This window comes from Zootoca vivipara, chromosome 2, assembly GCF_963506605.1.
Source record: "Zootoca vivipara chromosome 2, rZooViv1.1, whole genome shotgun sequence".
Classification (NCBI taxonomy): domain Eukaryota; kingdom Metazoa; phylum Chordata; class Lepidosauria; order Squamata; family Lacertidae; genus Zootoca; species Zootoca vivipara.
The window spans coordinates 42,871,009-42,939,938 of NC_083277.1; the positions used below are offsets into that span (position 1 = coordinate 42,871,009).

General features: G+C 42.0%; 2 protein-coding genes across 2 annotated transcripts; one reads left to right on the top strand and one right to left on the bottom strand.

The window, feature by feature from the left end:
* Window positions 1–6,423: 6,423 nt before the first annotated feature.
* APPL1 (adaptor protein, phosphotyrosine interacting with PH domain and leucine zipper 1) lies at window positions 6,424–39,475 on the bottom strand. Its single transcript, XM_035106372.2, has 22 exons — window positions 39,297–39,475; window positions 31,985–32,083; window positions 31,119–31,178; window positions 29,677–29,748; window positions 27,965–28,052; window positions 27,392–27,433; window positions 26,752–26,810; window positions 24,463–24,609; window positions 23,775–23,857; window positions 23,515–23,673; window positions 21,751–21,939; window positions 20,844–20,886; window positions 19,279–19,335; window positions 17,657–17,748; window positions 15,834–16,016; window positions 15,236–15,285; window positions 14,235–14,409; window positions 14,095–14,131; window positions 13,526–13,672; window positions 13,333–13,383; window positions 11,814–11,903; window positions 6,424–10,446 (listed from the first exon to the last, which is right to left on the bottom strand). Exons 1-22 carry the CDS (start codon window positions 39,348–39,350, stop codon window positions 10,297–10,299), a joined length of 2,127 nt encoding a protein of 708 aa, XP_034962263.2. The 5' UTR covers window positions 39,351–39,475; the 3' UTR covers window positions 6,424–10,296.
* A 7,435-nt stretch (window positions 39,476–46,910) lies between these two features.
* On the top strand, window positions 46,911–49,682 carry HESX1 (HESX homeobox 1). Its single transcript, XM_035108076.2, has 4 exons — window positions 46,911–47,151; window positions 47,346–47,545; window positions 47,867–47,968; window positions 49,584–49,682. The coding sequence occupies exons 1-4, from the start codon at window positions 46,962–46,964 to the stop codon at window positions 49,680–49,682; spliced, it is 591 nt and encodes a 196-aa protein (XP_034963967.1). The 5' UTR covers window positions 46,911–46,961.
* The last annotated feature ends 19,248 nt before the right edge of the window (window positions 49,683–68,930 follow it).

Here is a 68,930-nt window from a genome sequence, read left to right on the forward strand (position 1 = left end):
TTCCTTGGTGTGAGAAAGGCAATAATGTACCCCTTTAATGCCCTCCTCACATCAACAGAATGATAGTCTTTAGACCAAGCATCCCCAAACTTTGGCCCTCCAGATGTTTTGGACTACAATTCCCATCTTCCCCGACCACTGGTCCTGTTAGCTAGGGATCATGGGAGTTGTAGGCCAAAACATCTGGAGGGCCGCAGTTTGGGGATGCCTTCTTTAGACAAACAAAGCCTCTTTTGTGTATTTTCATCCTACAACCTTTAGTGCCATCAGCTATCATAGCATATTGGCTTATAACAACATTTGTTTTATCCTATGAAGCATTAAAGTTACCTGTACCAAGGAACATTATGGTTCATTTAAGTAGATTTAAGACAACCACAGCAGCCTTCCCTACAAATGAATCTATTTTGAGACCTAAGTGATGGGTTGATCTTTACCAAATATAATCACAAAGCATTATTAAATTGTTACTAATGTCTTAGGAAACATGTGATATGTCTTGAAGACCTAGACAGTATGCTTTCCCCACCTTAATATTGCCTGCTTTTGTGCATCCCGCTTGCTGGACTATCTTTCAAGAAGGCGGCACTGTTGATCTCACCTGAAACATGTCTCCTTGATGATAGTCCATCAAGGCACCCAATTATATGTTGGGGTAAGGGCAGCTGTCAGTCAGCATTATCTTCAAATGAATTTTCTTTTAATGTATTGTTATCTGTAACTTGTAATTTTTTTACAATTTCTACTTTTTAACATGTTCTTCAAATTTTATGTTTATTTCTGTTCGATATATAACTGTGATGGGGAAGTAGGTATGGTAGCAATGCAGATTGTGTTACAGTGGTACCTCTGTTCTCAAACACCTTTGAAGTTGAACATTTCAGAACTCGAATGCCGAAAACCCAGAAGTAAATGCCTCGGTTTTTGAACGTACCTTGGAACTTGAACAGAAAACGCAGCTTCTGTTTTTGAGTTTTCCGTATTGAGGCTTGCGTTTTGAGGCTTCTGCTTTCAGTTTTCGAACATTTTGGAACTCGAACAGACTTCTGGAATGGATTATGTTAGAAAACCAAGGTACCACTATATTTCTATTTTCATGTATCTTTGTGTCCTGGTCATGTCGTAAAAGAGGCTGGCTAGGACAGAATGGGCAGAGTAACCTACTTTCTTGAATTTGATGCATTTCCTGCCTTTCTCACTTGAGGGATAATTACCCAAGAGAAAAATCTTTCAGGTAAGACCAGTGGCCCCTTTTCTAGCAAGTTGTGGGACATATACACAGTACATAACCAAAGACTTGCAAATTCATAGTTTCAGGTCTATAGTACATGTCTAGACTTTGACAATGGGAACACCACAAATTCAATATGGGAACAATTGACAGGTTTCAGTTCCACAAAGAGCATTAAGCCCTTGAAATCAGTATTTAACAGGAAGAAAATAAAAAATAACTGGTTATATGAGAAAATTTGGTATTATACACATTATAATACATTAACATACATGTATACACAAACATATACATATCCAAATTGCAGATGACAACTGCTAGAGGTTAGCTTGAAACATGAGAACAAAGTGACTCACCTGTCAGGTGAAGTGAACTGGTTATATCAGATTTTATATTCTCTGGGAGCACTGTTAAATATGGCTTTAAGTGCTCAAGTGGTATAATTTAATATAGATTTGCCAACTGAGCTGCCCAAAAATACGAAGTTAGTGTTCTTTACAATGAAGAGAACTAAGAACTATATGGGTGGCATTCCCTTAGTCTTATACTAAGAGAGACAGAAGAAGATGGCACTACTGCTCAATGGGCTTCTGCAGTCCATTAGGTTTACTGGAGTGATATCCCTCTCCTTCAGATAGCTTAGAACAGAAACACCCCCAATGTGTATGAAAAAGCTTCTTAACACACATGGCAATGAAGTGTTATAAAGGCCAAAATGAATGTCCCCTCCACAGCTCTCTGGAGAAGGGTGGAAAAGGTCTGGAGTATTCTGAAAGGTCCTGAATATTGGCTGCTGCATTTTCTTTTGCTACACAAAAACTAAATTCTCCTTTGGGTTTGCTTTTCCCCAAAGTTAGGTGTTCTTGGTAACTGAAAACCTGCTAGGAATGAAATAAGTGATGCATAGATTTTGCAAAGCTTGGAAAGAACACTGGTTTCTTCTCTCACATTGTTTCTTTAAAAATACTGAATATATCTTGTTGATTTTTTTAAAGAAGTGATTTAGATAAAAAGGCAGACCACATGAGAAAGTGGTGAATCAACAGGTTGAAATGGATTTCTTTGTTATCTACTCACAATTTGAGTTGGCTGCCAATGCCATGAATGGGTTGGGTATTATCTCATCATCTGAAAGAGGCAGGAGAGCAGAGAACTCTGGGAATATGAGGAAGAGGATGAGTGGAGGGAAGGCTCACTGCAGGAGGCAAAAACTACTAAATGTTTCAGGAGTCTAATTTTACAACATTATTTCATAAGGTAATGTCTACTTTACATCTGACTTCGCAGGAAAGCAAGTCTGCTGAGGCCTCTTTTCCTAAGGGCATTTCTCTGCTGACAGATACGCATTCGCAGATAAATTATTTGATGGTTCCTTCTGCACTGAAGAGGGTGGCTAAAGCGGATTGGGATGCTCCAAATTTTAGCTAACAAATTTTAATCCCTGGAACCAGTTTATGGCACAGCTAAAGGCTCCTTCTGTGGATAGGCCTGTGGTCTTCCTTTCTTCTCAGAATTTATTGCCTAAGGATGGGGAGGCACAGTTAAAAGATATGACTGACCGGCGTATGAATTTTGCCTTGCGTAAAGCACATGAGGCCACTGCAGTTTCAATGCGAGCAGCTTGCACAACTTCCACTTGCATCCATGCATGTATTATAGTGTGAGGATGCTGCAGTCCTTCAATAAATAGTTTAAAACAGAAGTCTTCATGGCATATGCCACTTTGGATGTAAATCAGTTTTCAACCAGGCAATGGCAGCTGAAATTTTGGCAGACATAACTTTGTGGTTTAAAAATTGGCAGGCGGATGCTCCATCGAAGATTAATTTGGCAACTGTTTCATTTGTGGGAGGCCAGCTTTTGGGGGAAGGGGCCCTAAAAGATATTATTGAGTCTAAAGTCGGCCAACCAAGTGGAGGGTGGTCCTTAAAGAAAATCCTGCTAGGCAAGACAATTATGGACCAGTGCGTGTTGGGAGACCATTTCAAAGGGTTACAAGATAGAATTTATTGCAAAGCCCCCTTCCCCACTTTATACCTTCACCAATTCAAAAAATTCCAGAGCAGTTAGCCAGTTTGGGAATGTGTGTCTCATTTACTAAATATGGTAGCCATTTGTTTAGTTCCATCAGCACAGGGATTTCAGGGACTTCATCTTCTGTGTGGTTCCAAAGAAAGGCCATAAGAAGTGGAGGCCAGTGTTGGACCTCAAGTTCCTCAACCGCTGGGTAGGTGACAAGAAGTTCAATTCCTTCAATTCCATTAGGGAGGCGCTGCATGTGGGCGATTACGTGTCTTCCACAGATCTCCAGAATGTGTACCTTCAAATTCCAATGCATCCATCTCATTAACAAGCACTAAGATCCACCATAGGTGACTTGCATTACCAATTCCTCATCCTTCCATTTGGCTTGGTGTCATCGCCAAGAGTTTTTACCAAGGCGATAGTAACACTACATCCGTTGTTACCAACATGGGGCACACTGCCGCCACCTCAGCTGAGTGCGCATTTAGCGAGGGGCTCCTTCCCACTTAGCGGCGAGTGCCTGAGGAGGGGCCAAGTGCAAGCCAGGGAGCTGGGGGGGGGGGCTCAAGAGAAGGGCCGAGGAGGAAGCAAGCTGCTCTGCAGTGACGGAAACGAGCCCGGCTGAGAGGCGGGCGGAGGCAGCAGCACTAAAAAGCCGAAGTTTCACTTGCCCATCAAGACACTGACAGATGTGGATTACAAAGCCACTGACATTTGCTGACTGTGTTGGCAATGAACTGCCTTTAGGATGGGAAACTGTTTGGTAGGAAACAGATTGGTGTTTATTACATGGACCATATCAATCTGAACCAGACCAGGAGAATGAGGAATGAAGAAAAACAGGATCAGGCCTGAGAACTGAGATCACTGTCAAGAGAATGGCCAAGATCTCAGGTGAGGATGAAACGGGAGGGAGGGAAAAGTAAACAGCCTGTCAGGGAAGAGTCAGAACAATCGGAATCACCTGACATGCTAGAGCATGTTTGGCAGGAGTCAGCAGCAGCAGAGGAAAGGGTGTCTAGTGAGGAAGGGGGAGCAGGGCCCAGCACAGAGGCGTTAGGGACTGAAAACGCAGGGGACCAGGGGGAAGCAGCCAGGGAGTCGGCAGTCATGCAGGCCTCAAGGGTTAGGTTCCGATTCAGAAGGCTTGTGCCAGCGTAGTAAATCATTGGCAGCATCTGTATCTTCCAGATCGGATTAATGGTGATGAGCTTGTACTGCCTTCTGTAAATACTTGTAAATAAAGACCATAAAAACTTCAACGGGTGTGAAGTGGTGACACAGCCCCTGAAAACATCACCACACTCTGGAAGAACTTGTCAGCAAAACCCTTGCATGGAACTGTATCTGCATGAAGACTGATGCCTGCCGTTGTCTACCTGGGGCATCTCCTCTCCAAACCCCACCTGCGTGTGAGGGAAGGGTTGGAGTTAGATGAAGAACCCGGATGATCGCAGGCAGCACAAGGGTTAAGCTTAGAATGTTGGCAGGCAGTGCAAGGGTTAAGCTCAGACTTGGAGGAGAGCAGTTAGGAGGGCAGTTACAAAATAGCTGTTGTGAGGAGATTAGAGGAACGGAAAGGAAAGCGGGAGAAAGGGTGTGTTCGTTATTTTGAGAATTATTGTTCATGGAGAAGCAGAGCTCAAAAGGTATCTGAACTGAATGATTCTGAGGATTGAGAGTTAAAGTAAGTTATGAACTGTTGTTTTTTGAAATACGTTTTGAAGAAGTAATAAAAGTTATAAGAGAACAAGACGTGTCTGCGTGTTAATGTGAATAGGACGACCGTTGAACCTGACACTGCGGACGAGAGAAGGATCTCTGGTGATGAGATGGCTGTCCTTAGTTTCTTGCCTCCAGTTATTGTTTTTTTTCGCTCCATAGGACGCACTTTTTTCCTCCTCAAGAGGGGAAATGTCTGTGTGTCCTATGGAGCGAATGCCATGGCTCTGGAAGCGGGATCCCTCGACTGCCGCTGTAGTCTGGGCGGAGGGATGCCTCTGCCCCCAAGCCAGTGCCTCTCCCAACCGCAGACTCCGATCCCTGCTCTTGCTAGCTGCAGAGGCGGGCAGCGGCAGAGGTGGGGTGCTCCTTTTGTTCGCTCGGCCGCCCCCCGCCTCTGCCACTGCCCGCCTTTGCTGCTTGCAAGAGCAGGGATCGGAGCCACGGTCAACAAAGGCACTGCGCTGCGCTGTCTCTCCCGACCGCAGGCTCCGATCTCTTGCGAGCGTCAGAGGTGGGCGGGGTCAGAGGCGGGGGTGGGGCAGATGAAAGAGCACCCAAAAGAGCTCCTTTCGGCCGCTTCTCCATCTGCCCCCACCTCTGCTGCTGCCCGCCTTTGCCGCTTGCAAGAGCAGGGATCGTAGGCACGGTCAAGAGAGGCACTGTGCTGTGCTGTGCCTCTCCCAACCACAGGCTCTGATCTCTTGCGAGCGGCAGAGGTGGGCAGTGGCAGAGGCGGGGGGCGGACAGACAAGCAGCTGAAAGCACCCCTTTCTGTTGCGCCCGTCAGCCACCTGGAGGGCTTTTGAAAAAACCTGCCTTATTAGTGCTTGACCAGTTTAGAGCACATATTAGCGAAACTACAAAAAAAGTGTTTTAAAGGAGTGAAGACTCATCTAGCTGTAATTCCTGGAGGTTTTACCAGACAGTTGCAACCTCTTGACGTTTCCATCAACAAACCATTTAAGGTCTTTATGCTAGAAGAGTGGAACAAATGGATGGCTGCTGGTACTCATGATCTGATACCTACTGGACGAATGAAGAGGTCCACTGTCACTCAAGTTTGTGAATGGGTGAAAACATCATGGCACTCAGTGGAGGAAATCGTTGTCCAGTCATTCAAAAAATGTGCCATTACCAATGCTTTGGATGGAAGACAGTATTTTATTTGGAGATATTTAAATAAGTGATATCAGTGATTGTGAGCAACTGAGCTTCCTAAATTCTGACTCTAGCACTGATAAGTTCTTGGGGTTCACAGAAGACTAGAAGAGTACTCAAGCCTTAAAGTCTCTCTTCATTTGTTAATGAGTGATGATGGTTCTTAATGCCACTGTTGATTGCTGTTCACTTTACATGTTGAAATATTATGCTGATATACGGCATCGGTTGTTTATTAAATAGTTTAGTACATTTGATTCAGAATATCTTTTCCCTTGTTTTCCTCCTCTAAAAACTAAGTGCGTATTATGGTCCAGTGCGTCTTATAGAGCGAAAAATACAGTGTGCGCATTTCTGGCTTGTATCTCTGCCTGGGTTATGTGCATTGCATCAACAGCCAGTGTGAACTGGAGAGAGTGGCATGTAGAAAACGTAAAGGGAATCTGCTCTGGAAACGTCTTGACAACCATGCAAGGAGCTCAGGAGCATCTCCAAGCAACAATGTTGGCCCTTCAATCCCATGGTTTCCTGATAAACAAGGAGAAGAGCTGCCTTGCTCCATCACAGCAGCTTATCCATCTGGAAGCCAAGTTGGACACAGTCAAAGGTTTGGTGGCTGTCTCCAGAGTGCACCAACAAGATCAGAGCAGCAGCATCTCTGCTGAAATCTACCAAGGAAATTGATATCAAGCATCTATTGATAATCCTGGGCCTCTGTATGTCAGCTTCTTAGATCAATCACGCCCATCACCTACAATGGTTTCTGCTTCCTCATCAGTGGGCAATCACTCACAACCATCCTAATGTGCTCAAGTTACCTCCGCTGGTCAGGCTGCCAATGAGATGGTGGACGGCAGAATCCAATCTACAGAACAGAACTCCCATTCACGATCGGAGAACTGTGATCACCACAGAAGCCATTTTTCAGGGTTGGGGAGCTCATTATCAAGGTCACTTTGTACAGACGTGCTGACCACCACAAAATCAGAAGCACTCCATAAATTGGTTGGAGCTAAGAGCTACCAGGTTGGCGATGTTTCATTTTGCACATCGACCATGTGCTGCTGCACACAGACAATTCCACCACAAAATCACACATTTGCAGGCAGGGTGGGACAAGATCTATTTCTCTGCAAAAAGAATAATTGCTCCTCTTCAACTGAGGGGGGACGGACACCCTTAGTCTTGCAAGGGACAGCATTTTACAGGCAGATTGGCTGAGTCACTCCCTTCTCAATCCAGGGGAGTGGATGCTCAACAGGCAAGTCTTCCACCTGATTCAGGAGTATCTAGGTCCATGTCAAGTGGATCTGATTGCAATAAAGTTTCATGTTATTTTTCCAGGTTCAAAGACAGTCAAGTGGAAGCATAGGATGCCTTGATGGTACCTTGACCAAATCCTATATACCTTTCCCTCACAGTCAATTCTGCAACGTGTTCTCCAAAAGATCAGGATAGAAAGAGACCATCCTGGTGGCCCCTTTCTGGCCCTGCAGGCCTTGGATGTCGGAGCTCCAAGAGCTAGCAATCTCACCTCCTTGCCATCTTCCAGTGTTGTCCTACCTACTGCAGCAAGGACCATTGTTCCATCGAAATCCACAGTGGCTATGTTTGACTGCATGGCATTTGAATGCAGCTGTCTGAAACATCAAGGGTTGGATGCAGCTGTCATCTTCACCATTTTGGCCTCATGCAGACTGTGTGGATATATCACGCACCCTGGACCAATTTATCGACTTGGGATTCTACAGTGAAGCTGTGTCCACACAGTTTCAGTTCCAGACATTTCCGGAACTGAAGCTCTATGTGAACTATGTTACACTTTCAATGCATGGGCTACAGAATGCTTTGAAACAAAATAATCTAAAAAGGCAAGTTTCCGCAATACCTTCAGTTTTGTGCACTACAGGTCATGCCCCTATTTCACAAATTTGCAAAACTCATTAGTCAAATGCTTTTTTGAGGGGGACATTTCTGCAAAATCCACTAGTAGCACATCGTTTTACTTCCTGGAGTTTGCATATTGTGCTGGCAGCACTGCAGAAACTATCATTTGAAACTTTGTACAAGGTATCTTTAAAGCATCTATCCTTTAAGGTTCTCTTCCCCGTGGCCATTATGTCTGCATGTCGAGTGTCTGAGTTGTCTGTATTATTGGTAGCTAAACATCTGTGCATCTTTCACAAAGACAAAGGGGTTCTAACAGATCCTTCCTTTTTACCAAAGGTCCTTTCCCACTTTCATGTCCAGCAAGAGTTGGTGCTACCTATCTTTTGTCCAGATCCAAAACATCTGAGAGAGAAAGCGTGGCACAACTTTGATGTTTGCTTTACAGTGAAGGTGTATATTGAAAGGACATTAGAATCACTGACTCCTTGTTCATATCCTTTCAACTATGGGTATAAAGGTTGCTCCTTCCACCCTTGCAAGGGTGGAGCAGGGCTTGCAAACCTCTAGCGTACGAGTCACTCAGGTTGCCTCAGCCATTGCACATATCGGCTCGTTCCACTAGATCAGCAGCAACTTTGGCTGCGTTTATAGTTAATGCTCCTTTATTAAAGATAGGTAAAGCAGCTACTTGGTCCTCACCAAGTATATTCACCAGTCACTGTAACTGCAATTGGGAACTGCCCTAATTGGGAAAGCTGTGATATGTTCATCTCATTCATGGCATCAGCAACTGAATCAAACAAAACAATTGGTCTTATCTGAAGAGTAGATTTGATAGGCTACTGATGACATGAAGGGGACATCTCTCTGGTATAGACTGCAGTGGTATTGATAATTTGGTTAGTTGCTGCATTGTTTTCAACGTATGTTTATTTAAAGTTTACATATTGAGCCAGTGGGGAGGCAGGCATATGTAGATAATTTTCATTCCTACTTTAAGTTCAATGCCTACTGGAGCTCGGCAAATCCTATAAAACTGGGGAATGACCGCACCTGCTTCCCAGGGTTTTTTGCCCTCCTGCCTCCATCACATGACAAGATAATACCCAACCCATTCAAGTAATCAGCAACCTATCAAGTCTACTCTTCAGGTAAGACCAATTGTTCTTTTTGCATAAACTAAAGGATCTGAGTATTGTAAAAATAGATGCACTGTTTTGTATTAATAGTATTACTTTGCTGGAGGAAAAGACCAATGCATGTTTGATATAACTAAACTTGTCATGCACTTGCAATTAAAAATGATCAAGAAGAAGAGGGTCAGCATTATTTTCCTCAATGGTTCAGCAGGTTTACTGTATACGCACTTATGTTGTATGTGGGATTGTTCAGTAAGTCTTGCGAAACGGTATTTAGAGAAAGTGTGCAAATATGGGCAAGGATCACAGAATCAGTTTTCTCTGAAATAATAGTTGGCAATGTCTCCATACAAACTGTTCCTCTCATCTATTTGTATTTGTTACAAAACATATTCGTACGTTACCAAAACACATACTGCAATTGGAGCCTAATCTCTAATATGTGCTTTACTGTCTCTGACACCCTTCACACCAAAGTGCTCTGAAATATAATGCAAAATAGCCAAGGGCAGTACCGCCATGTACATTCTCAAGTAAAAATAGCATTGCAACACTACCAGTTTTCCTGAACTTTTCTCTGCTGGCAATTCGTTTTCAGACATGTTTAAACTACAAGCAAGCACGCTGCTTCTGTCCTCAGTAATCTTTGGGAATCAAAATGAGCTTTGAAAAAATAAGGACTAACAAATTTATTATAGCAGAGCCCTTTGTAGACTACACTCCACTTCATAATATTAAATTTGTTAAGTCTTTAAAAGAGTCAAAGGACTCTGTTTTTGCCACAACACTCTAAATGGTTATCCAATGCAGGTTGAAAGTGAAGACAAAAGCTTTTGTCTATTTCTTATGCTTACCTTATACCATTTTTTTCCTCATGAAATTATCTGCACAGCAAGGCAAGTGAAGAAAAGAAAAGATCCATATATAGCCATGTATACTTCTGCTAAGTTTCACCATGGTACCTTATGATATGGAAGAAAGTCCATATTCACATTTAGCAGGCTGTTTAAGAAAAATCAAAGCACAATGGAGTTTCATCTAATAAAGCAAACCCACCACCTTTGTTTCTCCGACTTTTGACTTGCCATGTCAGACAACCGGTCCGAAGACTTGCACACCAGAGTCACTTCATGCTTCAGATTCTCGTTTCTTCTTTCCATCTTCTCCCAAATCACTGTCTTCTGACTGACTACTGCTAAGGACTACAAATTGTCCCTCTCCAGTGCTCTGGTTGGCTCTACTAGAAGCAGCTATTAGCCGGCTTTGCTCTTCCAAATCCTGAAAGAAGGCATTCACTTTTAAATGGGACTTTCCATTGTAATTGCATTTATACAGATTTATGCTGTTGAAACACTTGGAATACCAGTGTAGATTTTGATCACCACATCCCCCAAAAGGTATTACAGAGCTGGGTAAGGTGCAGAATGGGTAGCCTACAAAGGAAGTTTACAACAATGTGAGATTTTTGTTTTAGAAAAAAAGTGAACAAGGGAAGTAAGGGAAGATACGATACGGTTTTATAAAATGATGCATGTTATGGTGAAAGTGATATTAGAATCTGGAATTGTCATTCAATGAAGTTGAATACTGAAAGATTCAGGAAGCATTTCTTTACACAATGCACAGCTAAAACTATGGAATTTGCTACCACATGATATGCAGTAGCCACCAACTTTTACTTTAAAAGGAGATTGGACAAATTTATGGAATATAAGGCTATCGATGACTGCTAGTCATGATGGCTGCATACTATCTCCAGGATCAGTGACACCATGGCCCAGATTCAAGGGATCTTAAGCATTAGCAGAAGCCACTGCCAGGGCTCCCTCAAGAGCTTTCCCTGCCTCCTTTCACTTTGCCTCCCTCAAAACCACTCCGGAGAGTCAGGAGAACTACTAAGAAACTTTATAGGGGGAAGAGAGTGCGGACTGTTCTGTCTGGCAAGCCAAAATCAGAAGGGTGTGATGCTGCATTTCTCACCATGTCTCTGAATACCAGCTGTAGGAAAACAATGAAGAGGGCTATTGCCATCATGTCTAGTTTGTGGGTTTCCCAGAGGTATCTGCCCAGACACTGTGGGATAGGATAGGCCTTTGGTCTAGGGCTACTCTTAATGATCTTATGTATAATAGTGCAATGATTTTCAACAATAAAAGACTAGCATGAATTTTACTATAGCCACCAAACCACAAGTTATAAAACTGTACAATTCTTGGAAGACTCCAGGGCATGAAGACAACCAGCCTCCCACACTGCTTGCCTTTTCTCCAGTAACTAGTTTTCAATGCTTCTCAACGCAGATGTTCTACAGGTCTCAATGAATTCACCCAGTTCCCTTTTAAAACCATCAAAGTCTGTGGTAATCAGCATATTTTCTGGCAGTGAACACTAAACCTTCATTATGTGTTATGTGAAGTAGTGCTTTCCCTTGTCTATCCTAATGTACTGCCATTACTGTAACTTCATTAGGTGAATCCAAGCTCCAGTGTAAACAGGGAGAAAAATCTACCCGCTTTTTTAGCACTTTCATCTCTGAAGGCCCAAGCTCATGCAAATTCTAAAACTAAATTTGCATTGCGGTTTAGTCATTAGAACAAATCTGTTTTCCAGGTATTTTCCAAGTAAAACTTTGGCAAACAACATACCTTTTCTATTTGTTTCTGTTTACTGAGTTCTTTTTGTTGTTTCTCTTTCACTCTATCCATTTCTTTCTGCTTCTCCGATGTTCTGCGATCCTGGAAAATTAAAAATGGCACAGCACATTAATAATTGTTAAAGTAATTTACAGTACTACATCATAAATACTTGATGAAAAATGCATTAGTATGTTACAGTATATATGTTCCATGGAAAGGTTCACTTCAGAGAACTGATGAAAGTAGCAAATATTTTTAATATCTGCTGCTGCCCTTCAAAATAAAGGAACTGCCTGAGTGATTCTGCATGATTCTTCTGCACCATCAGATTACAGCAGAAAAGCAATAAATCACCAGACCAAATAATTTCTAGACCTGACACTGTTGGCAACACTACCAAATACTAGTTTGAAAAGGAATTTCCTGCCTACTTTGCAATGCTCCAAGTTTTTTGTTGCTTTTTTAAATGAAAACTGAGCATGATTTCATAGTGACCACATGAAGCATGTTCTCAAAAGAGGGTAGGGATTTGTAAAGCCAAAAAACTGGAAAAGTGGTTTCAGGCAGCATGTCTAGTCCTTAATTTAAGACAATGGCCTTTAAAGGCTTAAAACTTTGTTCCTGTAAATCAGGGGTGTCCAACCGGTCGATTGCCGGTGACTGGCTGTTCCCCCTTTTCTCCCCAAACCCATAAAAATGGGGCTTTCCTCCTTCCTAAAAAAGCTCAGCAACCTTGCCCTGTAGCCCTAAAAATTGTGGCTTTCCCCCTCCCTCAAAAAAGGTCATCAACTTTGATCTGAACCCCCCCAAAATGGGGGAAGATCACTGCCAGTTTTTAATTCTGTAAGTAGATTGCAGTCTCTTGGGAGTTGGCCACCCCTGCTGTAAATACATTCCTGTTCTCTAGCTCAGGGTGGTTAAATGAGGAGCCACAAAGAACACTTCTACCGGTAATTTTGCTTTGAAGTTAATATGGTTTTTCTTCTCCAGCTCCCGATAGCTAGCAACTCATGACAAATGCAATGCAGATCTTGATTGCTTTACTAAGCTGTTTACTTACAGGTATCTCTGTAAAAGTCAGTGATATGGATGTTCCATATCAGTTAAAATTGGAATTAAAAAGAAATCATAGAATATAATTTGCAGCTTGCGTCAGAAAAGTTTCTGATGGCCTAAGGAGTGATCTACTTTAGCATCTTTATTTTACTTGTGTTTAGTAAACAAAACTAAAAAAACTTTCAAACTCCCAAGCTTGCTTAATATATTTCCAATTGGCATCCATTCACTGTTAATAAAGAACTTATGAAACAGAAATGTTTCTCCAGAAAAAAAGCACTGGAAGAAATGCAGCCCCATAGCACTGGTCATAGTACATTTAAGAAGAAACTGGTTACAGAACATGCTAGAAATGGTTAATAGGCAAAATATATTGTGTTATTGAAGATGCCTAAACTGATGGCCTTCAGGTTCCTTTCAGCTCATCATTCCTTTCAGCGCATACATATTTTACATCAAATGAAAATCTTACCAATTCAGCATGAAATGCAATCTGTTTTGCAAGTCCCACTGAGTCACAAATCTAAATGGGAGGCGGGAAAGGAACACACAGTCAGTAAACATGATCAACTGTGACCATCTTTAAATATATAATTAAATCACATTGCTGCAAGTATAGAATGGTTTAGCATATTGGAGAACTTTAGCTGGAGCACGATAAATACCTTTTCCCCTTCATTATTTGATTCGAATATATAGCAGACTGAAGTTGGTCTACTGTCTGCTCTCCCTGCTGAAGTCCGAAGCACAAATCCAAAAAGGCGTTTGTTTTCCTGGTGTGTGGCATACAGAACTACATTTGGCAATGGAAACTGTTAAGAAAAAAATGATAGAACTTTAAAGTTCATTGAATACCAGATAAACATATTTAATATTAGTTGCTGGGCCTGATGGGAGTTGTAGTTCAGCAACATCTGGAGGCCAATGGTTCCCCAGATCTGATTTATAGGCAAGGAAATACATGCTTAGCACCAGGCATACCATGTACTTTGCAACTGCTGTTGTAACTTATAAGTGTTACAAGTTACAAATGCTGGTGTAAATGTGACACTACTGAATGGATGTTATATGATAAATATGTGGAACCTGAACCTGTTAAGTTGTGGTAAAAGTACACATAGTAAATGGGAGGTAAGCTTGAGTGCAACTTATAATTTGTCAGAAAACAGAAAGTGTACTGGTGTATTATGAAGCATGTTTCTATAATTTAACTGCTTTGATTTTAGCAACTCACCCTGAGTCTTGTAACTTGCGTCTGAGGATCAATTAACCTAGAAGTGTTAATTTAAGAAACTATAAGTTATGATACAAAGAAAAAAAGAGAACTGTAATTAAACACTGACAAATGTGCTGGTTTGGAATGAGAATACTTACTTTAAACAATCACATGTGACCAACAAATGTGATTCTGTCATTCTGAAAATGTTGTGTATAGCTCGAGCTGCTAGTATTTGGCGCATTGTTTCATAAACAACATCAGGACTTTCATCCGACTTCACCTCCATGGATCCAAGGAATCTTACAATAAATAGCTGATGTAGGATAGAATCTGGAGCAAGCACATATTAAACAAAATGATATGAACAACGTCTGGGCTTTCTAGAAAACCAGTGGCCTTGGTCTAACAGAATAACAATACCCTGTCCCAATTTTCATACATTTAATTCAAATTTCAATTACTTTAAAAGGATATAGCAAATCTAAGTTTTCCCCAATCTAAGGGGGGGGGGGAGCCGCTGTCAAATGAAAGTTGTGCTTCCTTGCCTTTGGAGATGTAGGCAGGAGTGTGCAAATCTAAACTTATTATATAGTTTAACTCTGTAGATCATGACATAAGTACAAGATTGACATAGGTTAAACAGGACATGAGATTCTCCATCTTGAACCTTGCTTGACCTTGGTACAAGCCTGATACTGGCCTCATCTCAGGAAATACTTCACACCTTGCAAATCAAGCTGCTAGCAAAGTCTATGCAAACTCCTGTATGGAGGCCTTCAAGCTAATGGTATAGGAGGCAGACAGAGAGATGGTTCACTTCATCGCTCACCATCAAAAGTCTTTCACCCTTTTGTCAAGCAAACAGGATGGCCAGCTTTCAGTTATTTTTTCCTTAGGCTGAACAAGGTGTGAAATGGAAAGGAACACTGGGGGAAAGACAGGAATTTCTAGTCTCAAAGCCCACCACACTTCCCTACTAGGAGGCATTAGCTATGAAAATTATTAAAACTCCAACTAGGAACTGTTTAATCCTATTCAGGCTCAATTGCAAAAGTGTCTGCCAAGACTTTTCATTGACACATTTAGAAGAAGAAGGAGGGGGGCTACAGAGTTTATAATTAAATACAACTTCAATTTAAGTACAGTTTTGCTCTACCTTCTGTTTCTGATTTGGTTCCTCCAGATTCTCCAAATGGATTTGTTCGTCTGTCAATAATAATAATAATAATAATAATAATAATAATAATAAAAGTGATTCTTGCACACTGAATCCCAATAATCTAATTCTGTATTGTAACAAAGCAATGGTCAAGATTTTAAGATCATGTGATGATACATGCAACAATGGGTTTCACAACACAGAATTACTGAAGATCTAATCTACTGAAAAACTGCTGCAATTCAGTAAAAATCAAGTGAAAAGATCAGTAGCTTGGAGTACCATACCAATGTTTTAGATAGAAGATCAAAAGCAACCCATGAGAAATTTTTATGTACCTCAATTCTAGTAGCACTGGACACGTCTCCCTTATTGTCTGCAATTTGGTTTCCCCATTTTAAATTGCTGTAATATGTATTTTATCTTCTGTAAACCACATTTGAGTGTCACAGAAATTATTATCAAATAAAGGATTGTGAGCTTTAGTCTGCATAGGCTCAGATACATCTGTGGAAGGCATTATATCTTGTAAATCAGCAGCATTTGCTTCAGTTGTGTTTTGGCACTTTTACATCCTTTGTTGCTCTTATCTTACCTGCCTGCCTGCCCTGAGGATTTTGCTTGGCCAGGTTGATCTTCGCTTACTGGAGAAATAATGTCAAATTGTATAGGAGTGTCAGGTGCAACAAGAGAGTCCAAGGAAAGAGCTGATAGAGATGCTGAATCAGATCCCAAAGACCCAGTGCTGCTAGTACGAGTCGTGGGAGGACGAGCCTGTCTAAAAAAACATAAAACCACACATATAAGAACAGAAGGAATTGTCTCAAGCTATACAATGTTTTATGTTTCAGTGGATTCTGAGGAAATCCCTAGTCATCATCATTGTCATCATCAATAACACTGCAGAACTCTGAGGGCACCGATTTATATTACAGGTGTGTCCCCCACTTTTCTTGCCACATAATTGTTTGCTCATTTTGGTGTGTCTCCATGGATGCCCTATGAAATAGCCTGGCATAGATTCAGAAAATTGTACAAAACTCCTGTTCGGATGATGCGTGTTACTTAGGATAGCATCTCTTAACATGATATCCAATATCCATTGGTTTCCCCTTTTAAGAATTTGTCCATTTCAGAGTACAATCAAGTGGAGTTTCACACTTTTGGAGGAAACCTGAAACAGATTAAACTGGCCATAGACTGATGGTATTTGACATGTCTAGCTTAACAGTCTCAGACTTAGTTCTCACATGATAAAGCTGTGTAATCACTTCCTTCCCACTTACCAATCTGAAACTACCTACCAGTCATCCCACTTCAAGTCAGTATGATGGTCTTAAATAAACAGTTTCAGGATTGCAGAAACACCCTAAATCAGGATTGCCAATGCAGTGCCCTCCAAATGCTGGACTACAATTCCCATAATCTCTGCCCACAGGCCATGCTGGCTAAGGCTGATGGGAGTTAGGCTTTGAGCTGTCTTCAGACGTTGTTGGACACCCATCTAACAGTTACCCTCACCATCACTTCAGAAATCTTAACAGAATGGTCATGAAGAATAATAAGCTAGGGCCTAAATAAGATAATGTGATAATTCCTCAAATCATGTCCAGGTCAAACAGGCTATTAAAGTGACATACCTACAGCATCCATTCCATCAAGCTGTAAGAGAAGTATAAAGATAGGACTGCAGCTCCTTTCCATTAGCTCTGCTTAAAGACAAGGAACTTTATACTTCTCTCCAAATGTTCCCATTCCTATTTTCTACAATATCTTTGTAACTTAAGAATTAGTGTCCAAGCTTGCTTTTTAAAGAAATTAAATATTAACTGCAGCTGGAACTCAATATTATGAGAGTTATCCCACATACCATTCTCCCAAATAGTACCTACTAATACATCAGAAACACTTAACAGGGCAATTGGAAGCATCAACCCTATCAGCAAAGATGCAATACTGAAATGACTAAATTGCATGGAAAATTACTTGATACAGCTTGCATGGAAAATTACTTGACACTCTGTCTTAGCCTAACTTTCAGGCTTGCTAGAAGGGAAATACAAAGCAGAAGGGGAAGAACATCCCAAACCCAGTATGCTAGGACAGTTTTAGAAAGAGCCAAGTCAACAAACTTCACAAATCCAAATTGATACTGAGACAAATCAGAGAATTTAGATTATCAGCAAGCTCTCCCTAAAGCAATAGGAGCCACTTCTGCAATAAGAGACCATCAATGAAATGTTTTTACAAAGCTGACTTTGAGAGGAAATGCATGGCAATTCATTGCAAGCTTTAAGTAACCTTCAGTGGTATTTTAAAACAACCCCAAATAACCATCCAAACTTCCACTGGATCCTGGAGGAATAACCAGGACTGACTGAACATAATCTTTAAATAGTCTGCTGTTTTACAACTTACACAGTTGGTCTCATGCTCTCATGTCTCTGCTGGAAGGAAGGAGAGGGGGTAACAGCTTCTAAAGCCGACTGATTTACACGTGCAGCAATTTCCTATGTTTGCAAGGAAGGGCGACAAAAAAAGGAGTTTCCTTTCAGTTAAATTTGAATATACACTTCTCACAGACAGTCATATAGAAGCTGTGTGCCAACTGTATTTTACCCTCTCAAAATTATTTTTATAAATAATTATATTTAAATCTTTACCTTGCTCCATTGTAAGCATTTTGGCAAATGCAGTAGACACATAAGGGAGCAAATGGCACATTTCTAGAATAAAGAGCCTTACTGTACAAGAAAAGAATTCACATCTCAGAGCTGCTTCACATATTTCTTTCCCCAATACAGAGTGATCTTTATAGTGAAAATGCAAGTTATGAACATCTAAATGACAGCAGAGGTGTATTTATCACATACTGATTATGAAGCTGATAGATACAAGCATCCCCCTCCCTACTTACATAGGTGTTATGTTCCAGGCTGCTGTGTGAATAAGCAGAAATTGCATTAAGTGGGGAGCACCCTCTAAATGGCCTGCCACTTTTTCTCCAATCCACACCAAAAATACTGTTTCCTGGAGGATGCGCAGAAAAGTGGCTACTGCTGCTGCACTACTGCACACATCCGCTGTTAGGTGGGGAGGCTGAGCTGCTTAAACAAAGCCCCCACTGTGCCTCCAGTCTCTTTGGGGCTTCCACCACCCTCACTGGCGTCCTCTTTGGGCTCCAGGGAGAGTCTCCTTGCAAGCTACAAAGACTCTCCAGCTCTCTCCCACCATTTCCAGGTTTGAATTTAATTATTTATTTATTTACCAGCGCTACATATATAACATGGTCACACACGAGTCAATTGTGTGTAAGGGGGGGGGCTGTATAGTGTTTCTTTTCTTCCAATCTTATTAATTTATTGGCTGGGGAAAGTATAAAATATTTAAAATGGAGCAAATAAAATTAATCTTGGATAATTGAGGCTGTCTCATTATCAGTACTCTAACAAGTTCCATTCATTCTCTCCAGTACAAAGCATTACATTTGATTTCATAATGGCTAAGGAGAAACTCCATGAAACTTTCCCCTCTCCATACAATTACTGCACAATACAATTTGTATCATTTTCTAAAGACACAAGTGCAAAATTCTAGGTAAATTTTAGTAAATGATTTTTGCCATGCAAGCCTTTGGTATGTCAAGGATTCGTTTACTTATAGCTTCAGACTTTATTCCAAATTATGGTGAAGAAGAGTTTAGGCTTGCACAATGAATGAACTGACAAATCGAAGTTACAGTTTTAGTTGTGTCTTTGAGGCAGCAACAACACTGAAACAGAAAAGCTGACCAAATGGAAAACAAAAGCAAGCAAGTAGCATCATAGTATGCTTAGAAAGCAGTGTAAGTTGCTTTAAATCGTAAATGTAGGTTTAAACCTGAAGTTTCATACTCCGTACTAGAACTAATGTATAAAACACTCTTCTTAATTTCCCAGCACAGACTGGATTAGGAAAGTTCATTAAAACACAAATTTAACTTTTCATTTATGTTTATAAATAAAATTTACTCTGACATTAGAAGAAATAAATCACCTTACCTCTGGGTTTTCGCTTAGATAGATCTGTTTGGAGATGTTGTTTATTGTACATATCCACTGAAAAAGAAAGCCAAGAGGTGCAATTAAGTTTAAATTAGTGCAAAACCTTCTTCCACATTTTTTACTCCATTTTCTCCATGTAATTTGTTTCCTCTACATGTTCATATTCAACTTCTGAAGCAGCTCATTTTTCAGGGAGTTTAAAAATGTGATTCATCTGACCACATGGGGGCAACAATGGAAAGTTTAATCACAGGAAACCAACAGTATAGAGTAGGCACGTCCAACAGATAGCTCGTGATCTACTGGTAGATCACTGGACGTCTGTGTTAGATCACTGATAGAACATTGGCTCACCTCAAAGAAGCTCAACAGCTTTGACCTGAACCCCTAAAAACAGGCCTCCCTACTCCCTAAAAAAGCTCAACAACTTTGACCCGAACCCCCCAAAAGGGGGTAAATCACTGTCAGTTTTTAACTTTGTGAGTAGATCACAGTCTCTTGGGAGTTGGCCACCCCTGGTATAGAGATTCCAGATAATGCTGTTTTTAAAATAAAAATTGAGCAAGCTGTTCATACCTGCTCAAAAATACAAAGAGTTCCTTACAATAACCTATTGAGAATACAGTGGTACCTCTACTTACGAATTTAATGCGTTCCGAACGCACATTCGTAAGTCGAAAAAAATTGCAAGTCGAATCCCATAGGAATGCATTGGGAGAAAAAAATTCATAAGTCGAAGCAACCCTATCTAAAAATTCGTAAGTAGAAAAAATCCTATCTAAACCGCATCCAAGATGGCGGATCGGAAGTAGAAACATTCGTAAGTAGTACCACTGTACTCATTTCAGTTGTTCATAATGGTACACAGAATAAGACTAATAATAAGCTGAATAATTTACCTGTTGTAGAATTTAAGGCCCCTGGACCATCTGGGCTCTGGCCACTTATAACTATTAAGCACCCAATTCTGATATTTGTCCAATTTCATCAACATCCATGTGAAACTGCCAGCATAATGTCATGACACATCACCTGACTGATAGCAAGCAATTGCACACTGGGGCAGTAAGAGGAATCAGACTCTGCAGTGAGCTAAGTTCCAACCGATAAAGGGTGGTTTGTTCAGCACTTTTTATTTTCATATTTGAATAATGGTTCCTCCTTATGACACTGACAGCTGTACAAGCCTTTTCTCCTCATTTTGAGTTTTTGGGTGCTTCGACATAGTGGCAACCCTATAGAGGGGCAATCCTGGAACCTACACTTTTGTCATTTAGGTCCTAGGTGAAAATTCATCTCGTTGCCCAAGCATTTCTTGGATTACTTGGAATTTGGTTGGTTCTGGGAGGGAGAATTCTAGTTATGACTCTGTGGGTACTTTTGATGATGCCATCTTTTTATCTGCTATAATAAGGTGTGCTGAATTGGTTTTACTGTGGTGGTGTTTCACTGTGTACTGATTGGGGCCACAGTCAACTTTGTCACATGCTCATCTCTTTAAGTCTTTGAAGCACCACAAGACAATCTGTAATTTTAGCACTCATTCATGTGCAGCAGTTTACCTCTTCATAATCTTTTCTGCTCTCTGCCTGAAGAATTGAAGACCTGGCAGAAAAGTAAGCAAAAATTAACAGATTTAAATGTATTTCTCAAGGGAAATGATATGATATATGATATATATGATATGATATAATATGGTATGATATATGAATTTTGATACTATTTAGGCAGTGTATTTCTTTACTAAATATAGGACTGACACTTTGCTTCTTTCTAAACTATAGATAAAACACTCCAGATAAAATACACTCCAGGTGTATTTTTCACATTTGGAAAGTTTATCTATGTGCCATGGGGCTTACCAAGTCCCAGGGGTGAATAGCACATATCCAGCTGCGTCCATGAGCTAAGCAACTGAGACAGCCTCTCACTGATACAAGGGAGGTAAAAGTCAGCCATCTTGAGGTGTCTATTTTAACAAGAATTTGGCCCTGCCTGGGGTTGTGCAATACTGTCATCTCAGTAAAGGAACAGAGGTGGCAGGCAGGCAAGCAGCAGATAATGAAGAGTTCAGTAGAAAATAATTTGGTGCTAGATAAACAAAAATAATTTTAACTAAGAATCTAAAATGGTAATATACCCAATATAAACATTTATTTTAATGAGCCTACTCCAAATAAAGCTTGAATACAGCACATCCTCATTTTTGGACTACAAAATTTACTTAAGATTTCAGTACACAGAATGTTATCAAGTCCTGATCAACTGATTTGATTTAATATAAACACTTTGGATTTTACTAGAAATTTTACATGTCTGCCATTTTCTCCAATCTGATGGACAAAAAATGAAGCCTCCCTCCCTTCCATCCGCACACACACTCTTTAATAATCTCCCCCCAACCCAAAGTGCTTTCAATTTTCTCTCTAATCGTTGCATTAGTTAAAACAAAAGAAACAAAATACAAACTTTTTGCCATCAAAAGAGGTTATCTGAAAGCAGTATCTTCTGTCTTCACAATCCACAGCCATTACTGAACAGTTGTCTATATCCATAACAAGTCCTCCAGCTACATCACCTCTTGCCTGACTCATTAGGTTTCCACCCTGAGTGAAGTAAAATTGTCTATCCCAGCTGGAAGACACCAGCCCCGTTTTACTGAAATAAGAAAAGAGATTAACTTAATATTTTACTAGCTAGAGGCAAGCATAGGCAGGTATCTCCACATGGAAGAGCTTTCACAAATCCAAGTCCTGGTGTAAAGTTCATATCATCACTTCCCAATCTAACAAGAGTGTGCATGGCAGCTATTGTATCAGTCAAGTGCCTTTTACCAGCTTTGGTTGATAAGACAGTTTTGGTCATTCCTGGACTGATATATAGCTGTGCCACTGTGGTTCTGGCACTGGTATCCTCAATGCTGAATTATTACAATGCAATACACTCTATATAGAGGTTCCCTTGGGCTTAGTCTGGAAGTTGCAGCTGATACAGAAAGCAGCAGGTAAATTGTTGATTCAAGGTTTTGCTTTTAGCAAGTTCTCAGCTTGGGACCAGGTCGCCAAGGAGACTGGCTGACCCCATCTTTACCTTCCCAGCAACTATACTCCTGGAATGGGGCACTAATGAGTGTGCCACATGCTCCAGAGATGCACTTAGTATGTACTAGAAACCAGGCTTCTAGTGTTGCAGCTCCAGCCCTCTGGAATAAGTTACTTGAACTTAGATAAGCACCTAGCATCTTGGCATTTAGGGCACTATTAAAACATTTTTGTTCAAGAATGCTTTCCCTGAAGTGTGGCCCAGTCATTTTATGGAATATTAATGAAATAATTATAATAAATGATTTTATTAGTGTTCAGTTTTCCAACTCTGTAATCTTTTGTATCTTATTGTACACTGCTTTAATACCTTTTGGCTTTGAAGCTGCTTATAAAACTGCAAATAAAAAAAATAAAAAGTCTCTACCACATTAAGACAGAAGCATATGCATTGCATTTCAACTTTGTAATCTAAGCATTTACTGGCATTCTAGCATAGTTCTTTTAAAAATACTTTGATTTCAAAAGTTCTTTTTGCAAGTGCTTCTATTAAATTGTCTGCATCCCTTGCCACTAAATCTCTCTTCTCTTTGGCGATCACTCATCTCCGAGTAAGATTGTCTTCCATAAACATGGTTTTAACAATGAGTCCGTAAGTGACTGTGGAGGCCAATTCTGGATCCACACGTCCTTCCATAGTGGGGACATTAGTTTCCGGGCAGGAGTTGATCACGGTGTGGATTTGCCAACCATGCCTTTCTCTTAGCACGTTTCTCCCTTGCGTCCTGAGATCGAATGTCTTCAAAGCCCATGAGACCTTTGGTAAAGACTGTTCTCCAACTCGAGCACTCGCAGGCCAGTGTTTCCCAGTTGTCAGTGTTTATACTACATTTTTAAAGATTTGCCTTGAGACAGTCTTTAAACCTCTTTTGTTGACCACCAGCATTACACTTTACATTTTTAAGTTTGGGAATAGAGTAGTTGCTTTGGAAGATGATCATCAGGCATCCACACAACATGATCAGTCCAACGAAGTTGATGTTGAAGAATCATTGCTTCAACACTGGTGATTTTTGCAATATTTGGAAGACATAGGAAATAGTCCTATTTTTAAATGCACATGGCAATAATTCAGGTCCTACAAACTAGCTTAGGCTGTTGCAATTCATACATAGAGGAAATTTGTTCTTACTTTCTTGCATTAAGATAACCAGCTTTCCGAGTAAGGTGCCGCTGGACAGGAAATTTTGTAGGATCAGGATCTGGCAGGTACAATGGGTCACTGGCTGCCTCTAAGTCTCCTATAGTCTGCTGCATAGTCTCGACGTCATGGTCCATTTCCCTACGAACACTAAACAAATTGGGCAAATGCTTTAGTGTAACTGTAATAAGTATTTTTTTAAAATAAAAAAGACGTTAAACCATTCATTTTAAAAGAAAAAGTTAACTTACTCCTGAACACTTGTCCCAATATTTGTTAAAAATTCTTCCAGTTGTTCAGAAAGATTTTCTGAGCCCATCTTAAAGAAGCTTATCTTTTAGAAAGGAGAATCAAATCATTTAACAATTAATATTTAGGTGTGTATAATGGAGATTAAGATTCTTTTTTAAAGAAACAAAAATATAGCTACAGACGCAGAGCAAGAAATCAGTCACACTATATGATTAAGTAAAGAGAAAACCGAGAAAAACACAACCCCTATAAGAGACTGTATTCACAATTTATCCTAACTAAAAGAATAATCCCCACTAATTACAAGGAGGAAGAACTACTTCTATACAGACTGTACAGTATTTTAACTTCTGTTTATATATGCCTTTATCTCCTCAAAAAGCTTAGACAGATTCAGTCTCCACAATTTATCTGCATGTAGGGAGTCTCCCCACACCTCACCTGTCACACTCAAGGACTTGTTCTGTCGATACTAAATGCAAATGGTGGCACTAGGCAGTCCTATTTCCTCATGTACTGAATTTTCAAGCAACTGGCATGTTTATTTTTGAGGTTTTAATATTTTTAAATTGCTTTAAGCATCAAAAACACTCCTATAACACTAGCATGCCTACACATAAATCCCAAGTACACTTATTATTTAAGCAAAATAATTTTATGTACACATCCCATTTCACAGACATTCACCTGAGCCTGCATGTATCCTAACAAGGGTTCCAACATAGCAATTTTCTTCTTATACTGCAGAGTATTTAACGCACAGAAATAATGCATCATGGTCTGATGTTGTTTCTTCCGGGAAGTATATACATCTTCTGTAACCTCATACTTGACCTGAGGAGAAACAGAGTTTCTGACTCAAGGCAGTGTACTGTGCCAATAAAATAATTGTTTTACATGACATTTATTAAGTAACAACTCTTTTTTATTTTATTATTAGCATGTTATGTTCACAAACACTGTCCTATATAAGTAAAGTAACACAAACCATAAAACAATTAAAATAATAAATTAAGATCAACAGAGCAATAAAGCCAATCCCAAGATCCAAAGCAAGCTTAACCAAATCCAAAACCTTGGAGAACAAGAATGTTCTAAGTAGCCCTGGTTACAGGTAGGTAGCCGTGTTGGTCTGGGTCGAAGTAAAATAAAAAAATTCCTTCAGTAGCACCTTAAAGACCAACTAAGTTTTTATTTTGGTATGAGCTTTCGTGTGCATGCACACTTCTTCAGATACCTCTTCAGGTATCTGAAGAAGTGTGCATGCACACGAAAGCTCATACCAAAATAAAAACTTAGTTGGTCTTTAAGGTGCTACTGAAGGAATTTTTTTATTTTACTAAGTAGCCCATCAAGGATGTGGTCACCTGTGCCTCAAGGGAGAACTAGTCCCCAGAGTCAGGCACAACCACCAAGAAGGCCCACCAAGAAGGCCCACCTCCACATAAAGCAAGCAACACTCGCCAATGAGACAAGAAGGGCTCCCTCAGCCAATCTCAGAGCCCAGGCTGGCTGATATGGGTAAAGATGTTGCATCAAGTACGTAGGAGTCAAGTTGTGCAGAGCTTTGTATGTTAACATCAGCACCTTAAGCTAGGCCTGGCAGCATATAGTGTTAGATAGGCTTCACGATAGAGCATATGCACCAGCTCTCTTCTGATCTGCTTCATCATCCGAAGCTCAGTAGAAAACCAAGGCACAATTTAGGCTCTGGAGTGTGAGGTATTTCAGAGCAATCCCGCCAACTGCTTCTCCACCTCACCATTCCACAGCAAGACCAGGGCCTCAGCAGGAGCATCAGATGTGTTAAAACAGAAAATCCCTCAGCGAATTCAGGAATTCAAGAAATTTCATAAGCCTTTAGGAGTGGATCATACTAATCAGTCCCCTCATACCTATAGAGGGGAGTTGGGTGTCAAGTAAAACTACACTAGGAAACAGTCCATCCATGAGAAGAGTATTAAGGACTACCCCAATCACAGAACCAGACAGGTCCACTGTGTGGCAAAGCCCAGATCAACGATCACCTGCAATTGGGCCACTGTGTGAACAGGATGCTGGACTAGATGGACCACTGGCCTGATCTAGCAGGCTCTTCTTATGCTCTTATGACATACGGTAGCCCCATGGTTGTCACAGAGGCCATGAATTCCTGAGCTGCACCTAAGAAGACAACCTCATTGTGGATGAAGTCCTCAGTACAACTGTCTGTGGATTCTCCAACACAACCTTTGGGACCACCTCGGCCAGCTCTGACAGGAATCTATTGGATAGTGGGGTGGGTGGTATACCTAGAGCAGGCATCCCCAAACTCTGCCTTCCAGATGTTTTGGGACTACCGTACAATTCCCATCATCCCTGACCACTGGTCCTGTTAGCTAGGGATGATGGAAGTTGTAGTCCCAAGACATCTGGAGGGCCGAGTTTGTGGATGCCTGACCTAGACTAGAGGATGCCTTTTTTGTCTCTTTGGTCTAGCACTAAATACCAACCCTCAAATTTAGCACTCAAGCACACTAGTTTCCTGTAAAAGAGATGACATTTTGATAGATGCAACACCCGCTTCCTCTTCCTTTCAATCTATGCTGGTGGCTGCACCAAATTACCCAAGAGAAGTAATTTGGAGTTGGACCACCCAACCAGATCTCTGTAACAGCAAATCAGCCTCCTTATTCATGACGAGGTTGTAGTTAACAGGCATTAAGCTCTGGAGATTTAAAATATAAACACCTCATGTTTTCAAAAAAGAACTAATGCCTTCTCCCCATTCTGCTGTACAGTATTGAACTATGTATTTTCAAAGAAAAATCGCAAATGACACCACATTTACAATGGGACAATATATATTTTCTATGCAAGACTGTCTGAACTGCTGGAGGTGTGTAACAATATGATTAAGCATCATTTAAGAATGACCAGATTTTGTAGCCATTCTATAACATGAAATCTAAGTGCTGTATTGAAAATTTCTCAAACCTTCTCATTTTCTCTCTTTTTTGACAGTCGACTATATCTGGTGATGGCAGTATCATGATCTGCAAAATGAAGTTTACACTGCATTTGAGTAGCAGCTACAAAACAATTTAAGTTTAAGGGACCCTCAGGGTCCCTTCCAACTCTACAATTCTATGTACTATAAGTGCTTAATGTAAGGATAAAATAAGCTTCTCTTCATAGAAGTAATGTTTCACTGCCCATAACAGAATTGTTTAAATTATGAAATGCCATAGTAGGATATTTTAATACACAACAGGTACTAAGATTTTGCCCCATGCATTTAGTTATTCCGGAAGTATTTTAATAGTTTTTGAGATATTATTATGGTAAGAGTTTGCTAGCAAACTAAATGTCAAGGGCTTACCAACCTGTAAAGAGTTTCTCCCATCCACTGTGTTTAAAATAAGCTATGTCTTCAAACTTTCAAGTTAAAGGATACCTACTTTAGCCAACAAATTAGCAAAAGAAACCACTGAAGCTAGAAATGGAGACTACGTTAATGCTTCACTCCTCTCAAACCTCTGCACAACATCTGTAAAGCTTCACTATTTACAAGAGTTCAGCCATACGTTATAACATTAAAGAAGTGCCAGGGAATTAACACTTAAGGTATACTTACCATTGCTTGAGATCTGGAAAACTTCTTTTAAAGTCAGAATCTCTGAAATGAATGCATTTTATTTAAGGAAGCATATAGTATCAAGGCAGTTTTGCTAATTGAACTATGAAATATAGAAAAAGACTTGATTCGGGTTTTATAATTGGATGACTGAACATTCAGTACAAAAAACCACTCTTGCAACTTTATCGCTGAAAAAAGATTCAAGTAAATGTGTGTAAGGGTTCGGCCTTACATTTCTAAATGTCTAATAGGCCATAGCTGCCAAGTTTTCCCTTTTCTCGCGAGGAAGCCTATTCAGCATAATGGAAAATCCCTGAAAAAAAGGGATAACTTGGCAGCTATGCTAATAGGCATTGACTACTGCCTATTTTATTTTTTCAATTAGCCACCTTTTCCACTCAAAAGTGACTCTGAAGACCAAAAAAATTGCAATGAATAGTAATTTTCAAAGTATCTAAAATAGAATACTGGAGTTCTGTTTATTGAAACCAGAGTATGTTATAAATTCAAATTATCTGAACTTAAGCATGATCAACTTCTCTACATAATTTGTGACAGTAGTTATCGTACCTTTTAGATCTCTTTCCTTGAACTGCGTAATGGGAAACATCATGGCATCAGCTAATTGAGTTGATAGTACTGCATGACAAGAACTGAGCTAAGGAGAGGAAAAAACCCACAAAGGTACACAATTTTATCTGCAAATAGAGATTTCTCCTGTTCCACAAATACTTCAACGAATGCAAACATCAAGTTTCAACTGAAGATAGCTTACAAGTCTTAATTAAAACAGACACAAAAGGCATAATCCTGCCAAAATTAAGCACTTCGACATTCTAGCATAGCTGCCAAGTTTTCCCTTTTCTCGCGAGGAAGCCTATTCAGCATAAGGGAAAATCCCTTTAAAAAAGGGATAACTTGGCAGCTATGCATTCTAGTAATGCCAATGAAAGGTCATACAGCCACCCCAGTTTGTACACCCTTATCTGGAAGCAAGTTCCACTGAACTCTCTGAACAAATATGCATAGGGTGGTCCTTACAACTCATTTCCTTCATCAAGTCTGTCCTATTCTTTCAACCTTCAACAGGTTTTAGTTTATTTGTGTCTTTAAATTTGGTTGTAAATTGATTGTAAAAACTTCAAAGTGGTTATTCATGGTATTTGTGTAAGTTAGGTAGCAGGGTCATTTGGACAGGGACCGCCTTATGAATTTTGTACAGCAATCAAGGATCTAATTATTTCCCCCTCTGTGCCACTCCCCAACCCCACCGGTCCCTCACACCTGGCTAATGTTTCCTCCCCAACACCTGACCAAACTCCCCACCTCCTCCACCCATCTCACACCAAATCCCAACCTGCTTCTTTCACATCTTGCTCAAACAGCTCTTCCCTCACAGCTTGTTATGTCTTTAATGGAGATAGGGTGCATGAAAGAGTGATTTGCTGAAGCACACTATGAAGCATCCTCACATTCCTGGAGCAGCACTTAAAGAACGGTGAGACATGCTTCAAATAGTGGTTTGGAAAATTGATCCCTGAAGTGCCCCCCCTACATTAAGCATATCTTCTTCCTCAGCAGCTCACCTAGGCTGGCTCTCCACCCCACCCGCTCATTTGTTTGCCCGCTGCTCTCTCGTTGCACTGAAGTTGGCATGGCCGCCTGCGGGTGGCCATGCAAACTAAATCATGACACCTACAAAACTATAGTATAGAGAGATAAAAAGCACAAGGGAGTCATTTTTAAACAACATTAGTTATTAATGATGCATTTCCTCATTTGACACTTACATTCTGGAGATTAAAATAACATTTAACATAGGCTAAAAGCTTTCTCTAACAGCCACCTGTCTCTTCAACAGTTAAATACCAATTTCTTCAGCCATGAAATGCTGTCACCAAAAGAACATAACTATTAAACTTGACTTTTTTCAATTTATCAGGAACTATGGCATTTAGCACAATGGGGTACCAATCCTAAACAAGGCCCTCTGGTACAATTATAGCACTAACCATGAATAACAAGTAGGAAGTTACTCTTAAATGAACTTAAAGAAATGCAGAAAACACACATGCTCTGTTGCTTTAGAAACACAACAGGCCCTTCCTAATTTAAGGCATTCTACTGAGACTCTTCATTGAAAGCATCAGAAAAGGGGAAGAATCACCAGTTTACATAAAAGGCTCAGCATGAATTGGACTACTGCAAACCATCACTATTATTTGTAAATACATAGACAAATGTGAGTCTAAAAAAGAACAGCAGCACACATACAACCTTACCTCATCTATCACTTTTGCAAATTGCTGCAGAGTAGAATTCATAACTTCATCATCACCCCCCAAGGGGAAGCGCTACCAAAACAAAAACATATTTTACTCAGAAGTTAACCTCTGTTTACTTTTCTTATAAAGATTTAGAACAACACTCCAAAGCTTTAGTAAAATATGCTGGTATCTAATAGCATTGGTATGCTCAAAGAATGGAAATTCCTGGATGATTATAGGCCCCCCAAAAAATGTATTTGTGGAACTTTTTTGAATGAACAAACCTGAGAAAAAGACAAGTTAGCTGATGTTAGTAGCACGGGGCATACATGTCTATGTTGTTCTAAAACTGAAATGTTAAGTCTGCTTATTTGTGGTGGTTTTAACTTGGGATGCTGTTTCTTTACTAGTCAGGTTCTGTGTTTTTAACAGTAAGCATGACATGAAGAAATTAAGCAAATGGAGCTTTCCCTGCCTTGCACAGAAATAAAGAAACAGGAAACACTTCACCTGCTTAATTCCCACATGACTGGCTACTCTCATAGGTCTACCTAGTGGCAGGAGGGGGCCTGTGGGGAGGGGGTATGAAGAAGGAGGAATGTTGGGTTATATATTTTTTAGAATAAGAACGGAATTTATGAGTAAGAAATCCGCTATAATTGTTATTAGGAAATTATGAAAACCGGGAAGAAGGGATCTGAGGAAGTCACCAAAATTAGGTTTGATGAATTAAGAATTTGGATTTTTTTTAATTTCATTTCATTTTTGTTTGTTCTTCTTTTTTTCATTTTTTAAAAATTTATTTAATGGGATTATAAATAAATAGATGGGGGGATGCCAACCCCTATCCCACCTTGTTATACTGGGGCCTCTTGGTGGCAGGGGGAGGCTTTAGGGGCAAGGGGGGGAGGCGAGGACAAACCCATCTATAAAATGGACTGCCTTCGACTCTCACCGTCCAGGGGATTCTCTTGTGGCAAAAGTGGACCTCTGGGGGGGGGGGGGAGAGAGAGAGAAGGTGGATGGATATGTATGATATGTCTCTGTTTTCTTTTTCTTTTGTTTCTCTTTCTTTTTTCTCTGTATTATTCTATAAAACCAATAAAATTATTTTATAAAAATAATAATTCCCACATGACTGGCTACTTTTAAAGCTGAGGTAGTGAATGTGTGTTGTTGAACTACAGTTCTGATTTTCACTGACAAGACTGGCTGGGGCTGATGGAAGGTGGGAGTCAAACAATAATAATAAATAAATAAATAAATAAATAATAATTTATAAATATTATTTCTACCCCGCCCATCTGGCCAGATATAAACAACAACCAAAGACCACTAATTCCCTGCCCCACATTAAATGAACATAAGCTGACCCAGTATAAGAGGTTAGCAATCTTCAGATTGTAACGTAGAATTGTAGAGTTCTAAGAACATAACCCAAATATGTTCATTCATACCTGTTTCTCATATTCCTTTAGAAGCTTTGAAGTCAAATGTGTTGCTGCACTTAATTCATTCTGGTTAAGGGGGGAAAAATACTATAAATATTTCCTATTTTGCACTGATAATGAAAATATACTGTAGATTTCACAAATACACCACACAACTGCAAAGAGCCACTCTGGACACGACATTGTAGATTATTTAACCATGGTTAAGTGGTGCTTAGCTATTAAGTAAAAAAAAATGATATTTTTTGTTATATCATAAATTTCACACTTTTAAAAGTTGCAGATACCAGGTATTTCTAAGTTAAACCAACAATACATGATCACATTCAGGTTGCTGTTAAGTCCATGTAAAAGGGACCACCGATCAGTTTGAAAGAAAACCCAATAAATGAGAAGGAAGGTTGCTGCATTCCTGGGGAAACGACAAGATATGTAGAAGGATACATATATTAAAAACTACACCCACAAAGGGGGCAGTTAAATAATAATAACTAAATGTGCATGCATGCGCTCATATGCGCTGTGATGGTGGGGAGAGAGGGAAGGAGGAGAGTGGAGTTCAGGAAGGCAGTTATAGCTTTGGGAGCAGCCTCAGAACTCTGAAAGGAGCAGCTGGATAATGTTCCAGGGCAGGTGAACAAGTTAACCAGGAGAACAACAGCTGGAAAAATAAGCAAATAAAAACCAAGGAAATGATATATATGTACATGGAATGCTGGTACATGGCACTTGGAGTGTAAAGTAATGAACACAAAGGGAAAGAATGGAAAGGAAAAAAGACCCAAAGACACATACAGAAAACATAAATCACACTATTTTGGAGAGCTGACTCAAGATTAGCTAACATATGCATCCAGCAATAATCACCCTACCTGTGCATCATAAATTCGGTGCATGGCTTGATACAGCTGGCTAATGTATCTGGAAATGGCTGCAGCATCTTCTTCAAACACACCCAGCAAGGAACGTGTCTAAAAATCAGAAACAATGTACATTCATAACATTAAATTTATAGTGTAGTAGCTAGATTTTAGTTTCCGGTGACTCAAAACATATTGGAATAAAATGGATTGCTACTAGGCATTTGGTATGCGTCTAGCAGTCATGAAGCAGAAAGCACCCCTAAGACAAGTGTGAGAACGCAGTAGGCCAGAGTAGATTGACATGGCTAAAAAAGTAAAAAAGGTAAAGGACCCCTGACAGTTAAGTCCAGTCGCAGACGAGTCTGGAGTTGCGGCGCTCATCTTGCTTTACAGAATAGTTAAGGTTGCTTTCACTAAAGATACATTTCCTTTGTGAATTAGTTTTTTGCTTTTAATGCTAAGTTAGTGGATAATTTTCAAATGGACTCCTACTTTGTCGCAGTTGAGGTGCCTTACATACAGTTAATCCTGCCAACCTAGCAGTTCGAAAGCATGTCAAAATGCAAGTAGATAAATAGGAACCGCTACAGCGGGAAGGTAAACGGCGTTTCCATGTGCTGCTCTGGTTTGCCAGAAGCGGCTTTGTCATGCTGGCCACATGACCTGGAAGCTATACGCCGGCTCCCTCGGCCAATAATGCGAGATGAGCGCGCAACCCCAGTCGGTCACGACTGGACCTGGACTGGTCAGGGGTCCCTTTAACTTTACATACAGTTAAATATAGTCTAAACTGATTTGAAATTAAGTTCTTAATTTTTAAAGTAAATAAAGCAAAGCTTGAAACTGAGGCATGTTTCTGATCCAACTATTACCTGAGCGACACAGATGGCCTTTATACTTCGATTTTTCAAAATGTTTCAACAAAGTCCCTCACTAAAGGCTGATAAGGAACTGAGCAGTGACTCTCCTTGTGGATTGATAACTTGACAGGAAGCAGAGGGTAGTAAAAGTCAAGAAGAAATTAGAGAGAATCTGCAAACAGTACATAGACTCCTTGCAGAATCAACTGCTACAGCATGTTGTCTACCATGTTGTTGTTTAGTCGTTTAGTCATGTCCGACTCTTCGTGACCCTATGGACCAGAGCCCGCCATGCACTCCTGTCTTCCACTGCCTCCCGCAATTTGGTCAAACTCATGTTCGTAGCTTCGAGAACACTGTCCAACCATCTCATCCTCTGTTGTCCCCTTCTCCCGGCTAGTGCCCTCAATCTTTCCCAACATCAGGGTCTTTTCCACGGCGTCTTCTATTCTCATGGCCAAAGTATTGGAGCCTCAGCTTCAGGATCTGTCCTTCCAGTGAGCACTCAGGACTGATTTCCTTCAGAATGGATAGGTTTGCTCTTCTTGCGGTCCATGGGACTCTCAAGAGTCTCCTCCAGCACCATAATTCAAAAGCATCAATTCTTCGGTGATCAGCCTTCTTTATGGTCCAGCTCTCACTTCGAGAATTCCGGCTTGGGATTCATCTAGTCCAGCCTTTCGCATGATGAATTCTGCATAGAAGTTAAATAAGCAGGGAGACAATATACTTTGTCGTACTCCTTTCCTAATTTTGAACCGATCAGTTGTTCCATATCTAGTTCTAACTGTAGCTTCTTGTCCCACATAGAGATTTCTCAGTAGACAGATGAGGTGATCAGGCACTCCCATTTCTTTAAGAACTTGCCATAGTTTGCTGTGGTCGACACAGTCAAAGGCTTTTGCATAGTCAATGAAGCAGAAGTAGACGTTTTTCTGGAACTCTAGCTTTCTCCATAATCCAGCGCATGTTTGCTATTTGGTCTCTGGTTCCTCTGCCCCTTCGAAATCCAGCTTGCACTTCTGGGAGTTCTTGGTCCACATACTGCCTAAGCCTGCCTTGTAGAATTTTAAGCATAAGCTTGCTAGCGTGTGAAATGAGTGCAATTGTGCGGTAGTTGGAGCATTCTTTGGCACTGCCCTTCTTTGGGATTGGGGTGTAGACTGAGCTATTTTTAAACCTTTGATTTATGGATAATAGGTTCATCAATGGCTACATGCTGTAATAACAAGAACTCGTATCTTTGAAGACAGCTTATGCTTCCAGTTAGCGGGACCTGATGACAAACAACAGGAACAGCCATTTCCAGCTTGTCCTCCTTGTGAGCTTTCCATCCACCTACCGGTAGCTGCTAATGAAGACCAAGTACTGGAATATATAACTTCTGGTCTATGTAATACACACATACACACACAAACAAGCACAGAAGAGGAGAGAGGAAAAGACTAATTTTATGGCTTCTAGTTCAATTTGGGAAGTCCCATAAATCTCAAGTTTCAAAGAGCATAAACTTCTATACTTACTACTTCTTTGAGGGGGGAAGGGATAAAATCATTTATTTCTATATCCTATATACTATTAACAAACTCATCGGTCACACCCATATTTTACATTTAAAACACATACTGTGGGAACAACTGTGGGAACTATAGTTTGTTGAGAGTGCTGGGAATGGTAGCTCTTAGGGTTCCCAGGATTCATTGAGGCATGTGCCTCAAGTACATGAATGTGATCATAGTCACTTGATCTTAGCCAAAAGGCAGAGAAGTGATGAATGTGACCAAAGTCAAGCGCTGTTCCTTAAATAGCCAAAACAGCTATTTAACCTTTATGTTTACAGAAGTACAAAACCACCTTAAACCCTATGGTGCAGACCTATTAACAACCGTGCATACTCTGTGACTACAGAACAGTGAGCAGCTGTTTGAAAGAGGGAGGGATGGAGCAGGAATAAGAAAGCTACGGTCCTCCATGTTGTTGGACTCATCAGCTCAAGCAAACATGAACAATGATCAGGGACATGGGTGTGGCCAGGATTTATTTTGGGGGGCAGACTTCATATTAGTGGGGGCAAAACCTCAGATAGTTAAGTATTTATATTGATTTACTTGCTCTAGGGGGGGCAGATGCCCCCCTGCTCCCCCTTGGCTATGTCCATGGTCAAGAATGATAGAAGCTGTAGTCCAGCAATATCTGGAGGGCTACAAGTTCTCCCACACTGGCCTGCTATTTTCTTATGTCTATCATAGACTATTATGGATTCCAAAGAAGGAATGAAATCTCTTTTATATGCCAACACCTATAATGTATGTCCTACTTTTTGTACTGCTGACGATGAGCTAATTAGAAGTGTAGACATTAAAACTAGAGCCACCACCCAATCTCTATTTACTCTGGGATTTAAATTGGAATGACAAACACCACCTAGGTGTGCTTGTAAACTACTAGCTTACCATGGACAGTTGCCTAACATCAAACTTGATGTTCTTTTGGTGCCAGAAAGGACACTACGTTTTTAGCTCATCTTTTATTCTTCAGCTATATGAATTTTTACTTGATTGGGCAAACACCATTTTAAATATTTATGTTTTTATTTGTGGAACTGTTTGAATGCTGCACCTCTGAAGTAGTAGAACAGCCTTTATGCTGCTATTTGAGTACACTAGTTTTTGTCCACTAGTTTTTTACATGGTAACAATACTATACCTGAAGGAGCGTCTCCACCCCCATTGTTCTGCCCGGACACTGAGGTCCAGTGCCGAGGGCCTTCTGGCGGTTCCCTCACTGCGAGAAGTGAAGTTGCAGGGAACCAGGCAGAGGGCCTTCTCGGTAGTGGCGCCCGCCCTATGGAACACCCTCCCACCAGATGTCAAAGGAAAAAAACAACTACCAGACTTTTAGGAGACATCTGAAGGCAGCCCTGTTTAGCAGAGCTTTTAATATCTGAAGGACTATTGTATTTTGTAATCTTTGTTGGAAGCCGCCCAGAGTGGCTGGGGAAACCCAGCCAGATGGGCGGGGTATAAATTTGTTGTTGTTGTTGTTGTTGTTGTTGTTACTATCATATTAAATGATCTCTCCATCCTTATCTTATGCATGTTCATCAAGAAATGAGCTCAGTGGAAAATAATTTTGACAGATATTGGGATTATAGCCTTATCTATTCATTTTATAATTATGTGCAATCACCATGCCTCCAAAAGTTCAGTCAAAATGAATTTTTAATGGAATGTATATTTTCTTCTCCAAAAGGAAGTAAACATATTAAAATAGTAGCTTCTGATAAAATATAATAAGTGTAAAAACTTATTAATGTTCTAGACATTGTGGATAAGAGTCAGGAACACTATGAGTCAAATTTTGCTTAAGTGGTGAATTTAGGTAAGCCACAGTTTGTTCAGTGTGTGTTGCCTCCAATCTTTCAATTTGTCATCATGACAAAATCAGAGTTGATCCAGTTCTGCAATTCAACAGAGCTTCCATTGCTGGTTAAATGAGACAAATAACTTTTCATAATAGACTTCAAACAGGTTGTGTCAGTGTGAAGTTAAAGTGTAAGCATGACAAACTTCAATTATCTCATATAGGGGTTTGTACTAATAGATATGCTCTCAAAGGCTCCTTTGGACTCTGGAAGAGAAATTATTTTTCTGTAGAAAGAGTCCATATGCTATGCAAAGCAAGGGAACGAAACTTCACACTTTGCATATACTAGTATTTAGAAAAAGAAAATGAGGTTGTGATAAATGACCCTGTATGGGTACAAGTTTCCTGTGACGCCAACAGTACAATCCTATGCTTACACATCAGTTGAATGCTCAAGCTTGAGAACTTTGCTGAATGTTTTTGTCTGCTTGCATGATGGATCTTTTGAGTTATGCCAAAGCTTTCCACTTTCAGGGAAACCTTTTTATACTAGTTTGATGAGGAACTTCTGTAAAGGAATTCTTGTACATTGCAGAGGGTATTGAAGCATCAGTAGCATGCACAGTTGATTCAAGAGTAATGCTGTCCAGGTCTATATCATCACACTGAGAATACATTCTAGATTCCTAGAATATGTCAAACTGTAGCTAAGAGTTGTAGAGCAGCATTCCTCAAACTGGTTCAAGGACCAACAGTGGCCTGCAGCCCACTTTCTGGTCCTGTCTCAATGCTACAACCCACCCCGATTGTACAGTAGACTTTTGTTTGGCTAGATGCTAGCAACGCAGCTCCCTCATTCAGAGGAGGAAGGACACCTAAATTTGCTTCGGGGCTTCTTCCAACCTTCCAGAACAGTTTGGAGAAGTTCATTGCACTCAATGAAGTCATTCCACAAGCACAATGATTTTTGGGTGTTAGTTAACTGTCAGCAGATGGTGCCAATTTCTGCTTCTATCCAAGCCCTGCAGCACAATTTTGTGATTGGTGGACCTCAGTAATTTTTAGTTCTCAAATGGGCCCTAGGGGTAGCTTTGTGAGGAGATTGCTAGTAATAAGCGCACTTGCCCACATTACTGATTTTCTGAATGAAGGATCAGCATGTTTTTAAGGAACCCCAGAACACAGTTGGAAAACAACTTCATTAAGATAAATGGCATTATGCATAGTACCCCTATAATCTGTTGTGCTTCAAGGTCTGATTTTTGTTTATTAATCAAGCTAGCAGCAACTTGAATGCCTCTGGTCTCTAGAGAAGGCATTTTAGAAACATTTTATACTTTAATTCTTGACCATTTGCATCATTAGGGAAAAATCACCATCCGTCTTATTGATGCATGATGAACTAAAGCAGGGGTAGCAAACATTGTGCTCTCCAGAGCTCCCATCATCACCAGCAAGTATGTCTACAGGGATGGTGGGGGACATAGTGCACCAATATCTGGAGTGCACTATGTTGACTAACCCTTAACCAAATAACCCCTCTTTTTAAATTTCTATAATTCTGGAAGGGATTTTAAGATGAGGTAGATGAGGATATAAGTATCTTCTAGATTTAATATCTAGACTAGGTCTAGATCAATTCCATATTGTATATGTAGTCCTTCTCTTACTTAGTATAAAAACTCTCTCAATCTAACAAAGTTGCATCTATCATACAACATTTGCACACTGTTATTGCTGAGGACAAGACCATAAACAGGAGACTGCAAAGCACTACTCTGAAGGCTTGTTTAGATGAGATCACAGGAAGTGTAAAAGATCTCAGCACTAGTTATTATCTTACAAAGCAACATATGAGATAATGAAGCCAATTATTCAAAAGAAACTGAAGATGCTAATCACCATCATCTCTTTCCAATCTGGTCACATACAGACTCAGTAGTTGAAAGGAAGTTTTCAAAGCATTACTATATATTGTTACACATCTTTACTTTTTTGAGAATCAACAGGCAAACACCTGTCAAGTTTTCTTGAGACAGTATGTGGTTGACAAGAATTTTGCTATATTTCAGTTTTTAAAAATGAATGTTTAATCGCGTATAGGAGTGGGCTACAAGGTAACTGTACCTGAAAACAACCACACTTACAAGAGAACAAAATTGCATGGTACATTATTAAGTGTAATCTTTGAACAGGTCTACAAGGCAATTAAGCTAACACTACATGTAAGGCAACAATTTTAAAGTCACTGATAAACAATTCCACCAAATGTATGAGTAAGGGTGTAGTGGGGAAACTGAGGCAGCAATTTCAATAACTGCACAACAATTTAAGACAGGAACAGATTTCACTGGGCTCTACTGCCCCTCTACTGTCTCCCTTGACTCTACGGGACCTGAGAAAAAGACCTTCAGTGGGGTGGGGGAATACAATACTGTATAAAAATCAAGATAACGCTGAAAGAGCTCTTATGTCCCACCCTGTACATACCCTCCAGATTTTATACTTGACAGAAGCAACATCCCCATTTAAACCCCAACGGCCCAAAAATGGAGAAAGGAGTGGGGTGGAGAGGTGGAGAGAGAAGGCCTTTTGGGTTTGATTATTTTTCTGCCTAAGACAGTCGAAGTCGCGTCGCGTAATTATGCTTCCTCGGACTCCATTTAAGCGCCCCGTGGCGACTTGGAAAAGGGCAGGGGGGCGTCCCCAAACAAGTTTAAACACTGAGCCCACACAGAAGACCATTTCCCCACAGATTTAGCAGAAGCACTGCTGCATGCGAGGGTGCAGCAAACCCTCCGTATCACTTGGGGAAGATGCTACAGAGGGCGAAACGGAAAGACCAGACCGCGGCGGGACAGTTTTTGCCGCCTGCACAGGCTCCTTGTCGCTATGGAGTCGCTCGTGAGGCGGCGGTCGGCGACGGCGGGGGGGAGATAAGAGAGGAAGGAAGGAGGGAGGGAGCGAAGCGTTACTATTCCGGGATGGTGGCAGTGAGGGATAGGGCTCCTCAGCCTGCCGCCGCTGCCACCAGCCCGCCTCGCGGCGCCGAGGGCCCTCAGCTCGCCGCCTCTCCCGCCGCTTCCCCTCCTCACCTGGGGGCTGTCCTCCAGCGTCTCCTCGATGGGCAGCTTGTCTATCCCAGGCATGTCGGCGGACGGATCTCCACAGGCCGGACCGGCCCAGCTGCCCTCTCACGCCGCACCCAGCTGACGGGTCTCCACCCTCGCGCTCTCTCCCGGCCGCTCGCCCGCCGCCTAGCACCTCCCCTTTCCCTCCTCCTCCCCGGAGCAGCCACAACAGGGGAGCTCAGGAAATCCCGCCCCGGCACTTCCACGCAGCGGGCCGCGGCTGCCAAGGCCGCCCCCTTCTCCCTCAGACGCGGCGGACTGCGCGGTGCCTGCTTCCCATTGGCGGAGAAGGCGGCCACTCCGAACCGAAGCAGCAGCAGCTGGAGGAGGCGCGCGGCCTCTTATTTCTTAATCCGGATCCACAGGCTCTCTCTTGGCCTCTGATGCGGGGGTTGTTGGTGCCGGGGCTGGCGGCCCTTCCTGCACTGCCTCCCCCACCCCGTGCGGCCCTCAGAGGGTGGAAGGGAGATCCTCCCCCCGGTTATTGCGGCTGGTCGTCCTCTGCGTGAGGCTCACCTGGGAGCAATTCCTCACCGGGCCCAGCAGGGCTTTCTTCTCCGTGAAGCAAGGGCAAAGGATGGCACAGGCACGCCATGTTGCGTGTCAGCCCAGCCGCCGCTTCCGATGCCCTTTCCCCCCCCAACCTTGACTTAAAATTACTGCTTTGCCGCCTAGCACACACCTCTGTTGTTAGGTGGATATTTTAAACACGTTTTCAATTGTGTGTTTGGTTTTTTTGCTTTTTTTTAACTTTACAACATTATTTTATTAGTTGGATACGAAAGGAGAATGGGTCGAAATATATTAAGAGGCATGGAGAGCCTGGGATCTGCAAATTCCAGATGGATTTGAAAATGATGTCCATAGTATTAATAACTGCCAGCTGGTTAACTCTTGTCTGCACCATTAGGAGGAGGGAGTAGGCTCTGCTTATCCATCATTATGCTTACCTAGCCGACAGCAAAGTCTCTGAGGCCAATTAAAAGAATTGATCATATATTAGTATTGTTTTTAAAATAAAGTTATACTGAGCACTTTAAGAATACTGTTGTGAGTTTGCCAGGGTCAGTCTGGATGACACCCATGGTGTCTCTTCAACTCTGTAATCCAGTGTATGTGGGGGTGGAATCTCTATGAGGAAACCAGTTGAACCTGTTCCTTTGGTAAGGTAATGGCAGGCAGTATAATAGTGCCATTTACATTAGCCATGCTGCCATATACGGTAGACAGGTGGGGGTAACTGCCCCTACTTGGAATCAAGATCAAGAAGGGTAGCCAGGTTTTTGTGGGTAAGTTTTGGCTGATACCGGAAGCTGAAGAGACAGGTATGTCATGCTCTGTGCTGGACCCAAGCACTGTGGCTTGAAGCTTCCCTGGAACCCAAATGGAGAATTGATAGGTTAGTGTGTTAATTCTGTGAGCCGATCTTATGCTCAGATTGTATGTATGTGTAAATACAACCACGTATCCTAAAGACACCAAAATCTCTATTGACCTTCATTCCAAGAAAATAGAACCCTAGGTAACACAGAAATCCCAGCAGTCTCATTGCTCAGAGACTGGGATACATGCAGCAGTACATTAGTATATATAAACCAAAGTCATTATGATAAGAATTACTCCATTATCAAATATTTACCATGTGTAATACAAACTTACTTAGAAAAAGTAAGACCTTTAATCAAATGATTAACTAGCAGTGGAATCTAATGTCTACTCAGAAATAAGCACTATTGAATTCAAAGGTTCTTACTCCCAGGTAAGTATATAGAACTGCAGCCTAGGCCATTGTGTTTTGTTCCTGGTTTGACCTTTCCCCCCCTCTTTTTATGTATACTGAGATGGCACTGGCTGGGCTGCCAGATACATCAAAATAGTCCAGTGTGGGTTTTTTTTTTTTAAAAAAAAGGAAATAAAGCATGAATCAAAATTCCAGTGTACTGAAGTTACATTACCACCAGAAAGCATAATAAGGCTCCATTTGCACTTACTCTCCATGTTTTTTAACCCATTCCAGAATAAAATACTTTTCTGCGGTATTGGCTGCATGTTTAGGAAGATAAGGTTACCCATATGGTTACCCATACTACATCTGCCATTCACTCTCTACATTTTTATTATAATAATCTATATACTGGTATATAAAAATGTAAACTGGCCATGTCCATTAGTATCAACTTTTCACCAAAACCGCTTGATTGCGTTCAAATTTTGACACAATGCCACATGCAAATATGAGAGTAACCTCGTACCGTTTTCAAAGATAGATGTCACACCTGTGCCAGGTAACCCCCCCCAAAACCCCGTGTTTCAAAAAACACCACTCAGACGAAAATGTATGCTGGGAAAAGAACCAGGTTGCAAACCAGTGCCCTCTAGCGGCGGCTACACTGGTACCGCACCTATAAAACATTCCCTCTCAACAGCACTTCGGCTCCCTTTACATACTAGGCCGAAGCCTTTACAGACTAGGCCGAATGGAGGTACAGTGGTACCTCGACATCCGAACGATTCGACTTCCAAAGTCGACAACCCTGGAAGTCTTTTCACCGCGTGCACAGGTTCTGCGCCTGCGCAGAAGCGGCGCGTGCAGTCGACACATGCGCAAAATCGCGCTTTGCGCATGCGCAGAATGGGTGCTTCGACAACCGAAGACTTCGACTTAGGACGACGCCCGCGGAACGGATCGTCTTCGTAAGTCAAGGTACCACTGTACTGACTCGCCTGGGTGGGGGTTGGGGGGAGATGGGGACGGGATAGGTCAGGACAGGGATGAGCCGGGGGTGGGGGTAAGAGTGATACATCATGGGTTGGGACAGGGTGGGGAAAATCACAGGGAAAAGCCGGGGGTGGGGGGAGGAAGGGGCAGGATATGTTATGGATCGGCACAGGATGGGGGCAGTCACAGGGATTAGCCACAGCAACGTGTGGCAGGGCCAACTACTAATAATATTGATAATATAAGAATAATAAATTATATTTGTACCCCGCCCTCCCTAACCGAAGCCAGGCTTAAAGCAGCTAACATCATACAAATAACACAATACATATACATAAAAACGGGCATCAATTAAAATACATCTTAAAATTAATTCAGGCAAATTAAAATCTGGACAAATGGCAGTTAACAGGTTAAGATTGAGAGCGGTTAATACTTGCCAGGACCAACTGTTTTAACTGATCATATAAGGACCTGTGAACAGGCTGGGGGGCCTCCTTCACATAAATCACAATAGAGGTGAAGAACCTCAGGCCAGGCAGGCCAAATGGAGCCCTCCAGCCTTCTCTATCTGCCTGCAGGACACTTTCCAGGCCATACCTTCTCCCTAGCCACACCCAGGCTCCTCACCCTAGGCTGCACCCCTCACCACCCCTCCTCCTGCTTGCCTAGACTGAAGATAGAGAGATACAGACAGTTCACTGGCAAAATTGGAACAAGTATAGCTATGTAGTTGCACCGTGAGAGCATTGCTCACATCAAGAGTCCAACAGATAAAGGTTCTACAATAAACATTCAAATATTGGTTTTTTTGTAAATATATTCCCAAAGAAGAGCAGAGTTTGTATACATACTAGATTTTTAAAGTCGAACCTGTTAATGGGATGTTTTGCACTCCTGCAGATTGCTTGCTGTCTCTTTCCACATTTCATTGCTGTGTTTCCATCTGGCGCGGAAGAGAGTGCTCTTATTTCCCTGGGCTGTTCTGCACATCAAACTGAACTAAACTTTGGCTGAGCACGAACGTGTGTGGCTTATTTGGAGCCCATACCTAATTTGGTTTTCCCTGGTTCTTTTCAAGCCGGTGATGAAATAAGCCAAGGATTGGCTTCATGTGTTCTCTGAACCGAAACTTTGGTTACAGCTCGTGCTTAGTCTGGAGAGACCTTAACCACAAACCTGGGTTTGGTCAGCATACTAAGCCAAGGCAGCAAAAAAGGACTTGAAAGGAGCAAAACAGGCTTCAGTAGTATGCCATACATAAAGTAATTTATTTCTCTAGTTTTTCCTTCCATGGAAGCCATTCTCAGAAAACAAACTATGATAAATGCAAATATTAATTGATTATTAACTCAAAATAATGTAATTATAGCTTATTATTAATAGCTTAAGCTCTCATTTTTTAAATTTCTTTTGAATAAGGAATTAAAGAAACTTTAATGTTTTTAATAACACTATAATTTAGCTTACCCCCAAAGCTTACACCAAGAAATTGCCAACACTAGATGGCAGCATTAGAGAGCTATTATTAATGTTAATGTTCTTTTCAGTACAAACTACTGTAGAACAAAAAGCAATAATTTAACATTTATTTTAAAATAAAAAATGGCACAAAAGGGCACAATAATTCACCTATGTGGATAAACTGTTGTTCCCAACTCAGGGGAATTTTGTGGATGTAGCGTATCTTGATTTCAGTGAGGCTTTTGACAAAGTCCTCCATTATATTATTGCAGAGAAGCTGGCAAAATGTGCGCTGGCCAAGGTGGATTTACAGCTGGTTAAATGACCAAACCCAGAGTGCTCACTAATGGTTATCATCCTGGAAAAAAGTGACAAGTGGGATGCCACTGGGTTCTGTCCTGGGTCTGTTGTTCAATGTCTTTATAAATGACTTGGATGAAGGAATTGAGAGGATGCAGACGACACCAAATTTGCAGATGACATCAAACTGGGAGGGGTAACTAATGCCACAGAAGAAAGAATCAGAATTCAAATTGACTTTAACAGATTGGGACAAATACAAAACTCTACATTTAGGTAGGAAGAACCAGTTGCACAAATTTAAGATGAGAGACACCTGGATTGCCAACAGTAAATATTAAAAAGGATTTAGAGGTCTTAAAGCACAAGCTTAACATGAGCCAACAGTGCATTGCAGCAGCAAAAAACTAATACTATTCTAGGCTGCATCAACAGAAGTATAGTGTCCAGATCAAGAGAAGAAAAAGTACCGCTCTATTCTGCCTTGGTCAGACCACACCTGGAATACTGTGTCCAGTTCTGGATGCCACAATTTCAGAAGGATATGGACGAACTGGAACGTGTTCAAAGGAGGGCAATCAAGACAATCAAGGGTTTGGAAACCAAGCCTTATGGGGAACAGTTGAGGAGTTGGGTATGTTTAGCTTGGAAAAGAGGAGACAGGAGATATGATAGCCATCTTCAAATATCTAAAGAGCTGTCACATGGAAGATGGAGAAAGCTTGCTTTCTCCTGCTCTGGAGGTAGGACCCAAGCCAATGGATTCAACTTACAAGAAAGGAGATTCCAACAAAACATCAGGAAGCACTTTCTGACAGTAAAAGCTGTTTGACAGTGGAACAGACTCCCTCAGGAGGTTGTGGAGTCCAGAGATGAAATTGAGTTTCGCATTCATACTTTAATGGAAAAAATACAACAGCCCAAAGAAAAACAGCACTGGTGTATTTAATAAATGTATTTAATTTCAAACCTTCTTTTATATGCTTTAAATAGGTAAAGGACCCCTGACAGTTAAGTCCAGTCGCGAATGACTCTGGGGTTGCGGCACTCATCTTGCTTTACTGGCTGAGGGAGCTGATGTTTTGTCCGCAGACAGTTTTTCCAGGTTATGTGGCCAGCATGACTAAACCGTTTCTGGCGAACCAGAGCAGCACACGGAAACGCCGTTTACCTTCCCTCCGGAGTAGTACCTATTTATTTACTTGCACTTTGACATGCTTTCAAACTGCTAGGTTGGCAGGAGCTGGGACCGAGCAACAGGAGCTCACCCTGTCACGGGGATTCGAACCGCCGACCTTCCAATCAGCAAGCCCTAGGCTCAGTGGTTTAGACCACATTGCCACCCGCGTTTATGCTTTAGTTAATTATAAAAACTAGGATAGCAAAAACTAATTATTTATGATACCTAAATTCCAATTGATTTAGCACATAAAAGCAACTCCTGGACACAAGGTTGGGCAGTGTATATGGAGGCCCTTGGCTACCCAGATGACAAGATGTGGGTCACTGATGTGGTCACTGGCAGAGGAATAGGAGTGTGGGGGGAGCGCACCGCCCCCGGCAGCGCGATCCCGGTGGGGTGCCATTGCCCCCAGGATGCACGCCAGCCCCGCCCACACCTGCTTTCTGCCCCCCCAGTGCCAGAGCATGAAGCTCCGCCACTGGATGTGGTCCAAAGGAAAGCAGAACAATATGTTTGGCACCAGCTTGACTGCAGGAGTTGCCAGAAGGAGTCATACAAGACATCATCCATAACAGTTTCTGATATAAAAAGGTGTACTTTGCAACTTGGAGTTACCAAGGAAATTAATGGCAAATTACTTAACTGATTCCAGTGGGTCTACTCTGAGAATAATATCAATAACAATAACAATAACAACAATAACAATAACAATAATATATTATTATTTTTACCCCGCCCATCTGGCTGGGTTTCCCCAGCCACTCTGGGCGGCTTCCAACGGAAGTATTAAAATACAATAATTTATTAAAGATTAAAAGCTTCCCTAAACAGGGCTGCCTTCAGATGTCCTCTAAAAGTCTGGTAATTGTTTTTCTCTTTGACATCTGGTAGGAGGGTATTCCACAGGGTGGGTGCCACTACCGAGAAGGCCCTCTGCCTGGTTCCCTGCAACTTGGCTTCTCACAGCAAGGGAACCGCCAGAAGGCCCTCGGCACTGGACCTCAGTATCTGGGCAGAACGATGGAGGTGGAGATGCTCCTTCAGGTATACTGGACCGAGGCCGTTTAGGGCTTTAAAGGTCAGCACCAACACCCCCTCTTTCTAAGCAATAGTAGCATACAGAGCACAATCCTGCTTTTTTAAAACAAAAGGTTCTTTTGCTATTGATTTCACTGGGATTGTTCTTCAAAGTTTTGTACAAGTAGTTGTTGGACTCCTCTTAGAATATCAGCATAATACAAGTGCTGGGGGCTGGGGAGAAGCAAACAAATTTCTACCTTTTCAAACTACTTAGTTCAACAATTCCTGTTAACTAATCCATGCTCTTGGAAGACAATTACACTGAGCTCTGACAACATTGCCAACCCATTGCAGTGTGCCTTATGCCAAACACCATTGTTATATTATTGACCATGTTCACTATTACATATGCATATGAAAAAACAGAAGCTTTTTCATCAGGATTACCCTAATAGCATTAAGAGATTATTTTTAAAATTTCATTGGAAGAAAATTCACTTAAATGAGATTACTTATTACTTGACTGGTTTCCTATCATGCTGTTATGTTTAGGTAAGTGGAGTCCATTAGAATGTTATTTTTTTAAGAAACCTGATTTTATACATTAATGATTTCAAATAAAAGAGAAGTGCTATATTTGTGTGCTGGTTCTTTTGAGAAAGTTAAGTCTGATGCTCTGGTTAGACGAGATAACACTTTTTGTCCCTCTTGGTGCCCCCCCTGGTGTCACCATTAGTTGCTAATTACTTGCAAACAAATAAACAATTAACTCCTCGTGCCTCTTGGTGGGAGAATCTTCATTGACATGCTAAAACTTTCTAATAAAAGATTTTAATTAATGACGTGGCGAATCCAACCCCCTTGTCAACAAAGCTATAAGGAGGAACTGCGAAAGAAAAACCTGAACTATGGTGCATTTGGTACCTAGGCTGACAGTACAAGAATGGCAAGCAGATCACTCTGTCCTCTTAATGCAACTTCTCACAACCATCAGGACAAATCCAATCTTGGGGAAAGCAAAAAGGCATCTTGTTCATTTTCCATTGAAAGCATTTTGGGGTTAGAGCGAAAAAAAGATGGCACAACTGCTGCAAAGCCGCACAGGCCATGGATGGATAAATGCAATGATTTAGGTAAGATGGGAAGCTTCATTTCTGTTTTCTTAACTTTTTAACCTGAGCTCAGGGCTTTAAAAAATTTTTTTAACAAGCCAGTGTGCATCCATTAAATAAGCTGTAAAGAAAAAAATCAGGTTGTTATCTTTGAATTTTGAAACGTATAACCCAACATTTCATGGTATTAAAACACTGCATTTGTGACTTTTCAGGAGAGGATTGCAACCCTTGTCTACGTTTTCCTGCCATTTCCTATGCAATCCCATTGTTTAATGCGATCAGCTACCCAGAGGCAGAAGAAAGAGTTCGGAAATGTGAAAACTATTTTGCAGTCAATGAAAAGCTTTCTTACAAAAGGGAATTGAGTTGGTACAGAGGTAGGAGGCCAAGAACTGCATTCACTCGGAGCCAGGTAGGGATTGAGTACATTTAACCTATTCATAAATCTAAGAATGGATGTTTTGCTTGGTGCATTGTTTAGTAAGAGGGTATTTATTAGCAAGAAATGCCTGTTTCACAAAAGTCTGTACAATCATTCATTTACTGAATAAAAATATACAGTATATAGATGTTAACATGTAATCAACAATGTTGTTCAAAATAGCGTAGTTGATTACTGTTGATTTGTATTTAAGTTTAGAACCTGACCTCTGTTTTTATCAGGCGATTCAACTTTATTTTTTGCTGCAGTGAACAATAAATAAATAATAGCGTTCCTCTTTATTATCCTTAGATTGAAGTGCTGGAAAATGTTTTCAGAGTGAACTCTTATCCTGGGATTGATGTTAGAGAAGAACTAGCTCAAAAATTAGATTTAGATGAAGACAGGATCCAGGTAACTTTTGAATAGCATTATTTGAATCTTTCTGTGATCACTCTGTCTGTCTGCTTAGCAGATCTCGCAGTGGTTGGAAATAATAATAAACTTCAGAGATTCTGACTCCTACTGATTTGGGATTGCCTTTGGAGCACTTTATGGGAGAAAACCAGACACTGCATATATTTGCCCTCCCTAACTCCACATATATTTGCCTAAATATAAACTTACTATGAAAGAAATGCATTTTATTTAACCCGAAAGCATGTAGGGTAGTTGCCAGGATTTAAGACTTGGAAGCGTGCTGTTTTGATTGTATAGTGAGAGGTAACTCATACAGAATTCAATGATGTTTACTCCCAAGTAAGTGTGTTTAGGATTGCAAGAGAATGTAAAATTATGATTATATTAGGAATTTATATTACCAAAATTAAGGCAACAATTCTAAGCACGCTTGCCAGGGAGTAGGCTCCATTGAACACAGTGGGGCTTACTTCTGAGTAAACATGCATGGGATTGGGTGCTGTACATTTTTCAGACTTCTGTTTAAGTGGAATGAGAAAATTAAAATAGGATTTGTTATAACTACAAAATGCTGAAAGTGCATTTGGCAATATGAGACTTACTATCCAACATTTGATTTAAAATTCCACATAGTTTTAAACAACTTTGTTTTATCTGCCTTCAAACAGACTGAAGTTATGTCTTACTAAGTAGATACAAAATAAAAAAATTCCTTCAGTAGCACCTTAAAGACCAACTAAGTTTTTATTTTGGTATGAGCTTTCGTGTGCATGCACAAATAAAAACTTAGTTGGTCTTTAAGGTGCTACTGAAGGAATTTTTTTATTTTGTTTCGACTCAGACCAACACGGCTACCTACCTGTTACTAAGTAGATATAATTTGTATTTTCTAACCTGGTTGCAACTTGTTTTGGATGCCGTTCAGAATACTTTCTGACTCTGCTTCAGGTGCTGATGATGGACTTTTATCTTTGTTTTAACTGCATCATTTAATGCTTTAAAAAGTCAGGTCTCTTTTGTGGACTTCAGTGGGTGACCAAGCATCCACTTTAGCTTAGAAGTCTGGATAGTTCCGCATCAGAGACTGTGACAGTCTGATCTCCTAAAACCAATCACCAAATGCAGCCATTCTACAAGTTTTCTTCTCTCATTTATCTACAAAATGTTCATTTCAACCCAGCACCCAGATTGGGTATGTCATAGCTCAAAGAACATAAGGAGAGCCCTGCTGGATCAGGCCAAAGGCCCATCTATTCCACCATCCTGTTCTCACAGTGGCGAAAGAGTTGCCCATGGGAAACCCACAAGGAAGATCTGAGTGTAACAGCCCTGTCTTTGTGAGTCTCAGCCATCGGTATTCAGACACATCCTTCCTCTGACAATGTTCCTAAGGAAACTCCCTGTGGCAATATTTTTTGTTATGTGGTTGTACACTGAGGCTTCATTTTCCAACATAGCGCTTTCCTTTAAGTGGTGCTATAAAGATGGTTGATTTGTAACAAGTGCACCTTTTTTCTTTTCTTTTCTTCTTTCTTTCTTTCTTTCTTTCTTTCTTTCTTTCTTTCTTTCTTTCTTTCTTTCTTTCTTTCTTGTTTTTGAACAATTTCAGATCTGGTTCCAGAATCGCCGGGCAAAGCTGAAGAGATCCCACAGAGAATCTCAGTTTCTAATGGTGAAAAACAATTTATCTCAAAACATGATAAAATAATAGGATCACCCACCCAATGCGCTAGTGCATTGATGAAGCATGATGTGAAGCGTTCATAAACTGAAAACTCTTATCAAGGAATTATAACGTTACAAATTTGCTTGCATGTTAGTCAACTAGTTCTGAAAGAGAAGAATGATTTTTGCGAAGGAAAATAAATGGTGATCAAAGATAGGGAACTTGCGGCTCTCCAGATGTTATGGGACCCCAACTCCCATCAGCCTCAACTAGCACGGCCAGTGATCAGGCATGATGGGATTTAGAGCCCAGCATTATCTGGAGGGCCACAGGTTCTCTAAATACTATTGTAGCATTATTCCTATTAATAAGGGGGGAAACATTTCCTCTAACAGCTTAATAGCTTATTTTCAGGGAAGGGGTGGGGGAGAGCTATTTTTGCAGATAACTAACCAAAGGAGGTAGTGATGCATCATTGTAAATTGTGAGGACTAAACATACAACGGGGCAGAGAACCTGTGACTTTCCAAATACTGTTGGACTCCAACTCCCATCAGTCCCAGCCAGCATGACCAATGGTCAGGCATAATGGGACATTGAGGCCAACATCTGGAGGGCTACATACATCAAGGAGGCTTTGCATAAAATTTTGTAGCTCGGTTTTCCCTACAGCTGTGTTTCCGGCACTCAGGAAGCTGCGTATGTATGAGGCCTGCACCATAAAAGCCAAAGGATCCACATGAGGAGCTAATTACAGACAGCTGCAGGGAATCCTGTCCTGGAAGAAGCATTTCTCTCTGTAAGATTTTAATATTTTCTACTATGTTTCCTACTATGATCCAGAGATGTGCAAATGTTTATTGGGTGATGGTGGCAATTGGCTTAAAAAAAGCTTTTTGCCGGGATGTTATGCAGCAAAAGTATACATGGCATCCCACTTTGTGTGTATGTGCATAGCTGCCAAGTTTTCCCTTTTCTCACGAGGAAGCCTATTCAGCATAAGGAAATTTCCCTTTAAAAAAGGGAGAACTTGGCAGCTATGGTATGTGTCTCTGCTTCATGAAAAGAAGAAAATGACATTCACATATGAAACCAACATATATACAGTGGAACCTCGGTTTATGAACACCTCGGTTTATGAATTTTCAGTTTATGAACGCCGCGGACCCATCTGGAATGGATTAATTCATTTTCCATTACTTTCAGTGGGAAAGTTTGCTTCAGTTTATGAACGCTTCAGTTTATGAACAGACTTCCGGAACCAATTACACCCATGCTTCAGTTTATGAACGCTTCAGTTTAAGTACTCCGCGGACCCGCCTGGAACGGATTAATCCACTTTCCATTACTTTCAATGGGAAAGTTTGCTTCAGTTTATGAACGCTTACTCCGCAGACCGTCTGGAACGGATTAATTCACTTTCCATTACTTTCAATGGGAAAGTTCGCTTCAGTTTATGAACGCTTCAGTTTATGAACAGACTTCCGGAACCAATTGTGTTCATAAACCGAGGTACCACTGTAATATTATGGGAATCTTTGCAAGATCAATCCCTGGGGAGGGAGAGCGAGCATTTTGTACCTTCCCACTTTCCTCAGGAAACGGGTTGCTCCTGTGATGACCCCTTTGTTGGTTTTTTGGAACCATTTCAGCTCAGTGTGTATATACGCCAAGATTTGCCAGTCTGCAATAACTACAGCTGATCTTTCAGAGGGAACAAAGGCAGTATGTGTCCCGTCATTCTCAAAATCAGGGGTCCCCAAACTAAGGCCCGGGGGCCGTATGTGGCCCAATTGCCTTCTAAATCCGGACCGCGGATGGTCCGGAATCAGCATGTTTTTACATGAGTAGAATTTAATCAGCATGTTTAATCAGCATGTTTTTACATGAGTAGAATTTATTTAAAATGCATCTCTGGGTTATTTGTGGGGCATAGGAATTCGTTCATTCCCCCCCCCCAAAAAACATAGTCCGGCCCCCCACAAGGTCTGAGGGACAGTGGACCGGCCCTCTGCTGAAAAAGTTTGCCGACCCCTGCTCAAAATGAACACAACTTTGGCTATATCATAAATACCTGCTTCCCTCCCCACATCTTTTAGAAACTACAGTGGCGCCTTGCTTTACGAATGCCTCGCACAACGAAAAACTCGCTAGACGAAAGAGTTTTGCATTGCGCAAGGCATTCGTAAGATGACAAAATTTTCTATGACCGCCGCTTCGTCTTACGAAGTGCGGCCATAGAAAGCGACAAAGCAAGATCAGCTGTCAGCGCGGAAGCGGGAAGACCTTCCCCCGCCGCCGCCTCTCGCCCTGCACCCCAGACATGGAGCGCAACTTCGGAGGTCTCTGAAGTTGCGTTCCGTGTCGGGGGAGGCTGGCGAGAGGCGGCGGGGGAAGGTCTTCCCCCGCCGCCGCCTCGCTTCTCGCTGCGCACAGCCGCCATGGAACGCAGTTTCGGATACCTCTGAAACTGCGCTCCATGTCGGGGGAGGCAGGCGGGAGGCGGTGGTGGGAGAAGCTCTTCCCCCGCCATCGCTTCTCGCCACGAAAAGCCGGCATGGGGTGCAGTTTCGGAGGTTTCCGAAACTGCACCCCATACCGGAGAAGGCAGGCGGGAGGCGGCAGTGGGAGAAGCTCGGCAGTGGAGGCGGCAGGCGGGAGGCGGCAGTGGGAGAAGCGTAAAGCCGGCATGGAGCGCAACTTTGGAGGTCTCCGAAGCTGCACTCTATGTCGGGGGAGGCAGGCAAGGCGGTGGCTGGGAGAAGAGAGCTTCTCCCCCCGCCGCCTCGCACACAGCCGGCATCGGACGGGGCTTCGGAGACCTTCTCCGAAGCCTCGTCGCATGCTGCCGCCAGTCCCCCAGAGCCTATAGAAACGCATTGATTAAGTTTCAATGCATTCCTATGGGAAACTGGGACTCGCTAGATGAAAAATTCGTTACACGAATTGACCCGTGGAACGAATTAATTTCGTCTAGCGAGGCACCACTGTATGTTGCTTGTATTTTATACTGTAGCAGATGCATTGCCTGTTAGTTTCCAGGGGGGTTTATTGACCTTTAAACAGTTCAGGACAAAGAAAATGTAAAGGCTTTGTTCACATGGCCACTGTCAAGATCTCTTAGACTGGCAAACACTAAAGGCATGGGCTTTTCAGTGGTAGCCCCATATTTGTGGAATTCACTCCTGAGGGAACTGATGTCTGGCCCTGTTTGTGCTAGCTTTAAAAACTTCTTTATTTTAGTTTGCTTTTAATAAGGTGAGGGGCTGAGTACCTAACTGTTAAACTGTGTTGTTGTTGTTTAAAAATCTGTTTTATCTGGATTGCTGTACTGGGTTATATTGTATTCTAGAACTGCTGTTTTTAGTTTTTGAAATTGTAATGAGATATTTTGGTTGTATTTTATGGTTTAAAATGTTTAAGTGGACCATCTTGGGAGGCCTTTTCCCTGAAGGTGACGTATAACTTTGGAAAATAAATAAATAATGGCCAACATGTAGAGTGTGCTATTTTGCTAGGGGGCATCTAACGAAATCTGCCAGAAATCTGTAGCCAGATGAAAACAACTTGGTTGAAAACTTCAACTGGTTCAAAATGCAGCAGCCCGATTGCCTTTAAAAGTCAAACAACTCTCATTCTGAAACAGCTGAAACTCCCATTTCTGAACTCAATTTAAATGACTTAAGTCCCAAATGTCTGAGAGACTGCTTCTTTCCCCACAGGCCCTCTCAGGCTTTAAGAGCAGCAGAAAACGCTCTCCTGATACTGTACTGTACTAGCTCTGCAGATTTCAGAAGTTGGGGATTGGGTGGCCCAGTAGAGGGCATTCTCTGTGGCAGCTCCTAAATTGTGGAACTGCCCACAGAGGTGCAGGTGGATGCTGGAGACACACCTCTTTGCCCTGATCTTTGGCAGATGTGTGTGTAGGACCCACCCTATTCCTGTGACTGTAGTGCAAATTTAAGTAATATAATAATAATATTAATAATAATATTTTTGTATTAATACCCTGCCCATCTGGCTGGGTTTCCCCAGCCACTCTGGGCGGCTTCCAACAGAAAAATAAAACACAGTAATCTATCAAACATTAAAAGCCTCCCTGAACAGTATTCTTAATACTGAATTTTAAATTGTTGTAACCTGCTTTGGAACCTGCTGGTGAAGGCTGGGTAATTATTTTAATATAGTTATTATAATGGTAATAATAGATAAGCTATTTCAAAACTGCTTTATGTTCACACTGTAGACATACACTAATGAAAAGCTGGTCTTTCCTTACACGGAAACAGCAGTCTGTTCGCTGATGCCACCATACCTTTATAGCACATATCTCCCGCCTGCCTGCAAGAATACAGGTAACTGTAGTTTACCCCTCACCTGTAGTGTCTTTCCTGGATTCCCAACACAGCAGGTTGCTACTGCTTAGCACAATGTCCCAGCCATATTGCCTCACTGGCTACTACTGCCCATCACAAAGCTACAATTACTGGCACCCTTTACAAACACTTTTCTTGGGGAATTATTGGGCAGCAGATGTGCTTCAAATGTACTTCAAAAGTTATGGTGTGTTCAACTCAACTCAACTCAACTCAACTGTATGTTCTTGGATTCTAAGCTGCTCCTCTGTTCATGCAAAAGGGAGGAGATGAATTTCGATCACCTCCTCCTGCAGCTTCCTGCACCACATCCATCACCAGTCTCAAGGGCCCTCCAGCTGTCCAGGATCAGATTTGCAGGGGCTGCAGAGGGAAGGGGCAGATAGGAAAGCCCCATTCCATTCACCTTTACTCTGTTCCTAAAAGCAACGTTACGATCCAAGCCACTGAGTCATGATTTTTCATTTGCAGGGACTACTGCAGGGATCCCCAAACTAAGGCCCGGGGGCCGGATGCGGCCCAATTGCTTTCTAAATCCGGCCCGCGGACGGTCCGGGAATCAGCATGTTTTTACATGAGTAGAATGTGTCCTTTTATTTAAAATGCATCTCTGGGTTATTTGTGGGGCCTGCCTGGTGTTTTTACATGAGTAAAATGTGTCCTTTTATTTAAAATGCACCTCTGGGTTATTTGTGGGGCATAGGAATTCGTTAATATTTTTTTCCAGAATATAGTCCGGCCCCCCACAAGGTCTGAGGGACAGGGGACGGGCCCCCTGCTGAAAAAGTTTGCTGACCCCTGGACTACTGCAAAGTGTACAATGGAGAAGCCATATTTAATCCTTGTGTGGCTTTCTCTTTAGCCATGTGAAGTGGCAGTCTTTCTGTGTTTTCCCGAAAAGGATTACAGAACAGGTCTAGTTGTTTGAAATTCTCTTTCAAGGTTGTTAATCATTGTTCAGATATAAATAAATAGCCTGTAGCATCACATAGTTGGGATTTAAAAGTAATGGGAGGGATTCATGAAGTAAAACATCATCTTTCTAAACAAATGCAGCTAGTAGGATCTCATTCTGACAGGACTGGGGGTGGGGAAATATGGGGACTGTCATTTTTGCGTCTCATTGCTATTCAACTCTCACTTTACAAAATTCTTTATACTGTATATCTTTCAGCTAAGATTTCACTTCATGCCTCTGATAAGGTGGGCTTGAGCCCACAAATGTTTATGCCATAATAAGTTTGTTAATCTTTAAGGGGCCACAAGGCTCTTTGATTGCTTTCCCCCCCCAAATGAAATCCAGGATCCAGTATAAGTTGAACAAAGGCAAAATACTTTTCCATTGGCTTAACAAACTTTTAATGGGCTGCTCTAATACAAGGAAATGTTACACTTAACAAGGATTTCTGAAGTTTATTTTACTTACTCTGACAAAAGGCCTACCGAACAAAAGATTTGCAAACACCTTCATTTTGCTCATCCTCCCCTTTCTGTACCTGTGTCGTTAAATGCCACTAATTTGAGATCTTTGTGACTCATAATCTCCAAACCAGGGTTGTTTAGGAAATCAATAGATGCAGCTAATGTTATTATTCAGTGGATTAACTCAGTTTCCTTAATCATTGTCTTGTTAATCTTATTTGCTTCCCCCCCTTCATTCTATAGAACTGATTATTTTGTAATTGGATCAATCTCTCTAAAGCCTTTTACTTCTGGCAAAAAAGTTTGGAAAATGCCAAAACAGCACTGTAAACAGTGTAAATTAACTTCTGACTAGGAAAAGAGTGTCTTCAATTATCACCAAGCTGAACAAATGCCATTTCCGCTTACCAGAGAGATCTACATTTTTCATGTAACTACTGGACTGTAATGGAGTAATTGGAAATCTAGAGTAGCATGCCAATGGCCTTAACCCGGGTTCCTGGGAAGGAGAGACTGAGATTTATAACATGGTTTTGGTGTAAATCCCATGTTACTCAAGAGGAGTTACTTCCAAGTATACCTGCCTAGGGTCAGTCTCCATAACTGCAGCCCTTAACCAGTTCCTTACACTGTCTGACCACGGATGTGGGAATAAGAAAAAGTATACAGAGCTGCACAAACTGGGTACTTTTTAATTTTTAATTTAGAATGCCCCACGGTAGGTGAAATGGATTCCCAGTAGTACTGAAGTAATTTTCAGATGAGCTCTTGGAAAGTATTGAGCACAGTTGCCTAGCATAGCTGGCGTAAAGTTTGCATTCCATTTTCACCCTCTGCAGAATGACCTCTGCATGAGTAATAGAAAACAAATCACTACACTTGGCAAAATTACAAAACGCAGTAAATTGAATTCCTCCTAATCTCTGTGGTGGCAGGGCACTTGCTCTTGGCAGTGAGATACTGGAGTGCCAGCATTATAAGCACTGCATTTAACTGTGGGCCTATTCACTTGCTGTTTTACAAGAAGAAAGCTCAACTCGGTACAAGTCTCAGGCAGGTCCCAGCACCAGAGTGAAAGGACGACTTGTCTCCTTGGACTAGACAGAGAGATCCTAATGCTGTGTCCTGTGATCCCTCGCTTTTGCTCGTTAGAGCAGAGGAGCTGGCTGCTTTAGTTATAAGCATTTAAAAACACGATAAATTAACTGTTTGTTTTCCTTCAGCACAAGGTCTGATCAGCTCCATTTTACTGACTGTAACCATCTTGCCTGCTTTATCTTGTATTCCATGATCAGGGTTGTTGTGTGTTTAAGAGAGTGTTTGCATTACGTAGCAAGCTTTCATTGGAATGCATATATATGCCTCGTTTTCTTGGAATTACTAGTTTTCCATGGTGATCTGTACAATTTGTGAAGAATGCCTTCTTCAATATACACCTTCAACAAATAGCCAGTTTTTAACTGTATGATGCACGTGTGATTTTAAATCACATCATTGGAATTGGTATGAGCTTCCGTGTGGATGCACACATCTGAAGAAATGTGCATGCACATGAAAGCTCATACCAGTGACAAACTTACGGTAGTTGGTCTCTAAGGTGCTACTGGAAGGATTTTTTAATTTTGTTTTGACTAGGGCAGACCAACACGGCTACCTACCTGTAACTAGAATCATTCCCACTTCCGCCTGCTCACTCTACTCTTCTGCTGATTTTTCCTGTGTTTTTTTCTCTCTCTCTCTTTTTTCATAATCTTCACATCTCTTAATAGTCGTAATAACTGTGATGGCAAAGTCATTTCCCAGAGTACCCCTGTCTGCATAGTGTTTGTTTTTTTAAATGGTGTTATCTGCCTTAACTCCACTTTTCTAGAAGTCATATTTTATAGGAAAACTTGAACACGCACACCAGTCTTCTGTTGTTTATGTGTGTTGTCTTTATGGAGTTTATTTAGCTCTTGCAATGAATTGCTTAACACTGCTCAGTCGAAATGCAATTTATATTTGTTTAATCGTGTCCGACTCTTCATGACCCCATGGACCAGAGCATGCCAGGCACTCCTGTCTTCCACTGCCTCCCGCAGTTTGGTCAAACTCAAGCTCGTGGTTTCAAGAACACTGTCCAACCATCTCATCCTCTGTCGTCTGCCCTCAATCTTTCCCAACATCAGGGTCTTTTCCAGGGAGCAAGAAGATGCAAAATACTGAAAAATCTGATAAGAGAAATCTTGGCAAGCACAGAACAGGGCTATATAGTAGCCACACCAGCAAGATAGTGATCACGCAATTCTATTAGAATGGAGATGTAGGCAGCACCAAAAAGAGGACAAAGGGGGACACATATTTGCATAAAAACTATATGTGTTAATGTATACATATCAATGCAAATTTAGAAGTAATTGCTGTCAAATAGAAATGTAATGTGTCCCTGCTCAGTCTGGTGCCCAAGGGCTAATTCTTGTTGGGAAACTTCAAGACCCTTTCCCTCCCTCCCTCCCTACCATTCAAGGTTTAAACTGGACCAGACAGCCCTTCAAATAGAGGACTGATCTGACCTTCCTGGAGTAGGGCACATGGCCACATGAAATCCTATGCATATTTACTCAGAAGTAAGTCCCCTTTCTTCCAAGCGGCTTTATTCCTAGGGTGGCACTGTGGTCTAAACCACTGAGCCTCTTGGGCTTGCCATTTGGAAGGTTGGCAGTTTGAATCCCTGTGACAGGGTGAACTCCCATTGCTTTATCCCAGCTCCCGCCAACCTAGCAGTTCAAAAGCACACCAGTGCAAGTACTGCAGATAAATAGGTAGCGCTGCGGCGGGAAGGTAATTGGCATTTCTGTGCACTCTGGTTTCCATCACGGTGTTCTGTTGCGCCAGAAGCGGTTTAGTCATGCCGACCACATGATTCGGAAAGCTGTCTATGGACAAACACCGGCTCCCTTGGCCTGAAAGCGAGATGAGTGCCTCACCCCATAGTCACATTTGACTGGACTTATCCGTCCAGGGGTCCTTTAGCTTTTACCTTACTCCTAGGTAGGTGTGAGTACTACTGCAGTCTCATTCTCACAAACAGCAGATGAAGTAGTAAACCGATTTCCGGTTTGTATATTTTCAGTCTATGGTTGGGGCCCCCAAAAGTGCCCTGCACCCAGAAGGTGAAATGTCAGGGGAAAGTCTAGGCTAGAACACTTCCCCCTGACATCTTACACTTGCAGTCTGAAGTGCCCCTGAAACAGGTTTACCTCCTCATCTGTTTGTGAGGACTAGGCCCAAGTGGGGACATGAAATCCAAACCAAACTTTCTAGCCACTGCCTAACTAACACTTCCCCCATGAGGGAAACTGTTGAGCATTATGCAGTGTCTACAAAGGATCTGCTGCTGGATTTGTTCGACATTTTTGGTGTCTTCTCAGCATCTCACAAATACCACAGCAAAGTTTGGGTTTTGTGTGTCACGAACCCCCTCTGGTGGCACCCTGTAGGCTTGCAGTTTTAAACTAGTCAAAAGAAAACCTTGGTGACCCCAAGTTTGACAAGGCCTGTTTTACAAGGTTAGAAAGCCAGCAGACAGTAATAATCAAAATTCTATATGGCTTAAGGTGAAAACAGTCTGCTGAAACCAGAAACACTATACAGTGGTACCTCGGTTTATGAACACAATTGGTTCCGGAAGTCTGTTCATAAACTGAAGCGTTCATAAACTGAAGCGAACTTTCCCATTGAAAGTAATGGAAAGTGAATTAATCTGTTCCAGGCGGTCCGCGGAGTACTTAAACAGAAGCGTTCATAAATTGAAGCAAACTTTCCCATTGAAAGTAATGGAAAGTGGATTAATCCGTTCCAGACGGGTCCGCAGAGTACTCAACCTGAAGCGTACTTAACCCGAAGCATGGGTGTAATTGGTTCCGGAAGTCTGTTCATAAACTGAAGCGTTCATAAACTGAAGCGAACTTTCCCATTGAAAGTAATGGAAAGTAAATTAATCCGTTCCAGATGGGTCTGCGGCGTTCGTAAACCGAAAATTCGTAAACCGAGGTGTTCATAAACCGAGGTTCCATTGTAATGTTATTATATGAGATAATTGCACACTATGTTATTCACAGCAGACAGAATAATACAGCGTAAAAGTTTTGAAAAATGCAAATTCAGATTAGGGCAATACTGTTATTAGCCCAACCCAAATGTCATAAAATAGGCATCTTCAAGTTTCCATAAATCTTCATCAGGCCTTAAAAAAAAACAGCTCAAGGGGCAGGAAGGGAAAGATTTAAGCTGGGTGTTGTTAGCCAAGCTGTCTATGTCTGCATCCAGTAAGTTTTAGATGGTGTCTGGGTGGGAGGAGCCAGCAGGCATTCAAATAAGGCACTTTCAGGTGCCTGCCAATTTCATGTTGCACAGAGGCCCCATGGGAAGAACAAAAATCATATCCACTGTGTATTATTGCCCTAATATAGGTGCCAATAGGTCTAAGTCATACAAACCTCACAGTTGCATGAGCCTAGGCTGACTTAGGACCAAAATAGACCTGACTTTAACTACGTACATGATTGGCTCTTGCATACTTCATTGTTTACCAAATAGCTGCAAGGGTGGGAATCTGGATTGGGACTATTTTTGATGTTGACTGTTGCCAAATCTCCAGGATTTCAAGCAAGAGTCCCCCAGGGATTGAACCTGGGACGACTTGTAAGGCGGCCAGGCATGTCCAACAGGTAGATTGTGATCCACTGGTGTATGACTTGACATGTGTGGTAGATCACTGGCTCCCAACAAAGAAGCTCAACAACTTTCTCCCCCTAAGAAAAGATCAAGGACTTGAACCCTTACAAAACGGGCCTGCCTCCTCCCTAAAAAAAGCTCAACAACATTGACCTGAACTGCCAGTTTTTAACTCTGCGAGTTTCTTAGGAGTTGGCCACCCCTGTTGTAGGCAAAGCACCTGCTATACCACTGACCTATGCCCTTGACCACTCCTGATCCAGATCACCCATCTACCCACCCAATGATTACTTTTTGTAAACAAAAACCAAACACACACATGTTTAACATCACTTCTAGTTTGGCTCTGAAACATCTGACAGTCAAACCTTTGGTTTCTTTAGCCAAATACTGTTGGCTATTGTCTGGCTCTGACCCTCCAAGCCTCAGGCAAAAATGTTTCCCAGCCCTTCTACCTGAGGTGCTTTTAAAGATGCCAGGGATTTAACCTGAAACGTTATGCATGCAAAGCATGTACTCACACGTCTGTCCACTGAACTTCAGCCTTTGAAAGTCAAGCTCTCTACTGAATTCCACATGGATCAGGGTTTGGCCAAGGCAATTGACTGCAACCACAGCTTCTTAATTTGGCTTTCATACAATGAACTAATTCAGCCAAGAGCACTGCACCTAAGGCTGTTTCAAAATCAGAGCTGCCATGGGGGGAAATGTAGGTCCTGACTTAACCGGCAGCATTGTTTTGTTCTGTGTACATAGGATTACTTGAGATTAAAAGCAGTGGCATCTTTTCTTCTACAAAGCCTTCAGAACAAAAAATATGGGAAACTGTTAGGACAGTGTTTCCCACCCTTGAGTTGCCAGCTGTTTTTGGACTACAACTCCCAACATCCCTAGCTAACAAGACCAGTGGTCAGGGATGATGAGAATTGTAGTCCGAAAACAACTGGAGACCCATGGTTGGGAAACACTGTGTTAGGGTAAAGGAAATGCTGAGGAGGACTTGGAAAATCCCTAAGGGGAATTTTTGGAGGTTACTGTACATTTTCAGAGCTGGAGGTAGCTTGCGGGTGGATGGGAGTGGAGAGGTGAAGAAAACAAAAGGAATAAGCCTTTTGTGGACAATCCCAGTTCAAAGTGCTGGATTTCCAGGCATCCCCAAACTGTGACCCTCCAGTTGTTTTGGCCTACAACTCCCTTGATCCCTAGCTAACAGGACCAGTGGTCGGGGAGGATGGGAATTGTAGTCCAAAACATCAGGGGGGCCAAAGTTTGGGGATGCCTGATTTAACCTATAAAGCTACGGTAATTGGCAGCCAGTGCAGTTGGGCCAGGATGGGTGTAATATGCTCAAACCGTCTTGCCCCAGTGAGCAACCTGACCGGCCACTGAATTCTGCACCAGCTGAAGTATCTGAACTGTCTCCAGAGGCAGCCCCATGTATAATGCTTTGCAGTAATCTAACCTAGAGGTTGCCAGGGCATAGATGACAGATGTTAGGCTATCCCTGTTCACATAGGGATACAGTTGGGTCACATAGCTGATGGAAGGCACTCTGCACCACTGAGCCACCTCAGCCTCAAGTAACAGCAATGGATCAGAAAGACCTCTGAGCCAAGTACCTGATCCATTAGAGGGAGTATAGTAACTCTATCAAGAGCCAGCAACCTCCCATTCATCCGGTCTAGGGAGATGCCTGCTACGGTAACAGTGCCTCAGTCTTATCTGGATTGAGCTTCTGTTTGTTTACTCTCATCCTGTCCATTACTGAGGCAAATCCATCCAGCACATCCACTGCCACATCTGCAGATGTAAAGGAGAAGCTCCGGAAACAACCATCCAAGTAGGACCAGAACCATCGCAATGCAGAGCCACCCACCCCAACCCAGATACTCACTTCAGGAGGACAGCATGTTACTGAAAGCAGCTGAGAGGTCAAGAAGAGTTTATTCCTCTAGAGGGCAATCTTTGTGCATCTTTACCCCCTTGTCCTATGCTTCAGATTTCCTTCAGGAAGGCTGAGCAGCGACTCCATCAAGATACCCCATTGGTTTTCAACCAGTGTGCTGTAGCACCCTGTGGTGCCTTGAATGATGGTCAGCAACACCAACCTCTGTCCCTCTTTCTTTCCTTCCCTCCGTCCTCTGGTGCCTTCTTGCACCACTGCTTCCTGAAGGCTTGCATAGCTGTTTGTTGCAGCAGCCCTGGTGACAAGCTCACCAAGCAAATGGCACCTCTCGGGCTGGCCAGGGGTTGCTTCCCAGCTCCCTGTGGGGCAGTGTGAAGAGCCACCTCTCTTTGGTGGAAGGGGGGCAGCTCAGAGACCAGGGGCGGCAGCTGCAGCTGCCCAGAGGACTCCCAAGGAGATGGGATAAGAGGCTGAGGGAAGACTCCATAAGGGAAGGTGTTTGAAAAGGGCTAAGGGGCTGCCAGCTCTGCAGGCAAGGGGTGACATAACTGGGCTCTTGAGTCCCACAGGGGTGCTGCAGAAAGAATGAAGTTGGTCAAGGGAGCCATGGACTCAAAAAGGTTGTAAACCTCTGGGATACCCTATTGTTGTTGTTGTTTAGTCGTGTCTGACTCTTCGTGACCCCATGGACCAGAGCACTGTCTTCCACTGCCTCCTGCAGTTTGGTCAGACTCATGTTCGTAGCTTCGAGAACACTGTCCAACCATCTCATCCTCTGTCTCCTTGTGCCCTCCATCTTTCCCAACATCAGGGTCTTTTCCCGGGAGTCTTCTCGTCTCATGAGGTGGCCAAAGTATTGGAGCCTCAGCTTCATGGTCTGTCCTTCCAGTGAGCACTCAGGGCTGATTTCTTTAAGAATGGATAGGTTTGATCTTCTTGCAGTCCATGGGACTCTCAAGAGTCTCCTCCAGCACCATAATTCAAAAGCATCAATTCTTCAGCAATCAGCCTTCTTTATGGTCCAGCTCTCACTTCCATACGTCACTACTGGGAAATATAGGGGCATGGATGGGTGTACGTGAACACATGGAAACAAGCCCAGCCCAAATATTATTTTGGGGGGCAGGGGGGCTGAAGACATTATCCGCCCTCACCCCTTCCCTCAGGTGTGGGGGTTTGTGACACCGCGCGGGGCTGACCTGGCCGGTGCCACCCACCTGTGTGAATTGGCCTATTACCCGTCACCCGGCCAGGTAGGACAATGGACGCCTGGCCGGAGGGGGCGGAGTAAGGCCGAAGAAAGGAGGCTGAGCGCGGTGGACAAGCCTCTTTGTTCTTTCCTCCTGCTAGAGTCACCCACGGTGACCCACCCACCCTGCCTCAATTAACATTTTCTTTCCGAAAAATTCCTTCCTAGGTCAGCGATCATCAGGTTAACAGTGTTTTCTTTACAGCATTATATTCTGCGTTGCAGGTAAGCGGGCACTGCTGCGGTCATAAGATGGTTGCTGTATTCAGAACCGGGAATATATTTCCCCTGCATTGGCAGGTTTCGCTTTCCCTGCAGCAATTTGTCACAACTTTGGCGGTTTTAGGCCTTGGCAAGGTTTCCTTTTGTCTATCTTCAAGTTGGGAGGGATGCAATCAGACTCCCTTCCCATGTGACGGCGTTTGCAGGGGCCCATTAAAAGGGCTAAAATCGGGAGTCCCTGGCCCTGGAGCTGCGGCTCGTAGGTCAAACTCCTGGATGGGGTTAGTGGAAGGGCATGCTGTGTAAGTTTGCGCTTTACAGTCCCCTCTCGCTGGCCTCATCAACCTACATATCCTCAGCCAAATGGGCTGAGAGGGTTACCTGCCAAGGCCTGGGCCAAGTTTCCCACTTCTGAAGTTCAATAAATTTGTGGCCAATATTAATCCATACTCCTGACTCTTGACTCTTTATTGGAGAAGCGGGTAGGCACCACAGACAGGATTTAGCGTGTGTGTACGCAAATCAACCCAATAATAATAATGAACCCAATGGCCAGTGCCATTTAAAATATGTAGATATGTGCTATATTTCTCCTACATGTAGGCATGTATATAGAAGTGCAGGTGAGCATCCCAAAATAAGCTTTTGATAAATCTTTGTTGTCAGCAAAGCTTTTATCAACCCCACCCTTTCCAGACAGATATAATCACCACCCATTAGTGAAATCCCCAAAAGCTCTCTTTTTGTATTCAAAGTGATTGCTCTTCCTTTTCAAGTACATGTTGGTGCAATGGACAGGTGCTTGTGGATTTTCCTAGTAGAATAGCACCTTTACAGCACAACTGTATGTAAACTTAATTTTTGGAAGACTGATAGATGTATTAGATTATATTATAAAAAAATTCCTTCCAGTAGCACCTTAGAGATCAACTAAGTTTGTCATTGGTTTGAGCTTTCGTGTGCATGCACACTTGTTCAGATACACTGAAACAGAAGTCATCATATGCTTATATATAGTGAGAGGGTGGGGAGGGGTATTACTCCCTCTTTGTGGAGGGGGTGGGTGATTGACAGACAGATAGCTGTTGACGACTGTTAACGACGGCAATTGGTCTTACAGGAAAAGGCAAGGGGCGAGATGGCTAAAGATAGCTTTATCATGTATAATGAGATAAGAATCCAATGTCTTTATTCAGACCTGGTCTCTCCATGGTTTTTATGCTTGGTAATAAGTTGCAGTTCAGCAACTTCTCTTTCCAGTCTATTTCTGAAATTCTTTTGTAATAAGACAGCTACTTTGAGATCTTGTATAGAATGTCCTGGGAGATTGAAATGGTCTCCTACTGGTTTCTCTGTCTTGTGATTCCTGATGTCAGATTTATGTCCATTTATCCTTTGGCATAGGGTTTGGCCTGTTTGTCCAATATAGAGAGCTGAAGGGCACTGTTGGCATTTGATGGCATACACAATGTTAGAAGATGAGCAATTAAATAGTCCTGATATGGTATGTTGGATGTTGTTGGGGCCAGTAAAGGTGTTGTCCGGGCATATGTGGCAGCAAAGTTGGCATCTGGGTTTACTGCAGGCTCTGGTACCAGTGTCCATGTTAAGTCTGGTGGTTGCATTATTGTGGGTGAGGAGTTGTTTAAGATTGGGTGGCTGTCTGTAGGCAATGTCTTCCTCCCAGAGCTTGAGAAAGAGAGCTGTCATTGTCTAGGAGAGGTTGTAGATCTCCGATGATGTGTTGTATTGTTTTAACTTGGGAGCTGTATGTGATTACTAGTGGTGTTCTGTTGTTTTCTTTTTTGGGTCTGTCTTGCAGCAGGTTCTCTCTGGTATCAGTCTGGCTCTGTTGATCTGTTGTTTAACTTCATCGGGTGGATATTTTAGTTCTAAAAAGGATTGCTGTACATCTCTTAGGTGAGAGTCTCTGTCTGTAGAGTTGGAATAGATGTGGTTGTAACGTAGGGCCTGGCTATATACAATGTATTGTTTGGTATGTTTGGGATGGTAGCTAGAAGCATGTGGATATGTTTGTCTGTCAGTTGGTTTATGCTGTAAGATGGTGTCTATACGCCCATCCTGTATTTTTATAGTAGTGTCCAAAAAATGTATTTCTGGACATTATACCTAACGGTCTTAGAATTAAGAACCCTCTACAATCCACTTATCCTACTGAATATACAAGGAAACTATGCCACACTTTCTCCAAGAAGCTGCTCAAACATCTGATCAGCGTTCTGTATTCTAAACAGAAGCTAATAAAGGAGGAACTCTCTGCACTAGACAACTACCGGTATATCAGGAATCACCCAGCCTGGCAAGAGTTCCACAAGGAAAAACAAACCATTTACCACTCTCAACTGGAGTTACTGAAAAAACAGAAAAACAAAAAACTCTCTAACCTTTCCAGCCTACAGGCTACTAATCAAAACAACAAGATCAACATTGTCAATCTCTCACAGCAAACACTCAGCCCAGCTGAGGAATCAGTCCTTTCACGGGAACTATCATTCTGCCCTGCCAAATCCCTACACATGATTCAGTTCTGCGGGGACCTGGAAGCATTTTTCTGCCATTTACGCCTGAAGGAGTACTTTCAACACACACAAGAACAAGACAAAGTAGAACAAACAACATCCCCACAACACAACATCTCTCAACCTACTGGGGAACAACCACTACCCTCCCAACACATTAATGAACAGAACATTGACCACCACCAACTACCACCGAAAAGATGTTACACAAAAAGGGACTCCACATGGACCCCTCCTAATGGATGCAATACCACACTAGATCTGTACATCGATTGCTTCCACCACAGAATCCAAACGAATGTGACCAGAAAACACCATCGCTTACAACAAAATCTAAACCATGCTGAAAGGAGAGCCATAGATAATCTCAGGAACAACTCAGACATTATAATTAAAGAGGCGGACAAGGGTGGAGCTGTCTTCATCATGAACAAAACTGACTGAATCCAGGAGGCTCACAGAAAACTTTCCAATACCGCCTTTTACATGAAATTGGACTCAGACCCCACACAAGCATACAAAAAAGAACTGAACAAGATTGTTAAAGAGCTACCCCCCACACATCCAAGAACAGATCCTCACAAACACACCAGCGGAACCTCGACCAGGAACTTTCTATCTTCTACCTAAAATACACAAACCAGGAAATTCAGGACGCCCCGTCAACTCAGGTATTGGCACTATTACAGTGGGTGTTTCCGGAACCCGTAAAAGCTTTGGGCTTGATGTAATTCAGTGCTTTAATGTAGACCACACTGTCCTGGATGTGTGGGTGCATGATTTATGATGGCTCAATAGGTTTTTGGGGGGAATGCACCCCCAGTTCCTTATTAATTTCTACCTATTTTTATTATGGTTTGTGAAGGAAAGCTTTTGGCTGGATGCATTTCACTGTCCTATATGTGTGTGATTTGTGGCAGTCCAAAGCTTATATTGGGGTATGCACCCCTACTTCCCTTTTAATTTTTTTACAAAATATATACAGGGCCGCCTTAAGTATATTTGGCGCCCTGGCGCCGTGGTGTGACAGATCCCTCCGCGCCCACGCCCCGTTTCCCAGCGCGGCAGGCGGCTGGAGCTGCGTGGCCGGGCGAGCGGGCGCAGCGCACAGCGCGGCTGCCGGGGGCACAGCTCCGCGGCACGTGGGCGGGCGCAGCTGCGCAGTGCCCCCCTGGCGGGCGGGTGCCCTGCGCCACCCAGCCTGACCATAGGGCTGGCCCTGAATACATATTTTGACTTTGATTGACATGAGTGCATGCACTTGAGAGCGTCTTGCACCCAAGAAAAGTTTTTAACTGAATGCAATCAGTGAAATCTCATAGAGGACTGTGTCCTGGATATTGTGTGGTACTCAATACTTTTTTGGTAGTGTACACACCCAATTTCTTATTGTGTTGTTTTTATGATTTTAGCCACTCTGAGCCCGGCCTTGGCTTGGGAGGGTGAGTTACAATTAAAAATATTTGTTTGTTTGTTTGTTTGTTTGTTTGTTATTATTAATGTCTCATAGAGGACATTTGCCTGGATTGCCTGGGTATATGATTTGTGGTGACCCCAAACTTACTACAGAATGCATGCCTGTAGCCTGTAGTTTCTTATTTGTTACTGTCACCTGAGGTTATCGCTCATTCATGAGCACTGAAGAAACTTTTTAGTGCTTCAGCTTAATTAACTACAAATCCAAAGTATTTGGGTGCCAAAGTTTTATAGTCACTTTGCAGGGTTTTTGTAGTGTGCCAACTGTAGAAAATTGCCATAGTCCCCTGGTTATGAAGATATATGACATGAGGCATGCCCAAGCTTACTTTGAGGTTTCCAACTGAGTTGTGTTTTAAACTTTTGTGCAAATAAGAAAGTGAGAACTAATAATCAATTTCAGTATCATGTAGGAAATTGATTTCCAGGAGTGAACCACTGTTTTCAGTTACTCTTGTTAACTAATCCACCCTACAACCCAAAACATAATTGCTCAGAAGCAAACCCTGTTGATTTAAGCAAACATTGTACTGAAATAAGTCGATTTTGCTGACAGTCTAAGTCTAATTCTAAAAACATTTTTCCTAAGCATTTACCTAGGGTAAGTGACATAAGGCTGCAGTCTACATTTACACACACACACACACACCACTTTTACAGCCTAGAGCACAGCAAAGTGGCATTTCCCTGCAAGAAGGGATTTATGGCATTCTTTTATGCCAGTGCCAGACATGAGAGTTTGGGTGTAATATATGTGTACTAAAATCTCAGGAAGACCCCCCCCCCAAAGGGATAGAAAGATCGGTGGGAAACCTCTGATCACTCTGCAAAACTGCTTATTTTACTGTTCTTATTTTGAGATTTTGCCCATTTCCTTAGGGGTACTGTCATACTCCACATGTCTCCTCCATCTGGGAGCAGCTGCTGAAGAAGCTTGAGAAAGTTTTTAGCTTGCAGCAAGGAGGAGAATGGCAACTAAAACCATCTGCAGAACTCATTATGCTGATAGCCATGACTTTTGAGTGGGCTCCAAGTCAAAGGTATTCATATTTATTCGGCAACAAGAAGCTGTTGTGGAGGAAGACTGAACTGGATTTGAAACCCCAACTATGGAGATGCATTGTGCTAAGGAATCTGCAGCATTTAATAGCATCTGAAGATGATGCTTTATTTTGCCTTTACCTTCAAGCAATGGGCTTTAAGGATTGGGTATTCACAAGTTGTGGTTATATAATAGAATGTAATAATTTTTAAGAGCTGGAATGTGTAACTGTGACAAAATACTAGAACATGTCTGTTTTGTGAATTGAATCTGTAACCATCTAACCATCCTAGGGTCAAAAGTTCAGCCTCCGGGAATCTCAGGTTGTTTGTTCCTGGAAT

Coding starts and splice junctions, on each gene's coding strand:
- HESX1 (XM_035108076.2), top strand. CDS start 46,962: ATGGCAAGCAGATCACTCTGTCCTCTTAATGCAACTTCTCACAACCAT. Junction 47,546..47,866: donor CTGCATTCACTCGGAGCCAG/GTAGGGATTGAG, acceptor TATTATCCTTAG/ATTGAAGTGCTGGAAAATGT. Junction 47,969..49,583: donor TAGATGAAGACAGGATCCAG/GTAACTTTTGAA, acceptor GAACAATTTCAG/ATCTGGTTCCAGAATCGCCG.
- APPL1 (XM_035106372.2), bottom strand. CDS start 39,350: ATGCCTGGGATAGACAAGCTGCCCATCGAGGAGACGCTGGAGGACAGC. Junction 31,179..31,984: donor ACCGAATTTATGATGCACAG/GTAGGGTGATTA, acceptor CCCCTTAACCAG/AATGAATTAAGTGCAGCAAC. Junction 20,887..21,750: donor ACCTCTTTTGATGGCAAAAA/GTTTGTATTTTG, acceptor CTTTTCTGCCAG/GTCTTCAATTCTTCAGGCAG.